Source organism: Pinus tabuliformis, chromosome 2_1, assembly GCF_031772625.1.
Source record: "Pinus tabuliformis cultivar Carrire ecotype Pingquan chromosome 2_1, CPIR1, whole genome shotgun sequence".
Taxonomy (NCBI): domain Eukaryota; kingdom Viridiplantae; phylum Streptophyta; class Pinopsida; order Pinales; family Pinaceae; genus Pinus; species Pinus tabuliformis.
Window position 1 is genome coordinate 327,633,188 of NC_142299.1, and position 72,089 is coordinate 327,705,276.

Genomic DNA, 72,089 nt, shown 5'->3' on the forward strand with positions numbered 1-72,089 from the left:
GTTCTAAGCACTTTCATTTTTGAGCATATTTCGACACATGGGACATGAGCCCCTGATCATGCCTCCTCATTGGGAAGCTTTTGGACTACAAAAGCCTTCAATTACCTGTTAAAAAGGTGAGGGTAAAACTCCCTCACTCTGTCCACCTCCATCCACTTTGCCTTGTTTGGTTTGCTACCTTTGAGACAAGCCCGAACATAATCAACATTTCCCCTCCTTGAAGTGCGTGTCCTTCTATCAAGGATTGCATCTTCTTTCAGCTAATCTAAAAATTCTGGCGAGAAATCATCTATAGATGGCAGCTGAATATCGCTTTCATGATCAACAATCAAAGGAGGTTCATACAAATGTAAATTCTCCACATTGACAATAGAATACATTTGTATATATGAAAGAAAATCTAGTTGAAAAGCATTATTTCCGAATTTCTTGAGGATTTTGAATGGACCATAATGAATAGGCTTTAGATTTTTACCTTCTCCTTGCATTCTTTTCTTACTGATGTATAACCATACCTCATCCCCTTCTTGAAACTTGTGGTCGACTCTATGCTTGTCATGTCTCTCCTTGTACTTTCCTTGACTCTTTTCAAGCTGTTCTTGAATTTGCTGATGTATTTGCTGAATTCTTTCAATGAATGAACGAGGTTTGTCAATGTCACTATGTCCCTCAATGGTGACATCTTTCTCAAGAATAAAATCAAGATGTGACTTTGGAAAGTAACCAAAACAAGCTTCAAACGGTGAGGTGTTTGTGGAAGAGTGCTTGGCACGGTTGTAAGCATGTTGTATGTAGTGCAAATTTTCATCCCAAAGATTGGGATGCTTGCTGCAATAAACTCTCAAGAGGTGCACAATGGTTTTGTTCACAGCTTTTGTTTGGCCATCTGCTTGCAGATGGAAAGCAGTACTCTTCTTCAACTTGGTGTCCATCATCTTCCATAGATTAGACCAAAAGTTCCCCACAAATCTGGAATCCCTGCCACTAACAATGGAAATAGGCAAGCCATAATGAACCCATACATGTTGAAAAAATAATTCATTAGTTTTTTCAGTAGTTATATTTTTCTTACATGGCATAAGTATACACATTTTGCTGAAACGATCAACTACTACATAAAGATAACCATGCTTCTTTCTAGATTTTGGTAAACCTCCTACAAAATCCATAGAAATACTCTCCCATGGTCTAGAAGGTACCGGAAATGGCGTATATAATCCAAGATTCCTATTGCTAGGCTTGCTTGTAGCACATAATGAACATCCTCTAATGAACTGTGAAACATAATCTACCATGTGAGGCATATAACAATACCTCTGTAGATGTGCAACTATTTTTCTTACACCGAAATGTCCAGCAATAAGAGAAGAATGAGCTTCTCTTATGATGGTTATTCTCTCCCCTTGTGGTATACACAACTTGCCCAAATGAAACAACAAATTGTTATGCAAGTGATAATCATTCTCCATGATAGAAATGCGATACATGCCTATGTTTGGAAGAGGAAAATTTGGATGCAAATGGATTTCATGCTGAATCTCCCTCTTAGGAGGCAAACCTGTTGGTTCCTGAAACATCTCATGATGTGAATCAACTACATCATATAAATCTAATTTAAGTTTGGGATCACAATTTCCAAATGACTCATGATTCACATCAACCTTGGGCTTAATCATAAGAAGAACAAAATTCTTACATGAATTCACCAGCCTTTTTACCTGTCCTGCATTCACCATCGCTACATTTGTCTTCTTGTGATGAGCTCTAACAATGAACTCCTTGCCATCTTTGAAAAGATGATATTTTTTTTCATGGCGATAGAAGATAGCTTTCTTGTCAAATAAGTAAGGACTTCCAAAACAATTCCTGCTATATCAAAAGGTACTACATCAAGTTCAACTGTGTCAATAAAATGATAAGTAATTGCAAAGCACAATATAAACTATCTTAAGATTTGTAAATTTGCATCCTTGCAAATCCATCCAAGTGGATATGGCTTTGGATGTGGAATGGTCTCAAGTTTGAGCTACTTGACCAAGTCTTCTGATATAAGGTTTGCTTGTGACCCACTATCAAAAAGTGTGTCAATTTTAGTATTTTTGAAACTACCCTCACATGAAACAATTCAATTCTTTCTTCCTCATTAGGAGCTTGTACATGATAGTTTGAGGTACTAGTGTTGGCTTGTGTTTCAATTTCTTTTCCCTTCAAGTTTTTCAAACGCGTAGCTGCAATTTTGGTTTCATCAACTGAATCATCCCCTAAATCTTTTGGTGTAGATGTAGTAGTAGTTTTCTGTTTCCCTTTGGATTTGTTAAATTGGTTTCTCTTTCTAGGATACAATATCCAATAGTTTTTCTCTTCATGGCCTGCTTTAGAACAGTGTTTATAGATCACTTTCTCTCTCTCCTGTTTGACAGATGCATTCTTTTTGCCTTTTCCCTTGGAGATTTTCTCTTTGTTTTTCCCCTTGAGGGGTTCGTTTCTGCCCTCTTCAAATGTGTTTTTTCCGCTAGCCTCTAAATGGGTAGCTTGAACAAAAACCTCGTCCAGGCTAGTAGTATTAAGCATCAAGATGGTGTGTCTAAGGTAGCTGTGCAAGCCACCTATGTATTTCAGTAAGGTTTCTTGGGTCTGTAAATCTACCCCTAACAAGAGAGCTCTTCTCTTGAATTCTTGGGTGTAGTCTTCGACATTCTGACCCTTAAGTTGTCTGAAATTTTGCCAGTTCATGATGGATTTCTGCATGCAGGCAAGAGGATAAAATTGTTTTTTAATGGCTAAAAGAAATTCAGCCCATGTTAAGGAAAACTTACCAAATTGCTTGATTTCCTCTTTGGTATTGGCCTCCTACCAAACCAATGCTGCTCCATCCATTCTCAAAGAAGCCAATTGAATCTTTGTGGCATCATCATGCATATTCTGGATCCTCAAGTAAACCTCTAGCTGCCTAATCTAGTTGTCAAGATTTTCTACATTCACTTCACCATTATACATAGGTAATTCGAATTTTACATCAAGCTTCAAAAAGGGACTTTTTCCAGAGGATCTATGCTTATGAACTGAAGAAGAAGAAGATAAGGATGTAGAGGAAGAAGGTGACAATGGGGGTGGTGGATCACCATTTCCTCCATGCCATTTCTTTGAATGATCATCATCCTTCTTACCTACTGAAGAGCCTTCTCCTTCATTCAGATGTTTAGACCCTTCTTCTGCCAGTTTCTCATTTTTTTCTTGGTACAATGTTCTCACCATTTCAGTCAAGTCTAAGAAAGCTTTTTTGAAGACTCTCTCTTCTTCTTTTTGGATCCATGTCTACAGGAATTTTTCCTTCCTTTTTAGACATTCTTGAAGCTTCTGTTGAGGCTCTTGAGGGTGAATCTAAAAGTGGAGATAATGGCACCCTGGCCCTCCTTGACTGAGGATTATCTCGTTCTCTAGTCAAATTTCCTTCCCCTCTCTGAAGTTTCAGCCTCGTAAGCATCAAAACTTGCAAGACAGTCAAAATATCTTTGCACAAAAGAAGTCAAAAGACAACTACACTAGAGATTGACTCAAAGAATGTTTATCTCCTTTGCAATTGTATAACAAGAGCATTTTGAAGGCTACCTGGCTCATTTCAGGCTCTGTCTATAGTTTATTTGACTACTTTTGATACAAAGAAACAACAACTCAGCTCTGATACCAACTTGATCTGAATATGAAACTACTTGTAAATGCTTAGAAAGGTATAAATTCAGTAAATATACATGTCTATATGATGTACATGTCTTGCAGTTAAAAACAAATGAGTTTTGCATTTGTTTATGACCCTTTTATGTTTAGTAGAATTAATTCATTTCTCTGCTTAACATACTAAAAAAAAATTGTTCTGAAAGAAAACTCAACCACAAATGCAATAGCATATGATGAATCAGTTCACCCCTCCTGGGCTACATCTGCTGGGTCCAAGGATCCCAAATGGGCATGTCCTTGATTTGATTAAAAGCTCAAAATGATTATACAGTTGAAGACAAGCCTTAACAGGTAGACTGTAAAAATGGATTTAGAAGGCTCAAATAAGTCAGGAATGACTACTGGTTCTCATCCAATGGGTACCTGTAACCCTATACAGCTCCCACAATGTTGGGCCCTAGTGGCTCCTAGAACTTCCATGGAGAAAAAACTCCTACAAACGACCTCTGATTGCTCTCTAACCTATGCCAATAGCTTCAGAATCACTTGATTAGTCAAAATAAAAAAAATAAAAAAATGGTCCAAAAGGGACTTTGCTAGCCAAAGTTATGGCTCATTCATTGAAATGCTTGTTTGCCCCTAAAAAAACTCTAATTAACTTTAGTTGAGGGCCAGATAGGCCAGCCAAATATGGCGGGACTGCCAAAAATGGTGCCTCCGCCAAAAATCCGCCAACTTAACCCGTAACCGTTTGACTTAACTGGAGTTCATTAATGCCATGTGATCGGATTTTGGGCTTAACTGGTGGTTATCCTCGAAGTTTATGCCAAACTTGTCATTAAACGGTTATTGGAATCGGGTTTTACGACATGATACGTGAACTCACCTTAACTGTTTCGTTGTCCGCTGGCGATTATGGTGATTGGCCCACGGTTCTGGGCATAAAGGCATATGGTAAGGGGGTTGGCCCTTAGGGGCTGGCACCCTTCGGGCCCGAACCAAAAACATTTGAAAACTTTAATATGGTTTAATTCAACTGGCATCCAAGCGACAACCCGGTGGTATAGTGGTAAGGCACTAAACTTATATGTTGGAGGTCTCATGGTCAATCTGTAGGTCGTCCAACAATTTTTAAACATGCCAAATTTGTTCAACCTTGGGGCCACGTTGTGGCCTTTGGGCTTGCCACATGGCACCCCTCCATTGGATGCCCAAAAGGAATATTTTCATAATATTCTATTTTAAATATTTTTGAAAAAAAATTCAAAAGTTAAGGGTTATTGGGCGATTTTCTTTTTGACATAAATTCTGCATACGGAGACCATTTTTTGAAACATTCATGGTGCCAGAATCAGGAGGACGAGCTCTATCCAGTCATTCAGGTTCAAACCAGTTCTAAGCACTTTCATTTTTGATCATTTTTCGACACTTGGGACATGAGCCCCTGATCAGTGCATGTTGCACCTCCTGTTGTACTTGTTCCTATTGCAACTCCTTCTCTCGTGTGTGCAACTCCTATTCTTCCTTGAGTTGTCACTTCAGTACCTGCAATTCCTTCTTTGTTTCTCTCTCTTCCTTCGCATGATCCTCTTGGTCACGGTGTCACCTCATAGCCTCAATCTCCAAAGCTACTTTCATTACAAGTAGATCTGCTTGAACTTGCAACTTTGCTTCACCTCTACACTGTCAAAAACCTTCCTCTTGCATTTGTCACACACAATTGTGCTACCTTCTACCGTTGTTGATGGTGTTGCTCGATGTGATTCCACTGCCATTTCATCTTGATATCCTTGTCCATGAACAACTTGATGTCTCCATAGATAGACAATTTCATAGACACTTGATCGACTGCATCCCCAGTTGCGCTCTCAAAAGTGTCTTTGACTCTGCTATCCTAGAAGCCATTGTACCTATGGTGCTGAGAGGTAGAAAAATACCTGCGATACTTGGAGACATAGAAACACTCATGTTAAGCAATCTATCAGTTGAAAACCAAAAGAAACTTAAGGATTGACATGCAACATACCTGTGTGACTGTCTGTAAAGATTGTATAATTTTCACGGGAGGCTCGGAGACTGACTGCCAAAACTTTTCAAGACATAGTTCAGGGTGTTGGGAGGTTGGCTAGCTATTGGAACTACAATGCATAGTCTAGCCTAGCTTGCTGAGGACTGAAACTACACAATGCACAATTTTAGTTAGTAGTGAAATGCAAACCAGCAAACTGTATTGCGCAATTTCTGGCGCTAGCAAGGCAATGCCTCCCAGAATTGCACAATTCAAGCCTGGAGGTTAGTGTTGGTCCATACCAGCACAATTTCTAGAGAGAAGACAGAATTTTCACTTCCAGAAATGCAAAATGTTAGCCGGGAAAAGCAAGGTCTGGGCTAAGGTAGCCCATACTAGTCGATGAGCGATTGAGAACATGAGAAGTCTAAATGCATGGTAAAACTTAGTGTAAACAAGAGTGAATGATTGTGCATGCAAACAGTAAGTGCAAGATTCAGAAAATGGAAAATGTGCATGTGTGTGAAGCAGGTCACCACAACGGTGACTGTTGGTGAAAAAATAGTGTCATGCATGTGACAACAGTGAGATGCAAACAAAAATTGAAACGGTGCTTCTACAAGCTAGCATACATTAAAACGATAGCAAGCACTCATTGAAATCAAGCATACAACACTTACACAAAGAGAAACACAAAATGTGATAGAAACGTAGCGCAAGACATGAGAAGCAGACTTGCCCTGAAACAACTAAGGTGAAAGTGCCAAAGACTCTTGGGTGTGATGTGGGATGTCAAAGCTACAAGATCGATGTGAGGAATGAGCTCTATAGGGTCTAGTTCATAAGTTTTGATAAGATCAATATTATGATGGGCATGTCACAAATCTAGGAAAAGGCGACACTTGGTGAGAGGTTTCTAAAATGATCTTTGCATGTAACCCCCAGCTGCTAAAAATAGATCCCTAAAATCTAGGGATGGCTTTTGCATTCTACCTTTTACTATTTCGGAAAAAGAAAACCATGCACGTAAATCGTTTTTCTCAGTCTTGGAGGGAATTGGTCAAACTAAAGGCACATGCGTCGATCTGCAAGCCTAGGACAAAAAATTGTGCAGCTTCTGGGTTGAGCAGAGCTAGTTGTCTATCACGCATTGTACAATTTCTAGGCTGAGTAAGTCACTACCTCCCAGAATTGTGCAATTTGTGGGTTGAGGCCCAATGCTGGGTCAGATTGCATAGTTTTCTGAAGGAGGACCGCCTAACTGCTCTGCATAATTCTGGAGCCCAACAGGGTGCCCAATTGATTTGCACAATTTTTGGAGGGAAGGTTGGTTCCCCTCCAGAATTGTGCAATTTTCTGGGGGAGTCTCTCAGCCAGCAAATAGTCTAAGTTTGGGATGTTGGTCTACGAGAGGGAGACAAACAAGCTGACATGCATAGGTTTACAGGCCACTAAAACTCAAATGAAGATTGTGTGCTTGATAGTGCAAGACATGCTACTAAGAATGGTTGGTAGGGAGGCTAAAAAATGAAGCTAAGGCAAAATTTTGGAGGGTGGTTGTAGTCGCTACAACACTTGGCGACACACTGGTAGTTTTCCAGCTCTCTGTATGGACCTTGTTCATGAAAATCAAGTCTAACACTTGAGGATGTATTGTTCGGTTCTATGATTGTCTTGGCGTCCACACTTGCTTGATTATAAGATGTAGCATTTGCCATGCTCTTGATCTGTCAGCACAAATTTCAAGCCAAGAAACACAATTGTTTTGATTGGGATGAGGGGTATATTGGTGCATAATCCACATGATAGTCAGAGTTTAAGTTTTCATCTCTGGTGTTGCTCCGCTCCCAATAGACCTAGACAGTACCCCGACAGAGTTACGCAGTAACATAAGCATTGCTCTACTACCAACAAGCCTAATGAGTACCCTAATGGAGTTACTTGTATCACCTCTCTACATAGGAAGCCTTTCTCTTCTTTTGTCTTATTTATTTTCAATTTTTTGAAAAATTTTCACATTTTCATTTTTTTCATTTTCATTTTCATAACTGTGCATAACACTTATACAGTTTAGAGGTGGAAGAGGGATCCCGCCTTATTGAGAGCAGAAGAGGTTTTTCCTTCAAAGAAGTAGTTTGTATATACCTTTGACGTGTTTGTTAAGGTGTTACCCTCACCTTACTCTACTTGACTGAGCTGATAAGGGTTAACCCAAAACAACTAACTAGAGTAGGTGACACTGGTTAGCATGTAAGCATTATGTTTTCACTAATGCTCACTTCAATCAGAACGTATTTTCCGTTGATATATCATGGAATAAAGACAAAAAGTTCTTCATACAGAGGCAGGACGACAGATAACCAAGCACTGATAATTGCACAAGTCCTCTTGTACTTGACTCAGCTTCTTTCAAGAGTTGCACATGGTTTCATGAAAAAATAACCTACAAACATAAATAAGAAAAAAGACAACAAAACAAAGCAAAAGTAGAAGTAAATGTGTAAGCAAAGTGAGTAAGAAAACAAAGAGGCAAACAAACAAACATGCAAAATCAGAAGAAAACATGCATGCAAGCAAGCAAACCGAAAGAAAACACTACTTCTACTCCTAAGCTAACGGTGCATTGGTCTTCTCACATAAAGTGATACTTCCAATGTAGCCACCGACGCATTGGTCGACCCATGTTGGTGAAGGCATGGTTCTTGAACAGTACAACTGTGCGAACTCGCAAACTTGAAAGATATAACAGTGAAGTCAAACACACTCTAAGTTTGAATGTGTCCACATAACATAAGTGAGTGTAAACGCATGACATGCAATATGTGGACCTACCATGGTGTTGTGCTACACTCCATGCAATTGTTAAGTGTACACATACTCCCTACTGTGACATGAAAGAAAACATGAGAAAGGTACACCACTTACATTGCACAAGTGTGCTTGTTGTGTAAGATTCCCCCTACAAGAGCAATGGGATAGTGTAATTCGAGTGGAGGAGGCAAAATATGGTTGTTTGGTTGATCTTTAATGCAAAGAAGATAGTGATGAGGAGCTTTGTGTGTTTCAGTAATTTCCTGATCAAAGGTGAAACCAACCTCAGGATAGTGAGGGCTTGACATAACCATCATCTCAGGTTGAAGTGGCTCAACAGCCTGCGGGGTTTCAACTTTGTCGATAGGTAGATCATCGGAGACCAGTGGCTTAGATAGATTAAAAACGAGTGAATCAACACCATTATCAAATGAATAAGTGCATAGATTATGACAACCACAATTAGAAAATTCAAGATGTTCATCAACATCCTCATGATTTGATGAATCATGTAGAGGGGTAGATGAGAAGTGGAAAAATTCACCCTCTACATTTCTAGAAAAGGTAGATGAAAAATCAAGTGTATTTTCAAAGAATTATTTGTCCTCACTATTATTGGATGATGGAACAATATCTGTTGTGTTCTATGGATAATCAATAATGGGTGAATCCATATATGGATATACACAAGTGAAATCAGGGATGGCAGAATCACCAAAGATATCAGGGAAAAACAAAGGAGGCGCAGACAGAAAGGAATCATCCTTTGTCGCAGGTTGATGTTCAGGATACTAATCATACTCTTCATGAATGACAGCGCAAGTTGGTTGTGTGATACCCACTACATCGATAGCTTGATCCTCGTTCACAACAGGTGTAGAGTTTGGAATGGAAGAACACAAGACAATGCAATATGAAGGATCAACAGAACACAAAGATGGATGTTGAGGTAAGACATGCATGTGACAACCCATGGGATTCACAACCAAATATGGATGAAAATTGAGAGAAGTGATGTTGGGAGGATGTGACAGTTGAACAAACATGTGTGCATGTTCTCCCACATCACTCTATGGTGGTGGAGTTATTTGATGAGAGGACGACAGGCAGCCACTTGTGACAACGACCGTGTCTATTTGTGATTGCACAACTTCATTATCGAAGTATGCTGAGCAGGGTTTGAACTTCAAATTCTTCTTGGGATTAACAGATTTGGTAAGGAAATATTCAAATATGTCCATGAGATACTGGAATTTCATCTGACTTTTCGAAGCTTCAAACTACAATATGTGGAAGCGGTCCCAAAAATCCATAGGCGATTCTTACGAAGTCTTCTGTTGTTTTAACAATTTTTTATCAATATGTTCTGGATCAAAATGATGGAAATTAGATTCAATGAGATCACATAAATGCTCAAGTGAGTGCATGCTGTTGGGTGGCAGATTGCCACACCATCGTTGTGGGGATTTGCGAAGTGTGTATGTAAGAAGCACGCTGGCCACTTCTGCATAGAACTTGTCTGCATCCTCAAGGAATGCATAGAAGTCTTCTAAGTACTCAGACCATGCTTCTTCACCTTCACCATCATAAGTAAATTTCGACAAGATATAAAAAAGCTCCCTCATGATGTTGAGAGGTTCGGCATGCGAAAAACATTCCAGTGGGATGATATTGATAGTATCCATGACAGATGTTCAAAGATTAAAAATAGGAAGATAGGACTCAACTTTTCATCTGGCCCTCCTTCTAGTGCCAAAATTTTAATGGTGCTAAACCTACCAACATGTCCGGGGATCTCCCCAGTAAGAAGTCCCAACTATACCTCAGATCGTTTGGGGTAAAATTCCCAACAGTGGGTCGTATAGTATCGCCTTGATTGCGGTTGCGCACAAAGGTAAGTAGGATGTCCTTATTGGTAGCAAGGGTGTGACAGGCACAACAAGGAAAGGAAGTTGCATGAATGGCTCTAACACGTGGAAAGTGGGGTGAGTGCGCCCCTTGGAAACCTGTGGAAAAATGTGGCTTGGAAGGGATCACATGAGCAAAGATGCATCACAAAATGGAAGGCTGGTGAACCAAAAATCCAAAGTCACTGTCGTGTGCTCCTCCAAAGAGATGTACTAGCTCTGCACTATGGAGAAGTCAAAGCTCGTTACAATGCACTCCAGGCTTTCTCTAATATACTCCTATCAGAAGCTTGGCTGCCCAAAAGCACATAAAATGAGTTATAAGGTTCTATAAATAGCAAAGGATGGGGTGACCCTTGAAATTCCCCTTTGTGACTCTTCACCTACCCTCATGACTCTTAAACTACTACATGACTATTACATTAAACTATCGAGACTAGGACTTTCACTTTACAAGATGTTACATACAATTTGCACATGTACCCATGTGAGACAAAATAGGCTTGAGCAAGCCATGCGGGACATCACTAAGACTCAGACAGTTGTGGGGAAGAAAAACTCTTCAACATCCTTGCGATGATCGACAATGGAGAAATGATGCCAAGCTTGGTCGTCCGTGATGGTGTCCATGCACTCAATGGTGACCCTGTTGAAAGCGAATTGTTGCCTCCATTGCATTCGACTACACCGATATGGCTCCTTTGTCAAACTTGTTTGATAATGTGTGCATCATTATCTTGAGTGCAACTGTACCAGAAATATGTTGATGCATAGTGTCTATGCTGATCTCCAAGTGTATGATGGTGACTATGCGCATCAACTTGTCGACATACATGTTCAGCTCCAGTCACACTTGGTTGTTGTCTTTACCTCAGTGAGTTTGCCAATGGGTGGGATTTCAAGCATGCGCACAATGACATACATGCTCCTGAAAACTCTTGCATGTGATCGATGACACTGCTCACCCTGTCTACTCCATGCCAGCTACTGGGCTAGTTCTATAACCTGTATGGGCGAAGTTTCATCAGTTTGTGCATGTTGCACCTTTTGTTTTACCTGTTCCTCCTACAACTCCTCTCATCTGTGTAGTTCATGTTCTTCCTTGAGTTTCCACTTCAACAACTACAAATACTTCTCTGTTTCTCTCTCTACCTTTGTGCGATCCTCTTGTTGTGCTGTCACCTCATAGCCTCAATATCCAAAGCTACTTTCATCGCAAGCGGATCTACTTGAACTTGCAACTTTTCTCCACCTATGCACTATCAACAACCTTCTTCTTGCATTTATTACACTTAGGTGTGCTACCTTCTGTAGTTGCCGATGGTGTTACTTGCTATGAATTCACTTCCATTTCATCTTGATATCCTTTTCCACTAACAACTTGATGTCTTCATAGATAGACAAGTTCATAGACATTTTATCGACTGCATCCCCAATTGCACTCTCAAAGGTGTCTTTGACTCTTCTCTCGTGGAATCCATTGTACCTATGTTGCTGAGAGGTAGACAAACACCTGTGATACCTAGAGAAATATCAACACTCATGGAAAGCAATATGTTAGTTGAAAAAAAATAGAAAAAATAAAGGACTGACATGCAACATACCTGTGTGATTGTCTGTGAAGATTTCACAATTTGCATCGGGAGGCTGGGAGACTGACTACCAAAACTGTGCAAGGCATATTTCAGGCTAACAGGAGGCTCACTGACTATTGGAACTGCATAATGCACAATCCAACCTAGCATGCTGAGAATTGAAACTGCGGAAACAATTTTAGTCAGTAGTGACATGCAAACCAGCAAACTGTATTGTGCAGTTTCTAGGGCCAACAAGGAAATTCCTCCTAGAATTGCACAATGTAAGCCTAGAGGTCAGTGTTGGGCCAGACCAATGCAATTTCTAGAGGGAAAGCAGAGCCTTCACTTCCATAAATTTGCAATGCTAGTCAGGAAAAGCAAGGTCTGGGCCAAGATAGCCCATACCAGCCGACGAGTGACTGAGAACATGAGAATTCTGAATGCATGGTAAAACTTAGTGTAAACAAGAGTGAATGATTGTGCATTCAAATAGTAAGTGAAAGATTCAAAAAATGGAAAACATGCATGTTTGTGAAGCGGGTCACCGCAATGGCGACTGTTGGTGCAAAAACAGTGTCATGCATGCAACAACAACGAGATGCAAACAAAAACTGAAAAAATGATTCTACAAGCTAACATACATTAAAACGGTAGCAAGCGCTCATTGAAATAAAGCATACAACACTTACACAAAGCGAAACACAAAAAGCGATAGAAACACAATGCACGACATGAGAAGCATACTTGCCCTGAAACATCTAAGGTGAAAGTGCCGAAGACTCTTGGGTGCGATGTGGGATGTCAAAGCTGCAAGATCGATGTGGGGAATGAGCTATGTAGGGTCCGGTTCAAAAGTTTTGATAAGATCAAGGTTATGACACGCATGTCACAAAATCTAGTAAAAAGCAACACTTGGTGAGATGTTTCTAAAATGATCTTTGCATGCAACCCCTAGCTGCTAAAAATAGATCCCTAAAATATAGGGATGCCTTTTACATCCTACCTTCTGCTATTTCGGAAAAAGCAACTCATGCATGTAAATCAGTTTTTCTTGGTCTTGGAGGGAACTAGTCAACCTAAAGGCACATGCATCAATCTATGAGCCTGGGATGAAAATGTCCGCAATTTCTGGGCTGAGCAGAGCTGGTTGTCTGTTAGGCATTGCACAATTTATGGGTTGAGTAGGTCACTGCCTCCTAGAATTACACAATTTATGGGTTGAGGCCCAGTGCAGGGTCAAATTGCATAGTTTTCTGAAGGAGGACCACCTAATTGTTCTGCACAATTCTGGAGCCCAACAAGCTGCCCAATTGATTTGCGCAATTTCTAGAGGGAAGGCTGGTTCCCCTCAATAATTGTGCAATTTTCTTGGGGAGTTTATCAACCAGAAAATAGTCTAAGTCTGGAATGTCGATTTATGGGAGGGAGACAAAGAAGCTAACATGTAGAGGACGACATGCCACAGAAACTCAATTGAGGCTTGTGTGCTTGATAGTGCAAGACATGCTGCTAAGAATGGTTGGTAGGGAGGTTAAAAAACGAAGCTAAGGAAAAATTTTGGAGGGTGGTTGTAGCTGCTACAATAGAATGTGTATTGGGTTCGTATTGGTAGGGGATTAAATAATGTGATTTTTAGAGGCATTTTCAAATATGTAGTCAAATTAGGGGTATTGTTTAGTGCAACACAAATGCACGTGATATGTCAGAGGTTCTTTGAGTGAATCCCTCATATTTCTAGTGGGATTCCAACGTTTTCGCATCCCTAAAAGACAATCCCATCATACATCCACCCCAGTGCTTGCAACGAAACCATTTGTTGGTCCACGAGATACTAATAGACCTAGGATTTGTGATATAGTGGCTAACAAAGACCTTCTTAGCACCGCTTGTTACACAGTAATTTGTTACTGCCTTCACTCCTAGTCCATCTACTGTGTCATGTGTCCAAGTCAAACATGCTCATACTAAACAAATGCTCTCTTATGATGCCAATTGACCCACTTTTCCTAAGTTATCTACCTCATTGCGACTATGGACTTAATATACGCGCTGAAGGGTGCTCATAAACAGTCCAGCTGCGCTACCAGCGCGGAAGTACATCTGATTCCCGTGATGGTTCGATTTCATGCTCCAGTGCGAGGTTATTTGTTATCTTTAGCGATTATCTAACTGGCTACATTGTTCACTGGTGATGTCAACGCTAAAGCTCAGTTATGTACTCGCGATGATCTAGATTGGGCGAATTTGTTCCAACAGTCGGCTTTCTGGATGACTCCAGACCTAGTTGTTGACATAGTTTGTCTCGCCCTTCCTTCCTTGGTATGGAAATTCCGTCAATTGTGCTACCTTCCTTGGGGATAAGCTCTCTTTTCCACCTTTGTTGGAGACTCCTTCTCCTATTTAAACACTCACTTTTGATATGATCAGCTAGTTGCTAATTGGTAAATTCTTGGATTGAGCAGTGTTGTTAGTGCTTTTAATAGATAGCTGGTGTTGGTGTGACTAGTGTGAGATTGTTGATAGCTTGTGGAAGGTTGTGAAGTGCCCTTGACTTTATGTAAAACTTATGAGTGAGAGAGAGACCTTTGTATGTTGGGAGATCCATCTTCAAAGAGTGAATGCTTGAAGAACAGGCTGGATGGATCCCTCTGAGAAGGCTTGCGACGTCAAGACTTTGGTTGTAAGCTTGCTCTTATTTCATTATTAATACAATCAAAAAAGTTTTCTTATGTCTTGTATGGAATGTACTTGATAGCTCATGACTTCTTGACTTTGTGAGTAAATAGATCATTGTTGTTTTTCACTTACGTGCTTTGTTGTATTTCCTTTGCTTTGTTTCAGGTTGATCACTTATTAAGGAGAAGGAAGCGAGAGATGGAGTAGCACAATAGAACTCCATAGACCATCGGTTGAGGTAGGCCTCCAACTATGACTATTTAAGGAAAGCTATTGTTGATCTGTCCTTGTTTGTGACTAGACCCACTCTAGGGCTAGAGGGGTTGCCTCTGTCTGAAGAGGGAACACTTTTCTGCTTCACAAATTGGCAACTCCGCTGGGGAGTCTGTCCTATGTTCTTATCTTTTCTCTTGTTTTGATTTTGATTTGGCCTCCCTTTGTTTTTGGGGATTAATTAGCAGTCTTCTAGGTCACCTGGATTGATCTGGGAAATCCCTTTGTTGTCTGTTGGATTGACTGGTTCTTATTTGGGAGTTTTTTGTTCATTTGTCATTGTTTTGAACATCATCGCGGATAAAAGTTTAACAGTCACGCTGACATCGCGATCACTCTTTTGTAAAATCCTGTGCATCGCTGAATAATGTCACACAGTCGCGACGATCCTAGAAATCGGTTCATCATGGAAAAGACGTGTATAGTCGCGACATCTTCACCATTTTATAGCTTTGCACCCCCGACGATCTCGAGTTGCTAGTTTAATTCCCACGAAGACCCTTGAAATCGCACCATCGTGGAAAATAGGTGTACTTTCGCGACCATCTCTTGTTGTCTGTGTAACACTAGTGATGTCAGCTCTAGTTGTCAGTTCATTACTAGCGATGGTCCTAGTTTAGCGATGTCATCTCTAGCTGTCAGTGTAACACTTGCGATGATTCCTGTAAAGTCGTTTTTACAACTTTACCTCCTGAATTCATCAATCTTGTCTATCCCTTGTTGTTTCTTGTCTCTCATTAGCTTGTTTTAATTGCTTTTGTTAGGGTACTGTCTCTTTGATTTCATTGAGTGAGTCTTGTGTTTTTAGATCATGTGACCTGGCCCTTTAGGAGTTTCATGGAGAAACCGTTTGCTTGGGTTAATTATCTGTTCAAGGTTCATCCACAACCGTCTTGTGATTTGCTTGAGGCTCTTTCACTGCTTGTTTTCTTGCTGGTTGACTTTTAGTGTCGATTATTAAACCAATTTTTTATGTTGATTTGATTTCCTCACTACCAAGCATAGATCACAATTGTTTGGATCGATCAGTTCACACTTGCTTGCTTGTCTCTTTAAATTCAAAAAAAAAAAAAAAATCAAAATTTTGCATACATTTAGCATACGAAAGTGAAAGTACATTTGCATTATGAATTTTCATGTTTGAGAAATTGGAAAGCGAATTTTAAATGCATTGTGTTTCTTAGTGTTTGCATTTGCTTGTCTTGGTTTTATTGGTTTAGGAATGGTCTCTCTACCCTCCTGTAGGTAGGTGTTCATTGAAGTAAAAGGATATTTCATTCATTTTAGCTGCATCCTAGGTTTTGTTGTATACATACGGTAGGACCTGAAAAATGAAACATAATTCAAGATCAACCTTAAAACGAAATGAATAAATATAACAACGCATTGGAAAATAACACTCATTATTTAAAGGTCTAGGCTAGAGACGTGCTCCAGCATCGTTAAACCTAGTCACTGGTGTTCTCACTCAAGGTTGGGTGATTCCTCCTTCTATGACTCAATAGTGGTCTAGTACGGAATTGTGCTTGCATGTATCGTTGAGTATATGTTGGGAGACCCCACTAGGTTATCATCCTTTATCCCTAAGAAGCCGTGTCTGCCGGCTTGCAAACCATAACGCACCGAACACAACATTCGGGAAGATTGACTACCATATGGAAAGTCCTTGGTTTTCATATGATCGCCAAGGTGTATATGCAGTTTTGCGAGTTGTTTGGTAAACCTTTTGCCTAGTTTCTCTAAAGTAGTCACTTTCATTCCTTTTCGGACTCCTTAAAAGAAAAGGTCCATCTGAGCACTTGTCCTTTCAGGCTCATTAAACCTCAAAAGAGATAGAGTCACCTTTTCGTCCTTTTCTCGACTCTTGAAACATGAAAAGGTCAAGTTTTTTTCCCGCGTCATAAAATTTACTGCCCATGAAATATTCCTGGTAATAGTTCAAGTTCTTGGTTGTGAGAAGAGTTTTTTTCAGGCTCGTTCTCGATGGAAACATTCCCCGAGTCTACCGGCCAAGGTTTTCCCCCAGATGGAAATCCCGGTCTGTTTCCTTCATTTGGAAATTCCAGTGCTCCGTATATGGCAACATTGTCTTTGCTTGGGTTAACCATCGGTTTGTCCATTTGGTTTTTTTTTACCTCGGTGGTAACGAGCGTCATGACTCCTATTCCACCGTCTCCTTCGTTTGAACCACGACATGTTGATTCCAAGGCTGAGCCTACGCCTTCTTCCCCTGTTTCTTCCTTCTCCTCCCCTCCTTCGCTTGGTGAAAGTTTCAAATCTAGTAACCAGGAGACTAAGAAGAAGATGATGATGAAGAAGAAGAAATCCGATAAACGTGAGGTCACCTTGTAGCTACTGCTTCGAGTACACCTCAGGTCGGACCACCCTTTGCTCCTTCACGGAAGGTCAAGTTTCCTTGTAAATTGTGCAAGGGTGACCATCTTCTTCGTGATTGTCCTGGAATTCCTAGGATCTTAGAAGTATGGTCTCACAATCTAGCTCATCCCTCATCATCCTCTGAAGCTCATGGTGATGCTACCCTATCAACTGGAAATGGTAAGAAGAAAGGGAAGATTCGATTCCCCTGTAGGCTATGTGAAGGCAACCATCCCCTTCACCTTTGTTCGCTCATGGATAAAGCTTCTGCCATTTTGGAAAGTCTTACAACTTCTTCACCCCAACTTCCTGTTGGTTATCAAAGGCTCTCTTCAGACCCTCTCCCCGTCGACCAAGAGATTGACTTAGATTCTTCTCTTGTCCGTCCTCCTCCTTCTAAACCTGGCTGTGCTAAGCCTGTTCCAGACCAACCATTGGTAGGAGAGAGTGTCAACTTGGGTTCATCACCTTCTGATCACTCTGTTTTGGAAGAGCATCATGCTCATGTTCTTCTCATCTCGTCAGATTCTCCTGAGTCCGAAAATGACCCTCCTATCCCCGCTAGTCAAGAGGGTCCTTCTTCGGTTCTTGTAGAGCAGGGGGCAATCATACAATTCCCCCACCAAGTAGTTGGGTCGTTTCCTTCGACTGGAGTCATTTGACTACATTCTGCCTTCCATCCCATGTGCCTTTCCATATTATAGTACATGCCTATGATAAGGCAGTACCTGGCATTGTCTTGGATGAGGGTGTGTCGGTTAGTCTCATGCCTTTCACTACTTGGCAAGCTCTGGGCTCCCCACAGCTTGTGCTTGTCATGTAGAATCTATTGGCATTTGACGGAGGAACCAGTCAACCTTTGGGGATCCTCCCAAAGTTTCCTGTTACTTTGGGAGAAAAAACTGTCTATATAGACATACTGGTTGTCCGAGGTGCTTTAGATTTCAGTCTTCTCCTTGGCCGTGACTATGTTTATGGCATGGGGCCCTCATCTCTTCACTTTTCTGTGTGGTTTGTTTTCCACACGACGGAAGAGTGGTGACCATAGATCAATTATCGTTATTTAGTCCCCTGGTGCCTCCTGCGTAGCTGTCATCCCCTCTTGGTTCTTGCTCGCAAGCAGTACCTTCCTTTCCACAGGTCACTTATGTGGCTACCCATTTCGTCTCCACCTCTGCTGAGGATCATGCAGATGGTATCGTACGTCATGTACTGGGGGCATTGGAACTCGATCTTTCATTGGTGTATCATGACATGTATTCCTCTTGGGAGCCATGTTCTCATCTGGCCCATGAACAAGGGTGCTGAGCACAGTTCCTTGTCTTGTGTCAAGCTCGTTAAAAAATGAAATAAGGAGGCCCAAGCATAGTTCCTCATCTTGTGTCAAGCTCATTAAAAAATGAAACAAGGGTGTCGAGCATAGTTCATAATCTTGTGTCAAGCTCGTTAAAAAATGAAACAAGGGTTATGAGGATAGTTCTTTTACCGTGTCAATCTCATTAAAAAATGAAACCACTCGCTTCCCAAATCGAGTCTTTTTTTTCAGATCTCGTAAAATCCATGTTGAGTCTTTCCAAGATTTCAAAAGTGAACCTTCATTCCATCCACCTCGTTGAATGCAATGAAGCTTGGGGGGAATGTACCTCGATTTGTGTCATTATGCCTGGGGGCATGCGAACTCATAACAAGCATAGTTTTTCGTTTCAAGCTTGTGTAAAGATGAAACTGAATCCAAGCAGATTTCTCCATGGTTCAAGCTTGTGTAAAAATGAACCCATACTCGATTTACATCTCGTGATTGCCATTTTACCTACTAAATTATGCTAGATGACCTTTGGTTGTTTTATTCCATCACCACCATCTCTTTGGCCAGTCATATGCTTTCACTTGGTTGTTTTTCCTTTCCTAAGGAACCGCAGTGACGAGTGGTTTTATCAGCCATCCTATTGACCATTGCATGTTTTGAGCAGTTCCACCATTGTCAGAATCAGTTTCTACCATTTATACCACTTTTTCCTCTAGGACGAGTCGTCTTTAACACTCCTTTCCAACTTAAAAGATGAAAAGATAGCCGAGTTGCTCCTTTCGAATCATTAAATGAAATGAGAGGCACTCTGCTTTAAGCTCTTTTCCGACCGTGTAAACAAGAAAAGATTGCTGAGCCTTTGTCATTTGAGGCTCGTTATTGGTCACGAAACGACATGGTTTCGATCGCTTTTCTACTTTTTCGGGTCGAGATCACTACTCACGAAAAGTACTCCTTGATCGTAATGGTCAAGTGGTTCTTTCGAGTATCGTTTTATACCTTTTCGGGCTTGAGTGACACAAATTTATGAAAAAGGACCCCCCTAGAGTTTTCTTTTTCGTGTCTTTTTCAAACTCCCTAAATATGAAAAAGACTCCGAGTTTTACCTATGTCAGACTCGTTAAACCCTAACAACATTGGACTCGTCACCATGACGAGACTCGAGCTTCTCCTGCCTAAGGCTCGTTAAACTATTACTAGGTTGGATACGACCGAGGTTGGACTTATATCACAAGCATATGCTATCCCGTTCAAGCTTGTTTTCAAAAGTAATTGGGGTACTCGCCAGTAATGGTGGGGGGAAATTTGGAAATCATCATTGATTGTCTATGGCAGCTAGTCACTCTTGAACATCGACACTTCTGCTTCTTGTTGGGTTGGGATATCCATACATTGTCATTTGGCCTTTTGTGGGTTTGGGTTGTCATTTAGCCATTAAGCCTTTGATCCCTTGGTACATGAATGCTGCCACCCTCCAGAGTCGTGTCGCCGATATGTTCAAGAGTATAATCCTTCTGTAGTTTACACCCTCGTTTTTCCTCTGATATTCTGTTTCATCATCTACCACTTGTTCCTTGCCTCGTGTTGTTGATGGGGGAAACATTATGGCCCTCCTGCAATAGATCATCTCCTGTCGACATCATCTCATTATCCAGGAGATTGATCTAGAGATCCCTTTTGGTACCTTGGTGCTTGCATGCCTCAATGGCAAGTTCTTCGTGCTTGACGGTCGACTTACATCATTGGTCGTCGATTGGGTGATTCCACGAGTGTTCAACTTTAGAACATTCTTTGCACTTTGTGGATTGTACTTGATAGTACCTTGAGAGCCATTGGCATTATTGGTGGTTTCTCTCATGCTTGTTAATGGTTTACATCATCGACCGGTAATCAAGCGACTTTCTATCGTGTTCGACTTCAGCACCTTTGTTCGCATGCTAGAATTTATACTATGATCGGTTAGGTTCAAGACCCCGAACTTAGATTACACATGTTCGGGCTGCGTGGATTGGTTCATGATTACATGACTCATTGATGGATGGCTGTGACCATACCTGAGTCTTCATGGATGGCTACGACTATACCTTTGTCATTATCATGGTCTTATTAGCTGGATGGCTACATCCATACCACAGACCTAGTTCGTATGTCTTTTGGATGGCTGCATCCATGCCTAGACTACGTGTATTTCACTATCAGAGATATCAGCTGTACTGGCGCTTGCAGGGTCTTTTAGATGGTTCTCCAGCTCAGTAAGTTTTGTAAAGCATTTCACCCCTCCCACTCTCTCGGGCTTCATACTTTAGGGGGCATGTATTACACAGTAATTTAAACTGCTTTCACTCCGAGTCCATCTACTATGTCATGTGTCCAAGTTAAACATGCTCATGCTAAACAAATGCTCTCTTATGCTGCCAATTGACCCACTTTTCCTAAGTTATCTACCTCATCGCAACTATGGACTTAATATACATGCTAAAGGGCGCTCATAAACAGTGCATCCATGTTACCAGTGCGGAAGTACATCTGATTCCTATGATGATCTGATTTCATGCTCCAGCGCAAGGTTATTTGTTATCTTTAGCGATGATCTGACTGGCTACATTGTTCACTAGCGATTTTAGCGCTAAAGGTCAGTTATGTACTCATGATGATCCAGATTGGGCGAAATTGTTCCAACAGTCGGCTTTCTGGATGACTCCAGACCTGGTTGTTGACATAGTTTGTCTCGCCCTTCCTTCCTTGGTATGGCAGTTTTGTCAATTGTACTACCTTCCTTTGGGATAATCTCTCTCTTCCACTTTTGTTGGAGGCTCCTTCTCCTATTTAAACACTCACTTTTGATATGATCAGCTAGTTGCTAGTTGGTAAATTCTTGGATTGAGCAGTGCTGTTAGTGCTTTTGATAGATAACTGGTGTGGGTGTGACTAGTGTGAGAGTGTTGATAGCTTGTGGAAGGTTGTGAAGTGCCCTTGACTTTATGTAAACTTATGAGTGAGAGAGAGACCTTTGTATGTTGGGAGATCCATCTTAAAAGAGTGAATGCTTGAAGAACATGCTGGTTGGATCCCTCTAAGAAGGCTTGCGACGTCAAGACTTTGGTTGTAAGCTTGCTCTTATTTCATTATTAATACAATCAATGATGTTTTCCTATGTCTTGTATGTAATGTACTTGATAACTCATGACTTCTTGACTTTGTGAGTAAATAGGTCATTGTTGTTTTCCGGTTATGTGCTTTGTTGTATTTCCTTTGCATTGTTTCAGGTTGATCACTCATTAAGGAGAAGGAAGTGAGAGTTGGAGCAGCGCAACGGAACTCCATCGACCAACGGTTGAGGTATCCCTCCAACAATGACTGTTTAAGGAAAGCTATTGTTTATCTGTCTTTGTTTGTGACTAGACCCACTCTAGGTCTAGAGGGGTTGCCTCTGTCCGCAGAAGGAACACTTTCCTGCATCACACTAGCCCTTTCACAAACACCCATAGAGTGAGTGAAGTCTCACCTGAGTTGCTAATGGGTTACTACCAGTACCAAGTTTCCATAGTTTGATAGGGCTTTCTTATGGTTACGACATGTTTCTCCTAATTGATAGACACTATAATTCCCCATTGTTTCTACGCATTGTGCATAGTGCCAAACATAGGTCCATCTATCCATTGCTCAAACCCACCATGATCATGTATGGTGTGACATATCCTAGTTAACCTTAGATGCTAAGCGATCCATGACTGTTACACAACCACCACCAACATACAAGATCGATCGACACTTCAGCCTATAACATGAAACAACAATTATTCTCACTCAACCATATTTAGAAACCTTAATGCTATAGGTCCATACAAAACCAAATCATCACTATAGACTGTTACACTAAAACATATCAACAAGATGAGCATTAGGATTAACCAACGAAGCTATAAAACCTTAATGATAGGATAAACCAACAACATAAATTAGATAAAATCCTCACTTAATATATATAAAATCCACATAGTTACACGATTCATCCATGCACTCGTATAACTATGCAATAAAAAGGAATGCAAAGGTCTTTCCAACAACATTTTATAATCACAAAAGAGTACAACAATTTCTCCAACATGTTAAATATATATATATATATATATATATATATGAGTAGAAGAGGCAAAGATACCTAGAGTTGTTGAGAAATCAATGCTTAGGGTTTGATTCCTCTTTCTTGATAATTACTTGTGAATTATGATGGCTTCTTTTACTTCTTTATTAATTTATATTTCATCAAGTAATTACCAAATAAAATCTATATGAATATGACAAGAACAAGAGGCATAAGATGAAGGCACTTAGCTGGGCAAAAAACCCCTCCAACGGGAAAACCTAGTCCAACTCTTCCACTAGTAGATTCAAATCAAGATGAGACAATCCAATTCCCTTTAGACCTAGACAAATACCTCCTCCAATCACCAAGTCAATCCTTCCTCCTTGTAGATGACCCCTGCTAAAGTCTCCAAGTGTCAACTTCCCAGTCGCAACTTCAATCTAGAATTCTGGCCTCCAACTACAAATTTTCATCCCCCAACAACAGAATTTTAGACCTGCAGTAGATTCAAAATTTTGGCCCTTGCTAAAACCCATAATTTTCACATGTTTGAGAGATATATTTCCCAAGAACTCTATTTAGGTCTTCCCAACTTCTTCCATCCTTCTCCAGCTACTCCGCTCTTCTTTTTTGCTTCTTTCTCTTTTAGATCGAAATAAATGAGTGAGTGCTTCAAATAGGTCAATATGCCTCTTTATATATAGCCTTTTTTTTGGATCAAAAATCCCTAATCCAAACTGACTTCACGACGACATGAATGACTTTGTGTGGAGTTGACAAATGACCTTTTTGGCTCAAAAGTAATTCCTTTTACATGATAGAAAATTCCAAGAAGGGTCTAATAAAAATGCCCATGACTCTATTAACTCAAGGAAAAACCTATAAGTCTTCAATGGAGGCTTTGACCTATAACTCATCTACCCAAGCATGAAACCCATGCTTTAATAAGACCTTTTCTTTAATAATAAAATTTCTTTAACAAATGAAATTATGAAAACTGACACTAGGTACATTCTTCAACACTCCCTCTTAACTAGGGAGGTATTCATAACTCCATACATATATAGGTTTTGTGCATGATTTTCGCAAATGGTTTTGGACGTGATGGTTTTCGGTCCATGGTATTGGATGCTTCAACATGTATAAATATGTATTATAACATTGAAAGGGAAAAATCAAGCTAGTAGTCCTAGTTTTAGGATCCAGGGAAAAATCTATGTGTATATGTGTTTTATGTGTTATGCTTTCACATTGTTTATTTTCTATGTTTCAATATTCGTATGCAGGTAATTTATGTATGGGGTTAAAACCTACAATTGGTATCAGAGTTGTTTTTGCTTCAAGGGGACACCTTTGTTGCTGAGGGGTTTCGCTTGAGCCTGTGGTAGACCTTGCTCAGTGGTGAAAGAAGATGGATGGCGAGCAGTGGAAAGATAGAGATCGATAAATTTGATGGTTAGAGTTTTGATTTGTGGAAACTCAAGATGGACGATCTGTTGGTGGATAAAGATCAGTGGATCGCGATAGATCCTTGTACTAAACCAACAAGAGTGTCTGATGAATAATGGAAGAAGTTGATCGAAAGGCAAAGAGCACAATATGATTTTTTGTCTCAGATTCAATATTGTTGAATGTATCAAGGGAAGCTACGGCAAAGGCTTTGTGGGAAAAGTTAGGGACTTTGCACCAATATAAGTCTCTAGTGAATAAACTATTCCTGCAGAACAAGCTGTATAACCTGAGGATGAAAGATGGAGACTTAGTAACAGAGCATCTGAATGCACTTAATACTGTGGTAAGTTAGTTAGCATCTGTTGATATTAAAATTTCAAATGAATATAAGTGCATCAGTTTGTTGTGTTCTCTACCAGTTTCGTGGGATAGTCTAGTTATTGCAATAGGTAGTAATGCAACTGCCTTGCAATTTTATGAAATAGTCTCATCCTTGCTGATGGAGGGGATGAGATGGAAAAATATGGAGAGCTAGAATGGTGATGCCTTGTCTGTACGAGGATGGTCCCAGAACAAAAACAAAAATAATTTATCTAGTGGGAGATCTAAATCTAGAGGGAGATTTAAATCTCTAGGAAAACCTGTAAAGGTGGTGTGCTGGAAATGCAGAAAGGAAGGGCACTACAAAAGGGACTATAAATCTAAAGCTCCTAATAAAGGAAAGGGATCTGATGATGCTCCTTCTACATAGGCTAAAACCACCTTAGATGAAGGTGGGGATGTGTACTTGGCTTCTTCAAGTACACATGTAGATCATGAGGCATGGTTGATTGACTCGGGTGCATCCTTTCACTTCACTCCCCATAGAGAGTGGTTCTACGAGTATGAGAAATACGATGGTGGTGATGTCTTCTTAGGGGATGATAGGAAGGACAAAATCATTGGTCGTGGAAAATTAAAGTTGAAGTTGCAAGGTGGAAGGGTTAGAACACTTCCGGGTGTTCTGCATATTCCTACATTGGCCAGAAATCTTATTTTTGTAAGAAAGTTGGATGATGCAGGTGTAAAAACAGTGTTCGAGAAGGATACCTACAATATGGTTCGGGGAGCACTGGTATTGATGCAGGGAGTTCGGATTGGAACTCTATACAAGCTGCAAGGTAGCATGGTTATTGATGGGTGAAATAGTTTTGTGGTTCCTGAAAGTGGAACAAAAAATCTAGTGGTCTCTGGAGGGAAGACCATGCTATGGCATCAAAGGCTTTGACATATTGGAGAGAAGGGCGTTCGAATACTTCATGGTAAAGGTATGGTAGAAGGTATGAGTAATAGCTCTTTGGATTTTTATTTATGTGAAAATTGTGTATATGGGAAGCAGAATCGAGTGAGTTTCCCCTCTGGTGGTAAGAGGGCGAAATAGATATTAGTGCTTGTGCACAATGATGTGTTTCGACCTGTGAAGTTTCCATCACTGGGTAAGTCTGTGTACTATGCATCATTTATAGATGACTTCTCAAGGAATACATGGATATATTTCCTTAAGAAGAAATCTAAAGTCTTTGACAGGTTGAAAGAATTTAAGGCTCTGGTGGAAAATTAGACAGAGGAGAAGATAAAGGTGCTAAGGACAGATAACAGTGGAGACTTTTGCAGTAAGGAATTTGAAGAATTCTGTAAGAAGTTCCATATAGCATGACAAAAGACTACTCCATATACGCCTCAACAAAATGAAGTTGCAGAAAGAATGAACAAGGCATTGATGGAAAGGGCAAGAAGCATTCTTAGTGGTGTCGAGATAGGACAGGAATTCTGGGCAGAGGTGGTGGAGACTACATGTTACCTGGTCAACAAGTCACCTTAATCAGCATTGGAGGATAAAACTCCACAAGAGGTATGGACTAGTAAGAAACCCTCTCTTTCACATCTGAGGGTATTTGGATGTGATGCATACGTACGTGCTCTAAAGGAGAAATGAACCAAGTTGGATAGTAAATCTGAAAAGTGCATCTTTGTTGGGTATAAGGATGGTTTAAAGGGTTATAAACTTTAAAACCCAGTGACAAGGAAGGTTTTGTACAGCCGAGATGTGGTGTTCAAAGAGGTGAAAGATGTTATTAAACATGAAGTCCAACCAAAGGAACCTGAGAAGATAGAGTTTGAGCTAAAGGTGGAAGAATCAGACTCTACAACAAAGGAGGAATCAGAAGATGAAGATCCACAAACTCTGGGTATGAGAAGATCAGTTCAAGAAAGAAGGAAGCCAGAAAAGTATAGTCCATCTGCTTTCTGTTCAAATTTTTCTTTGTCTATTACTGATGATGATCCTAGAACTGTGAAGGAAGCAATAGATTCAAAGGATGGAAAACTCTGGAAAGAGACCATGGTTGATGAAATGGCATCTTTGCACAAAAATGAGGCTTGGGATTTGGTAGAGCTATCGGTTGGAAGGAAACCCATTGGCTGCAAATGGGTGTTCAAGAAGAAGACAAATGTAGAAGGAAAGGTGGAGAAACACAAAGCTCTGTTGGTAGCAAAAGGTTATTCCCAAGTGTTGGGAATTGATTTTGGTGATATTTTTTCTCCTGTTGCAAATGTAACTTCTATTAGATTACTTTTATTTGTTGTTGTTTCTTTTGATTTTGAGGTGGAACAGATGGATGTGAAGACAACATTTCTTCACAGGGATCTGGAAGAGGATATCTACATGAAGCAACTTGAAGGCTTTGCGGTGAAGGGTAAGAAAGAACTGGTATGCAAGTTAAAGAAGTCTCTGTATGGGTTAAAACAGTAACCAAGGATGTGGTATCAGAAATTTGATACATTTATACGGGGACTTGGCCTCACCAGAAGCAAAGAAGATCATTGTGTGTATTTTAAATTAATTGGTGACCGTGTTATTTATCTTGTCTTATATGTGGATGATATGTTTCTAGTTGGAAATGACAAAGAAATTATGCAGGATTTGAAGACCTAATTGTCCTCCAAATTCGGCATGAAATATCTTGGTGCTGCAAACTATATTTTAGGCATGGAAATTAAAAGAGATTGGACAAAGAGAAATCTCTAGTAAAACCAAAGGAAGTATGTTGAGACAATATTGTAGAGGTTTAATATGTAGGATAGTAAACCGGTGAAGGTTCCTATTCCTATAGGTGTAAAGTTATCTGCTGAACAGTGTCCCAAGACACAAGAAGAGGAAGAGGACATGTCCCGTGTTCCATATGTAAGTGCAGTCGGTAGCCTGATGTATGCGATGGTATGTACTAGACCAGACATTGCACATGCAGTGGGAGTATTAAGCAGGTTTATGTCAAAACTAGGGAAGGAGCACTGGACAACAATGAAGCGGGTTTTCAGGTATTTGCGTGCCACTAGTGATTATGGTTTGTGCTACCAAGGAAGACCAGGATTGGACAGAGTGTTGAATATTTCTGGCTTTTTTGATGCTGACTGGGCTGGAGATTTGGACCAGAGAAGATCTACAAGTGGGTTTGTGTTTATCCTATTTGGAGGTGCAGTCAGTTGGATGAGTAAGAAACGATCTATAGTGGCACTATCAACTACAGAGGCAGAATACATGGCAGCCACTCATGCAAGAAAGGAAGTAGTTTTGTTGCAAAGATTGTGTTCAAATATGGGGTTAGTATAGGGAGCTATAAGGATATACTGTGACAACCAAAGTGCAATTTTCTTGGCAAAGAACCCTACATTTCATTCAAAAACAAAGCACATTGATGTTCATTATCACTTTGTGAGGGATATGATAGAAGACAAAAAGGTGTTGTTGGTAAAGGTGGACACTTTGAAGAATACTGCAGATGCATTGACAAAATCTATGAGCTCTGAGAATTTCTCTTGGTGTAGAGAAACAATGGGCGTTGCAGGGCTAGATAAGTGACTAAGCTCTCTTGTGGCCCCTTGTGGAAAGAAAACAACAAGTGGGAGAATGTTGGGTTGTGTTATATTCTTTCCATGATTAGCCCATGTAGTCAATCAGGGGGTTAGAAGGGGGGCGAATCCCCCCCTTTGTTGCGCTGATTGCATAGCAGGGGGAGCCACAGGGGGTTTGAGGAGTGCAGATAATCCCACTCTATGGGGTCCGGGGTAGCGACCTGGAAAATTTTTGTTTTGGACCCTATGTTAGGTTGGGCAGACCTACCTATGATTTTGTGCATGATTTTTGCACATGGTTTTGGACAAAATGGTTTTCGGTCCATGGTTTTGGATGCGATGGTTTTTGGTCCATGGTATTGGATGCTTCAGCATGTATAAATATGTATTGTAACATTGAAAGGAACATAATGAAAAATCAAGCTGGTAGTCCCAGTTTTGGGATCTAGGGGAAAATATCTATGTATATGTGTTTTACGTGTTATGGTCTCGCATTGTTTATTTTCTATGTTTTAGAATTCGTATGTAGGTAATTTTTGTACAGGGTTAAAACCTACAAAACTGAAACAACCACTGATAGTGCTTCTTCAGTTAGTTTCACTGCCACTGATCCAGATTTAAATAGGAATGCAACAAAATACAGAGATAACCATATACACAAAGATGAAATGGAAATAATACTTCATTTCATTAATGTAAAATACTTAAATATGCTTACAAACAGAAATGGAAATAAACTAGCTAGGGCAATGGTAGCTTATCTTTGAGAAGAGATGTGGTGGCTACATGCCTATGAATTGTGTTACAATGAGGCTCAAAGGCCTATTTATTGTTGAGAAACAATGGAAAACCCTAAACATCCAAAAACCTAACCCTAGAAGATGAAACGCCAAACTGTGGGCCCCGTTTGGGAAAATTGGTACATCAACTTCCCGCGGTTGTAACTTTGGTATACGATCTCAATTTGACGCACACAATATCTTGTTAGAAAGATCTGTTCGAGAACTACAACTTTAGGAAGAGAAACATTAGTCCATGGACCCATGTTGCTCCCAGTTTTCCCAGAAAACGTCGTTTAGGGCCTCAAAATGGATTTGGAAGTTCAGGACCCGAAAAATTGCTAAAAATAGTAAACTATGCTATAATTAAGGAAAATGAAAAGCTAAAAGAAAAAATGGTGGGGGTCCAAGTGAACTTGGCAGATGGCCACCAATATCCACCTGGATCAGCCACCCTAATCGAATTTGGTAAAACATGTTAACTTCCTTTCCATCATACTTTAGGTGGTGATGAATTGTACCACGTAGGTATCTCAAGATATGCTTGGCAGTTATCCAATGGTCATGACGGGGCTCCAACTAAAATTGACTAAGAAAATTTACAACACAAAATATATAAGGTCTCATATTCACCAAGTACATCCAAGAGCCCACCAGCTTATGATATCTTGTAGGATCGACGAGACTAGAGTCAGAGCTTCTCAACTTCCTGAGATTTGTGATCATGGGAGTAGTCATAGGCTTGGAATCCATCATACCAAGATTTTGTAACATATTGATTATCTACTTACCTTGACCAAGATATATCTCGCTAGGTTTCTAACAAACTTCCAAGCCCAAGTAATAATGTATGTGTCCCAAATATTTCATTTCAAATTCTGTTTCCAACATTTTCTTGCATTCTAGAATTCTATGCTTCACACCTATAATAAATAAAGCATCCACATATAGTCGTATAATGGTTGGTTCATTCTTCACTATCTTGATGTATAGGTTTGCATTGACATAAATTTTTACAAACCCAATTCTTAAGATATATGCATCCATCCTTACATACGAAGCCCTAAGAGCTTGCTTCAAGCCATATAGAGCTTTCTTGAGTTTGCAAACATCAGTATCCCTACTATTTATCTAAAAGTCGTCCGATTGTTGAAAATATACTTCTTCATTAATGTTTCCATTTATAAATGTTTTTTTGACATATATTTGATGATATTCCATCCCATTGTAGAAATTAGTGAAACCAAAGATCTAATAGTAGTATACCTAGTAGTAGGAGCAAAGGTTTCTTCACAATCTATTTGTATTGGTAAGGGGTTAAATAGTTTGATTTTTAGAGATTCTTTCCAATATGTAGTCAAATTAAGGGAATTTTTTAGTATGCCACGAACACACATGATATGTCATAGGATCATTAAGTGAATCCCCCATGCTTAAGACCCTTTAACACCATGTCAACTTTCTACAACTCATCTGCAACAAATCAATGTTGAGTAGCTCTGCATAAAAACCACAAACCATGAGCTACCATCATCAGGTTGACATTAATGATAAGAAAATTAGTACTAATTCCTTGTTGGCATCAATTCCAATGCTACAATTCCAACATGCTCCCCCTTTGGCATTGATGGAAACCTCAACTTGATCTGGAGGTCGAACTCCATACACTCCAATTCCTCTCTCCCTTTGACATCAATGGAAAATGACAATACAAACTCTAAAGAACAATGCAAACAATGTGAACATATGAGAGAAGTACTCCCCCTAAAATACTCAACACCATGATAACCACAAGTTGAACACGATCTCCTTGAACTTGTAATGGGGTTGCTACCATCTCTCCATGTTGTTGCACATGCTCTCTGTAATTGCCAATGCATGACCAACCCTATGGAGATAAAAAATGACAATAATGATAATGAACATTTCCATACAAGGTTGATTCATAACTTCCGACTCATGATGATATAAAGATAAATACGTTATGAGACAAATGAAAGTATGAGTGAAATCATAGCCCCCCATAAGCTCATTATACCTCCAATAGACATGTTGATCATGCAAACCTGACGATGAAAAAAATAAATGGTCAAACATGTTATTGCTACTACAACTCGTATACATACTATGTTTCCATAGTTCTACTTATCAATAACTCATCACGCTACCTCATGATGTCACACTCTGAGATGCGCTCCCCCTAAGGCTATGATGGCCTCACATACATTTTTTGCATTTTTATAGATATGTCATGCAAGAATGGATTGCAATAGGGAATGACCTCTCCTACTCAAAATCTGATGAGGAAGTTCTATTCTTCAATCTCTTTTTTTTTCTCACTCTTCCCTTGAACACATACACATTATCTGGTGTCTTGACTCCTTTGATAATCATTCTCTTTGACCCTTCTTTCCAGATGAAGAAACCATTGGATTTGAAGACCATTTCCTTTCCTTCATCAACCATTTGTATCCCACTAAATATATTGTGATTTAGACCCTCAACGAGCCACACAACTATTGTATTGGTCTTCTTGTCACCAAGGTTGGTCTTGTCACTTCCCAACACTCTCCCCAATTCATTACCTTAAAAAAAAACATGACTGCTTTTGGTTCTTTTCAGGAAAAATAAATTTGATCCTATATCCTAACACATGATGGGAACATATGTTATGAATTTACAATTTATCATCCTCATGATGCAAGAAAATAGAAATTCCACACTTTCCTAACTACTTCCCCTTTCTTCCACTTGGTCCTTGACTCCTCCTTTGCTTAAGCACTCTCCTATATATTTCTTTTAGGTCAAATTTGAATCTATTTATCCTTTTGATTGGATGGCTTGAGGAACCTATACAACTTACAATCTTTGGCCATGTGCCTAAAATTGTGGCACACATAAGACTCTACATGACCAAGATATGAAGCAAAAGGATCTGATCTCTTGTTTCTCATGTAAGATATCCATATCCTCATGCTAGATCTACAATCAATGGCCTTGTGGCCAAATACATTACAAGCATAAGAATAATCATTAAATGAACTTGTATACTTGAAGGAGGGTCCCCTTCTTGGCTGATCAAATTGCTAAATAGATGTGTTCAATACCCTCCTACAGGTAACTGTCACATATCCAAAATTGTGACAAATGTAACACTCAATCTCAACCATCAAGGGGGAAAAGGAATCTAAATCCTCCTTTGAAATATGCCACTCTAAATTCTAGATGCGAAATATCTTATGGTTGTAAATTGTCCTCTTGTTTCTCTTCTTAGTTGGTTCTAATAAATATGTTTTCTCTCTCCTTTCATGCTACTAATGTTGGTCATAACCTTTGTTGCAGGATTATTTTGTTCTTTGTTGTTTCTTTTGCCTAGTTATGAACTAGACTCTCCAAAGCTAAGGCCAGATTTACTAATTGGGGATCTTTGGCTTTGAAACATATTGTCCAAGAGATTTGTTCTCTCATCTTGCTTCAGTTGAATGTTATTATTCTCTAATTGTTTCCTCATGGAAACCACTTCACCTTCCAATTCTATAATTTGGCCTTCTTTCTCCTTCTTTTGATTGGTCAATACATCCTCTATTATTTTGGCCTCATGCAGTTGAATCTTCATGCTAAGGATCTGCTCTCTAAGCACATCCTCCCTTTTATCAAAGATCTATAAAATCTTCTCATGATCCCTACATGCAACTATTAGAGTACTCACTTCACTAGATAATGTTTCAATGACTACTATTGCCAATTCATATTTTTTCTTAAGGAGTATGTAACCATTCTCTTCTTAACTATGCACATCATGAGATCTGTTAGTGTCAGTCTTTCCAGCCTTCCTCCAGTGATCAAAAATGCTCTTACAAAGTGGTCTCAAAGTGTCAAGGTCAAATTTTGTCATTTCAAAGAGTTTTCAAGCAAAATTTGGTCACTAAGGCATTAGGTCTAGGGTTTGCTTTCACTCCTTCTAAAGTTGTCCAAATCTCGGTCCATGTCATCATTCAGCTGATTCTATCATCATTCATATGGTTTTTATCATCATGTCAAGTTCCATTGGGTCATTTTACAGCTTATTCATGCTTCAGTTGTGCCTTGGCAAGGTCATTTCCCTCTCCTAGGGTTTTGAAAGCCAATTTCTCTTGGGCGGTCAAATCATCGGCAAAACTTGTATCCAGATGTTCATACACTTTCCCCTATCCTTAATATACCTTATCAAACACTTTCCATCACTGAGATCCCCCAAATTCCTCATTTTTGCACAAACCCTAGTTTCTAGCTACAACCTGGCAATTTTCTAGGTTTGAACTGTGTTTTTCCCTTTTGGACCCCTTCCCCTCACTCAATATCTGAGATTCCACTTTTCCCTACTTCCTAACATCCCTCCCCACTCCCAAAAATTTTCCCAAGAATTTAGAAGTCCCCTATCCCCTTCATTTCACTTCATTTCCACGAAATTCCTTGTTTCACACATCGGGATAAGTTTCACTCAAAAGCCGTTTCAGAGCAATCAAAGATGAATTTTGGAAAACTGAGAGAGGCTTTTGTCCACAACATTCCAAAGAAGAAAAACCTCCTTCACTTTTTGCATATGTGTCATTGTTTTTAGAGAAATGTCAAAATTGCAATCGCCAGATCCAAGGAGGTTGGCCAAGGCACTAAAACGACGGAAAAGGCCCGATCCACTCCAAATTTTGGCCAAAGCCTCTTTGACTGAGCATGGTACTTTATTGGGGACTCCCAGCCCAAATTTCAAGAAATTTGGAGAAAATTTTGTCAATTGTGAATTTTTTGTGCCAAACACAGGTTTTCTCCACCAACGGGTCGCGCGCCGCGCGCGACCTTTTCGTTGGGCAACTCCTTTTTGGGAAAACTCAGAATTTTTGGATTTTTCATGCAAAGATACACTTTCTCAGCCATTGCCAAGAAATTTCACCAAGTTTTGGGCCTCCAGAAAGTCAAAAAACAAGCAAAAAATGACTTTCTGCCACCTTTTTGACACATAGGAAGCAGTCTTGGGAGATTGCAATTTTGGAGGGGCAAATGGCCACCAAATTCAGAAATTCCACTGGGGTTGGAAATTAGACATCCAGAACTTTCCAACAAGCCCACTTTTGTCTCATTTTAACACCGGTAAGTACCTAAAAATCAGCTTCAAAGTAGCGCGACCCGTTCAAGAAGAGGGCGCGACCCGTTGGGCAGTTTTCACAGGAATTCATCTACAGCTCAGGAATTCACCCAGTTTTGACCAGTTTTGACTTGTGACGGGATTTTTCACACTATTTGATGTAATTAATGTATTTTCATGTTGACATGACACTTATTTACCTATTCTAGAAGATTCATTCATGTGATAGGTAAAAATTTATTGAATGAATTGGTTTCCTAGCTTATAGAGGCAAGTTGTTTTGACTGCCTAGATTTTAGTGCTCAGTTTAGAATTGGTTGAAACAGCTCCTAGGATAATGAGCTCGACCCCTATAGGCAAGCAAAGGTGTTAGCTTGCCTATATTATGTATTTTCTTAGTCATTTTCAGAGGTTGGGAGGTTGGACTCTTGAGGGAGAAGCTCTATTGTATTACTCATTGTATCTCTGCAATTTTGGCAAAGGAAGAAAGACCAGGGTTTTGCTGTCCTTTTAGGGATTCCTGTGGTTACATGTATTGATGGTGTGTTTCTCTTTGTACTTGTAAGTTTGTTATGTGATTCATCTTCTTACTTTTCCTTCTGCAAATTAGTCAAATGAAGTGGTAAAGCAAAATTCATGATTGCCATGCGCTGCTTTTAGGTTTGCTTAATATTTATGTTTTCATCTGTCTAAATAGAACTCTTGAAGGTTTCTTGCTCTCTTTAGCTCCTCACCAGTCATTCCTATCCATTCACTTAATTTAAAGGCATCAGTACAGTCTCCTAACTTGCCCCAAAGAACCCCCTGCAAAAACTGTGTCTAATCCCCGCACCCAGAATTGCCTTTCCCCAACTTTCCACCAAAACCCTAAAAATTGCAAACCAAACCTTTAAATCAGTTTACTAGCCTAAAATCAGTGTTTCCTCATTGGCTATCTCGCCCGTTGAAGATATTTACCGAGATAGACCGGAGAGAGCCCTCTCCTGCCCCGTAGGGCTAGCTACGAGGCTAAGTAGTTTGATGTTGCCTTGGAGTTTACCTTTTTCAGCCTGAGGTGAAATTTCAAGCGCTAACAAGATCCACCAAAACCATAACTCAAAAGTAAATAATCCATATTTTTATCTTCAAATCCATTCTCTTGATGCACAACTAGTTTGGTTGTAGCTAAAATTCCTTATTTATCACTCTAATCTACTGCACCATTCACACTAGGATGGAATATTCCTTTAGGTTGAGTGTCTTCCTTCTTCAAGCCCTTCTTCTTTGTTTTCTTTTTTTTTCTCCCATTTAGCTCTCCACAACTACTTATATTATCACCACCAAACATGATCTCCAATCAGTCCCATATTTCTTTGGCATATTTTTAAATCACTTATTTTATTCACATCCACATTATGGAGATTATCATACAATATGCATCTCACTAGAGCATCCTACTACAATACACTAGATAAAGATGGAGATTCACCACATCCTTCACAAGAAAGATTCTAATAGTCGTACCCATGAGATAATTGTAAATATTCACCCTATCTTTCCATGCCTTGAAATTTGTTTTCATGAGAGGAGAGACTCTTGAAGGATGAATTCCAAAAAAAACAAAAATCAAAATTTTCACCTAATCTTCCCGAATCTACTATCCAATGATTAAGTTACTACTAAGAGTCATTCTCTGATACGACTTGTTAGAAACCTTGAGCACTACTAAGGGGGGAGTGAATCAGAAGTGTAAGTTATGACCACTTTATGGGTGAGCACATGGAATTGGGTTAAATGTTTTGGCAAAGAGAGGGTCCGTTTTGGTGAAACAAGGATGCTCAATCGAGCAATTTTAAGTGTTTGATTGAGAAATTAAGTGCTCGATCAAACTTCATAGGTGCTTAAACATGGCTTGTGTTATCAACCATCTCACAAAAATATAGAAAAGATAGATCAACAACTTCAAAATCAGCCTCTTCAAGGGGGAAACCTCCTTTACATTGCACAAATGAACAATTCTTTTATGATACAAATGACTAAACCTCCTTTCTCTATATAGGAGTCTAAGGGGTCACAATATAATCAAAGACGAAATAACAATAATAATATAAGGGCACAACAATAAAAATAGTGGGATTTTATGGGGCACACTAATAACAATATGGGGACAATAGGGGCACAATAATAAAAATAAAGGCTGCAATGACAATAGTAATGGGGGAATCACTAGTATTATAGGAACCTAACATGCCCCTCTCATTAAAGAAAGTGTTGTCCTCAACACTTGAGTAGTTCTTGGATGCTTCTATATAAAATTATCATCCTCCCATGTGGAATCTTCAGCGGGTAAGTTCTTCCAATTGTTGAGATACTACGAAATTGATCAATTTCATAGCTGTCGAGTTCTTGTTTTTGTGATTACTTCAAGTTCCAATATGATTTTTCCTTCCTCATCAAGTTCTAGAAATATCATTTGAACTGGGATCTTGTCACATATAACCTTGTTTAAACTGAAACATGGAAAACTGGGTGCACTCGGGAAGCTACATGAAGCTCCAATTTGTATGCCATAGTACCAATCTTTTGCAACACCTTGTATGGACCATAATAATTTTGTGATAATTTATTATCCTTCTTAGATTGCTTGAGGGAAATTTGTTTATATGGTTGTAGTCATAGGAATACCCAATCACCTACATCAAAACCTCTCTCACCGCGATGTTGATCTGCATGTTGTTTCATTCTATTTCATGCCAAAGTGAGGTTATCCTTTAAGAGATGGAGAACTTGTTGTTGATGCTCAATGTGATCTTCCACTGGTTGAAACTTATAATTTTCTCTTAAATATGATGTGCTGGATGGTGGATGATATCCATAAAGTGCCATAAATGGGGTCATTTTTGCTGCAGTATGGAAGGAAGTGTTATACCACCATTCAGCCAGAGGCAAACATTTGACCCATTGTGTCTGTTTATCAAAGACAAAGAAACTAAAATATCCTTCCAAACATTTGTTTATTATCTTAGTTTTCCCATCATAATGAGGGTGATAAGATGATATATGAGCTAATTGAGTACCGATACAAGAAAATAATTATGACTAATTTTTTTTAGTGAAAATGGGATCTCTATCACTTACAATAAACTTTGGGTTTCCAAGTAGCTTTTGAATTGTTTCCATAAATACAATAGAAACTGTACTAGCTTTAACCGGATGAGATAATGCACAAAAGTGTGCATACTTAGTAAGTCTGTCAACTACCACCATGATGACACTCTTTCCTTTGGACTTGGGTAAACCTGTGATAAAATCCATTGAAACCTCCTTCCAACGTTGGCTTGGAATGGATAAAGGTTGTAATAGACTTGGGGTCTTAATTGTTTAAACTTTATTTTGTTGGCAAATGAAACATTGCACCACAAACTTTTGAATATTCGATTTAAGGCCATCCCAAAAAAATTCCTTCTTAACCATGTGGTAAATTTTTAAAAATCCTGAGTGCCTTCCTAAGGGAGAAGTATGCAATTCCATAAGAATCTTTTGTTTGAGTTGGGAATTCTTACGTAGGTATAAGCGATCTTTGTACCAAAACGAATTATTTTTCTAGCTAAATGTATCAGATGTGCTGGGATCTTGTTGTAGATTTTGAATGAGTGCCCATACTTCTTCATCATTCTTCCATTCATCCTTTCTTCATTTATCCAATCTGGTTGGATAATAGAAATGGCGCAAATCAATGCTTCCACATCCTCATCCTTTCTTGAGAGTGCATCTACTAGAACATTTTTCTTCTCTTTTTTGTAGATGATTTCAAAGTCATAACCCAACATCTTTGTGACCCATTTTTTCTGCTCTCCTAAAGATAATCTTTGTTCTAAAATGTATTTAAGACTGTCATGATCCATTTTTACCTTGAAGTGTCTTCGCATTAGGTAGGGTCGCCATTTCTTAAGTGCATCTAGTATTTCCAACATTTCCTTCTCATAAATAGCTTTGTGTAAATACTTTCCTTTGATTGGATGACTTTCGAAAGTAATGGCTTTTTCTTCTTGCATTAAAACAATGCCAATTCCATTTCCTAAGGCATCACATTCCACAATAAAGGTTTTTGTGAAGTCTGACGTATCTAAGACCGGTGCTTGGCACATTACCTCTTTAATATGTTCAAAGGCCTTTGTTGCTTATGGAGTTCATGAAAATGCATCTTTCTTCAGTAATGTTAGAGGTGCTGCTATTCTCTCATAATTCTTAACAAACTTTTGATAATACCCTATCAACCTAAGAAATCCTCACAGATGCTTTATGGATGTGGGGATTTTCCATTCCTTAATGGCTTTAATTTTTCTAAGGTCTACCTTAACACCTTCATAAGATACAATATAACCTAGATATTCCACCTCTTGTACTCCAAAGAAACATTTGGAGATTTTTTCATATAATTGTTTCTCCTCCAATAGTTTAAGCACCCTATCAACATGTTCAACATGTTCCTTCCAAGACTTGTTGTAGATTGGTATATCATCAAAAAATACTAACACACATTTTATAAGGAAGGGTTTGAAAATGGAATTCATCATACCTTGAAATGTAGAAGGTGCATTGATAAGGCCAAAAGGCATGACCAAAAACTCATAACGGCCCTCATGAGTTCTAAATGTTGTTTCCAGAATGTCTTTAGTCTTTATTCGGATTTGATGATATCCTAAATGAGGATCCAACTTGGTGAAGTAAATTGATCCATGAAATTAATCCAATAATTCATCAATGATAGGAATGGGAAATTAACCTTTAATAGTGAGCTTGTTGATCTCCCTATGATACAGACACATGCGCGATGTTCCATCCTTCTTGTGCATCAATACTACTAGAGCCAAGAAATAAATTTGACTAGGTTGAATTATACCAGCCTCTAGCATTTCTGCAACCATACATTCAATTTCACTCTTTTGGGCATAGGGATATTTGTAAGGCCTGATGTTTGGAGGAACACTTCTTGGAATCAAACGAATAGCAAGATCATGATCAAAAATAAGTGGTAGGCCTTTAGGAGTCTAAAATACCTTGGAATGAATGTCCAAAACATTTTGAAGATCAGGAGAAATAGATGATTTCAATGTGGGAACCTCTAGTGAACATAATTGTGCAATTATGCCCCGTTATTCTTTCTTTAGAAGCTTTGTCATTCCGTTAGAGCTGATTAACTTTCCCGGTTTCCCTGCGATACCCCTTAATTCAACTTTCTTTCCTTCTGAACAAAATTTCATGAAAATTTATTGAAAATAAAAGCTATTGTAGCCAAGGATTGTAGCCATTGGATTCCTAGTACAACATCAACACCACCCATTGGAATATAAAACATTGGGTTATTCAATACATATTCTCCCATGGATATCTTGATATTATGGCACTTTCCAGAGCAATTTATGGTTCCTACACTTGCAACCATCACTTGATACTCTGGTGCTAGATATAGGAAGAAATTCAATTCCTTGGCTATCTTACAATGAATAAAATTATGGGTAATTCCTGAATCAATCAACACTATTACCTTTTTATTCTTGATATGCCCTTCTATATTGAGAGTTTGAGGAGTGGTAATTTACAAGATATGGTAAACTTCATTTCTTCTTTCTCTAGGGTTTGTTCCTGGTGTATATCCTCTTCGTTTGACATTTCGGGTTCCTCTTCTTCCTCCTCTTCACAATCTATGTAAAATAATTTCTTCTTAGCACACTTATGACCTTTAGTGTATTTTCTTTCACAACTATAACAAAACTCTTTTGCTCTTTCTTCTTCCAATTGTTGTGGTGTCAACCTTGTAGGTTGTGGAAGGCTAGGGGCAACAACACTTCCATATTTATAGTTATGAGTGTTAGGCTTACTAGTTGCCATAATTTTGCTTTCCATTTTTCTTGCCAACCTGAATGCCTTCTCCAATGAATCAAGTTCCCAAAGGTGAACCTCATGTTGGATTTTATTCTTTAAAGTCCCTATGAACACATCAATCCTATATGATCCTTTGGAATATCTTTCACCCTTATATTCAATTTTTGTAAGTCCTTAATGTGCTCCATCATTGAACCCTTTTGTTGGAGATTATCAATTGGCTAAAAAGGTTTTGCTTTTTGTATCCTCATAATGTGCTATCATTTCTTCTGTAAAAATTTCCCAAGTGACAATTTGTTTATGAGAGAAAAGCCATTGATACCATGCAAACTGATTTGGTTCCAAATATAAAGTTGCAATGCAGAAGTTTTGTGTGTTTTGCACATTATGGATATCGAAATATTGCTCCATCTATAGTATCCATGTTACGGGATCCTTGCCATCAAAATTCCTCATATCAATATTTGGAACATGGTGGGTCTTCAATCGATTGTTAGAGTCTATGAAATCATAATTAACGTTTCTTTTGTTCTCAAAATGAGTTTCCTTTACTACTTTTTCACGATTAGTAAACATTTCTTGTCGAAAATTTATCAAATCTGTATTCAAATCTTCCATTTTTCCTTCCATCTTAGCTTCCACGTCATTCTTCTTAGCTTCTACATCTTTCTTTAAACCATCCATATTAGCTTCCACATCATTCATCTTAGCTTCCGCGTCATTCATCTTAGTTTTCATGACTTTTTTTAAACCATCCATATTATCTTCCATGGCATCCATCTTAGCTTCCACGCCTTTCTTTACACCATCCATCTTAGCTTCTGTTAATTTTTGTGAGAGTGAATTTTGTTGCACTCCGTCTCGTAATTTTGATATATCATGTTGAATTTTTTCCTCTTTTTCATGATTAATACTAGAGATTTCAAGTTTCTTACTAGGTCTTTCCATTTTCTTTCTTTGGAGCATCAATTAATGATAATTATCCTTCGCTATTCCCTTTGAATTCCTTCAAACTAGTTTTTCAAACCAAACTTATCCAAAATTTAAAAAGCAAAAACTACACACCTTTTTTCACTTTGTAGGAGCTCGATGTTGAATCTGATGTATATCTAAAATTTCAGATCTCCAAGGTCTGAAATTGTGAAATGTGGTAGCCCTTTGAGTCCTCTTTCCAATGCCACTAGTCTGATTGAAATTGTATATTCCCTTTGAATTCCTTCAAACTAGTTTTTCAAACCAAACTTATCCAAAATTTAAAAAGCAAAAACTACACACCTTTTTTCACTTTGTAGGAGCTCGATGTTGAATCTGATGTATATCTAAAATTTCAGATCTCCAAGGTCTGAAATTGTGAAATGTGGTAGCCCTTTGAGTCCTCTTTCCAATGCCACTAGTCTGATTGAAATTGTATTCTCCAAGAAAGAGTTATGCCCAATCACCCAAGATTACTTGATTATAGACTTTTTCAGTACAACAAACTTGTATGAAGTGCCACGTGTCACTATTTCAACCTTCGGACCTGAAAACGATGCATAGAAAACTATAGTCTGTCCTCTTTCTATAACTTCTTACGACATTTCAATCTAATACTCAGAGAGAAAGTTATGATGATTTTCCCAAGGTCACCTGTTTGGGATGTAATTCAGGACCCTGAAAAAACCCTAACTTCCTTAGATCATATCTTCGAAAATATAGTGAGAAAAGAAATTAAAGTGGGACTTGAGGATCATCAAGATTTTAACTCAAATGGGTTTTTGTTTTTAGCTCTGGAACCTCTCAAAAGACAAGTTATAGTGAAAATTACACGATGACCTGTTTGGAGCAGCGAAATCCTAGAATCCAAAGCTCTGATACCAAATGTTATGAACCAGCTCACAAAAAGATAGAAAAGATAGATCAATGACTTCAAAATCAGCCTCTTTGATGGGAAAACGTCCTTTACATTACACAAATTAACAATTCTTTTATGATACACATGAGTAAACCTCCTTTCTATATATAGGAGTCTAAGGGGTCACAACGTAATCAAAGCCGAAATAACAATAATAATATAAGGGCACAACAATAACAATAGTGGGTTTCTATGGGGCACACTAATAACAATATGGGGACAATAGGGGCACAATAATAACAATAAGGGCTATAATGACAATAGTAATGGGAGAATCACTAGTATTATAGGGACCTAACAACTCAATCGAGTGTTTAATCAAATCATCGATCGAGCTCCTTTCTAACCCAAGTTAGAAGTTTGATACAGAGTTAGGGCTTGATCGAGCTATATGGTTCGATCGATCTCTATGGATTGATCAAGTACTATGGGTTGATCAAGCCCTTTTGCTTATTTAAAAACTCAAGTTTTGGTATATGCAAGCTGTTTTGTGGAGACCGAGAGGAGAAAGGAGTTCAACAAAAGATTTCTAAGCTTGACCGAGATGAAGGAACTCAATTAAACTACCCATCAACCCTGCCAACGACTCAGAGAATCAAGAGAAGGTAGGTTTCCTGTAATTTTTGTCTTTTTTATTTAATTTTTCTTTCAGAATAAAAGAAATTAATTTAGAAGAAATACCTGCTATACAAAAACCACAAAAACCACCATGAAAACAACCAAAAAAACCAAAAAAACCCTTGAAAACCAGAAAAAAAAACCTAGAAAACTCACCAAGAAAACCCTTAAAGACCAAAAACAACCTAGAAAACCGCCAAGAAAACTCTTGAAGACCATAAACAACCTAGAAACCACCAAGAAAATGCATGATGACCACCTAAAAAAAACTCTAATTTAGGTGCTTTAATTTTTTATTTTATTTTATTGTATAAGTTATTTGGAATATATATATTTTTTTATTGTATAAATTATTTTAGGTTTTAATGTTTTTTATTAGGAATTTAGTGAAATAAATTAAAAAAAAAATAAATTGTTATTTAAAATACATTTTAAATTTTGAACAAATTTGACCATAAATATGCCCAAAAATATTCCAAAGCAGAGAACAACTAAACTCTAACCAACAAATAAATAAATTAGCAACTTAACTTTATATTGATGTGATGAATATGATTGCTCATGATGAACATCTATTAAATCAAATAACAAATTTTATTTTAAATGTTTTTTTAATAATAAATATAGTAATTTGTTTTAAAAAATTAATTATACTTAAATAAAATATGAAAAAAATTAAAAGTCTAAAATAAGAAATTTTTCTTACTTAATTAAATTTTATATATATATATATATCTATATCTATATATATATATATATATATATATATATATATATATATATATATATAGTGTGGTTCACGAACACTCTGGTCAATGAGAGGTCGCTATGTCCACAGAAAAATTTGGGCAATCGCCCCTTGGCCTACTGGAAAGACCTAACCCCAAGGGCTTCGAGAAGATTCGACCCTGTGACCACCCGATGGTGAGAAACGATTTTTTACCAATTGAGCTAACTCTTGGGGCTGTAATTACATTATATATATATATATATATATATATATATATATATATAAAGTTATATATAACATAGCTAACATATATATAACTATAACATAATATTTAAAACATGTTTAACATAATATATAATATATTATAGAGAGTTAAACATGTTAAATATTATATTATATATATATATATATATATATATATATATATATATATATATATATATCAAATTTCAACAATGCATAATTGATACATACATTAAATCCATGATGAAAAATACATTTAAAGTGAATATAAACATTTTGGCTCTTTTCTAATTTGTACCATATCGTTTCATTATGTAGTGCGTTGTACCTAGAACTCATCATGTGTCGAAGTCAAACATTATAAGAACTTGTCTTATGGAGTATTTGGTTGGCATGAAATTTTATTAGTTTTGCAATTAGGCTTATTTAAACTTGATACATATATTTACATATTTTTGCTCTGTGAATAAAATGCATTATTTAGAAATGGGAAAAGGTTAGATTTGATCACTTTTTTGGATTGTGTTTAGGACTTCAACCTAGATTATTCTACTTGAGTTTATAAATGGTTTTCCTGTCAACATTTTTTCTATGACTACATTTTTTTCTTTAATTAATCTATATGTATTATATGTAATTTGTAGAGCCATCTATGATACGCCCCCCAACCGCATCCCATTGGAGTGTTGAGTGATTTTCTATAGATGGTCAGGCTTGTAATAAATCATGTAGCCCAACTAGAGTGTGTGTTTCGCTCATAGATCCTCCCTCTGACACCAGATGGAGTGTAAAAGGCAGTGTTTTTGTCTTTGTTGATGATATTGCTACTAATAGTGGACCTTCTTCACCTATTGCAAGTAGACCTATTGAATTTTAAATCCACTTTCAACTTTATGTGTTTATGACTTGAAATTGTCTTTAATTTTTAAATCATTTTCAATTTATGTGTTTGAATTCAACATATGTTATTATGCTTCCAGTATGTTATATATGTTAAACTATGTTTATGATTTGCTACCCTTAGTTAGGCCAAGATGAGGTCAAAATGTAGCGTCTATCCCTCCATGGAACAATGTTATAACCAGTAACACAGTTGAGGATGTTAAGGCCTAAAAAAAATGGATCACATGAGAGTTGGATAAAATATCTACTAGTTCACCGACTAGGCATAGTTTTTCTTTGATGTTGGATAGAATCAATAGGTTAATCGAGACACACTAGAGGGCAGGCTCACAAAGCTACCTCCTATATTCCATACATAGGATTAGGAGGTTGGAGGTTAGAGGCCAACATACATGGAAGGTGGTGAATGACACCACCAAGAACATTGATGTTCGTGGGGAGTTATTTGACATCGATACAAAATATCATGCTAGACATGCTAGTCTGATTCCACTAAAATAGTTTAAGAATGTTGATATGACCCCTTTTGTTTATGATCGATTCATTGGCACTTGGGTCCAGTTCCCCCACCATGATTAGTCCCCATTTAATTTGCAAAGCATATATATGCATAGTTCATGCTACATCTACGGTCAAATTACACCAACACCTTTGACATTGTTTCCACGACCATATCAAAGTGTGGAATTGCCGATAGATCTAGAGAAGTCATCGTAGCTCGCCACTAAGACAAGACATACCATTGTAGATAACATGCAAAGGACATTGGCTATCGCACATGTCACATTACATGAAGAGATGAGTAGGCCACCTTTGTTTCCTTGTGACCCATTAGTTCCATTACATGATGATTCATATATCGAGTGTCTAGGGTGTGACTAGATTTTGTCACATGCATGTATGTGTCGTGATACCATATGCGACACTAGGAGGGTGCAAAACCCATGTGACATAAACCAGGAACATATATATGGAGATTTTGACTCTTACCGTCAAATTATACATTAAATTCATATCATATTGCATTTACTTTAACAAGTTCATGATAACATGCATACACATCCAAACTACATAGATGAACTTCTAAGGTCATCTACGGGGGTAGTTGAATAGCCAAAGCAACCTCTTGTAGTGCATGTTTCCATGGATCAATCTCCTCCACCTCCACCACAGATTATTCATGTGGAGGAAAGTCAATATGTACAACCACATGGACTAGTAGTTAAGGTAAAAAAGTTTATTCCTAATATTTCAACATTTTCATTTTTCAAGTTACATATATGCATGTTAATTAAGTCATATACTAATTATAATTTGTATTTTCCATTGTGTACATAGGCCCAAATGTAGATTGGTGTCGATGTCGTAGTTATGTGGACACATGAGTGGGATGTAGGGTATGGAGGCATTAAGCCATAGGGAGGGGAGCACCAAACCAATATTAATGAGACCCCCATCCCACCTAACTTCCATTTGCACTCGACTGAGCCACAGGCAATGGGCTAATTAAATGCATAGTTAAACATCATTTATTCCCATATTGTTTATTTTGTACAAATAATGTTCTAATTAATTGGAATTTGAATGTGTTACATTGCAGTACTGTATTATGGATGCTTACTGTGTGCAGCGGAACACACATAACAATTCTAGAAGTGATACTTTCTAGAGTGTATCATAGATAGTTTCTATATTTTCATGCTCATTTCATAGGGCACATTCACATGACATACTTCGTATAATTTCATACATGGACAATTTATGGATGCATGAATATTATTTAAGTTTATGGATGCTTATTATTTCAGTTTATGGACGTTCATGTACAATGTAATTTGTATATATTTTCATATGGACAATTTATTATCATGCATTTATTGCTTCAGTTTATGGACCTTTATTAATTTTGTTTATGGATTTTCATTAAATTTTAGTTTATGGATTTGTTAATTATTTCGCTAGTTTAATTTTTTTTCTGTAGTATAATTTTTATTAAAAAATATAACAACTTTAACTTATGAGGAAATAAACTAAAAAAATAAGTACAATCTTAGACTATGATGCAAGTCACTTTGATACTTAAAATGAAATAAAATATGTCATGGTTCAATTAAAAAATATAAATAAGATTGAAATAAGTTTTAAATTCAATTTTAAAAGATGTCTTCAACTCGTAAACAACAAATAAGTTTTATTAAACTTTATTTCTTTTGAGGTCATCTACAGGAGCTTAGTCATAACATGATATAAGTCATATGTATTGAAATTTAATATAAAAAAAATAATTAATGATATGGTTTTATATAATTTTATGAATTTTCCAAAATTTACTCGACCACCCAAATACAATCAGTTCCTTATCTTAAGACCTTCAATTAAGAACATTCAAGAAGTAAAATTAAAAAAAAAGACAATTTTGATTTCTAACTTCAAAGACTAAAAAAATATGTCCTTGATCTCACTGTTGCAGCTCCAAAAAATATAGTTACCAAAATTAATATAATGGAGCCTACTTCATATATATTCTTGATAGGTGAGGAGGTTGTGTGTGCTCGCAAAGCCTTAGTGTAATAATTCTATTGAGGATAAAATCTTATTTGCGTTGTTAGTGGATATACAAATTGTGAGAATTTTACCACTTAAATTCTGTGTAATACTGTATATTCTTGTAAATGAGTTTTGTATACAAATTTTGATTCTTTTGTCAAGGTAAATTTACTTAACATGGATTCTCAAATTTTGGGTTTTAGATTGTTAAGCCTTCTTTTAAATAGTATATATTACAGTATATATATGTAATGCCAAGAACCAACAACAGGGTGCTCATACGTACATGTTACATGGTTTAAGTGTGGAGGATTTTCTATTGGCACTCGTAATTTCTCACTATCTCATGGACGACCAATCTACTATAGAATTTCTCCAGAACCTTGCATCCATTGCAAGGGGAGAAACCCTCCTCATCGAACCCAAATTTGATAGAACCTCCTTGAAACCTCAGATTTTCCGCATATCAATCACCAACATCATGACTTAGTGGAACACCGAGCCAGTATGTCTACATTCATTGCATCAGGCACAGAGGTTCAAAAAATCTTCCGGAAATTAAAACCTATAGAAAATTTACATTCACCCTGAAGATGCTGAACACTTGAAACGAAAGGAAATGAAAGAAAATACCATCAGCAGGTGCTTTACATTCGAAGTGATTCTATAGACCATTTACAATCACTCCGAAGATGCTGCAACACCTGAAACAGAAGGCAATGAAAGAAAATACCATCGGCAGGTGCTCTACATTCGAAGTGAGGGTGGCTCAGGAGTCAGGACAACTAATATATGGAAACATTAATGCTGTCCAGTTGTATATGCCCAAATGTTAGATTTAAATAAGTGCATTATCAGCAAGTGCTCTACATTTAAAGTGATATGGCTCAGGACAACCAATATATAAACACATTAATGAGTTCAAGTGGTATATGTTAAACTGTTAGATTTAAACAAATAAATCTAATGATAGAAATAGATTTATTTGTCAGACTGTTAGATTTAAACAAATAAATCGAATGATAAAAATAGATTTAGACAAGTATATCATCAACAGATGCTCTACATTCGAAGTGATAATGGCTCAGGACAACTAATATATAAACACATTAATGAGTTCAAATTGTATATGTGAGACCGTTAGATTTAAACAAATAAATCCAATGATAAAAATATACCGCACGACGCATTAATGGGCCTATGGCTTGGGCCACTTATGGCAGGCAAGAACGAAGGCGGTATTCGAGAACACACAGAAGTCCATGCATTAATGGGCCTATGGCTTGGGCCAGTTATGGCAGGCAAGAACGAGGGCGGTATTCGAGGACACACACAGAAGTCCATGGTGCCATTTGCAGTGGACATACGTTCCAATGTAAATCCACCCCTACTCATAGGGTTTGTAGGTAACCGAGTCGTTAAATCCATCTTTACTTATAGGGTTTGTTCCAAGGTAAATCCACCCCTACTCATAGGGTTTGTAGGTAACCGAGTCGTTAAATCCATCTTTACTTGTAGGGTTTGTAGGCAGTTTAGGTAGACGAATTGTCGGACCATCAAAAGTGGTCGGAATCTGCATTATAAAATTTCAAAATTTTTTGTAGAGGCAGTGTTTGAATCTTGGATTCAACACCATCAAATTATGGAAATTTTGAAGTTTAACAACTATAACTTGAATTTACAAAAAATCTTGCCAAATTTTCTCTAAATATGACCAGAATTTCCATAACTTTCCAGACAATTGCTTGTGCTCGTTAGACTACAACGGCCAATGCAACTGTACCGGCACAGGAAGTGAAGGAGAATTCGCTATAGTATTGAGTGGCAGAGATCCAGAAGGCAATAACATCCATCACAGATGATTATGTTTGATCTCATATAGATACCGGCACAGGAAGTGAAGGAGAATCCGCTATAGTATTGTGTGGCAGAGATCTAGAAGGCAATAACATCTATCACAAATGATTATGTTTGATCTCATATAAATATGTTGGAGATATACTGTACTACAACTTGGATTTACAAAAAATCTTGTCAGATTTTCTCTAAATATAACCAGAATTTCTATAACTTTTAGGAAAATTCCTTTGGCTCGTTAGACTACGGCGTAGGTAACCGGGGTGGTCACGACCAATGCAACTAGGAGAATTTGCTATCATATTGTGTGGCAGAGATCCAGAAAGGTATAACATCCATCACAGATGATTATGTTGGATCTCATATAGATATGACGGAGATATACTGTATTATAACTTGGATTTACAAAAAAATCTTGCCAAATTTTCTCTAAATATAAGCAAAATTTCTATAACTTTTTGGACCGGCGAAATAACGGGGTGGTCACGGCCAATGCAACTGCACCGGCACAGGAAGTGAAGGAGAATTTGCTATCGTATTGCGTGGCAGAGATCCAGAAGGCAATAACATCCATCACCGATAATTATGTTTGGTCTCATATAGATATGCTGGAGATATACCGTCATCCCGGGAACTTCTTCCTGTCTCCCGTGGAAGTTAGGATACTATGAATTTGATTTGGGGGCGGGGGAAGCCAGTATATATAGGTCCCATTTCGGAAACATAGCGGCTCACTTTGTACTTATGATCTCGAATGGCTCCCAAGAAGGGATTAACGTCCGGATTACGTTGGGACCGTCTCACATGAAAAAAGTTGAACAGCTCGTTAGCAAGCTCTAGAGTAAACTCAATAATAAATGTTTTTTTCGAGGTTTTTTTTAATGTATTTTTTTGTAATTTCAAGTGTGATTTTTTTGGAAAGTTTTCATGTTTATTTTTTTATTTCATTTGTTTGGAATTTGGTAGAGATTTATTGAAATCACAAATTTTACATTTGAACTTTTCACAATGGAAGTGCGCTAAAAGTTTTTGAGGGTGTTGAATCTATATATATATATATATATATATATATATTCAAAAAACCAGTTTAAATAACACAAATCAAGATTTCACTGTAACCCTTTTTGTCCAATGCCAGAAACTCCAAAAGTCTCACTTAAATACTACTCCCTATATTTTGAGATATAAGGGTGAGGTTGACTCTGACTTAGTGTATAATGCAACTTTTTCATTGCCATGTGGTAATTTTTTTTATTCAGTGAGAAAGCCATTTGCAGAGTGAAATTGCAACACCAACATCATCATACGTCTCCACATTGCTGATTCAAATAAGTCTTCACATTGCATTCCAATAACATTTAGGAGTAGTTTAAATGACAAAGAATGAAAATGAAAAGGCGGAGTAGAGATTGCTCTTCTCAATATTCAAAATAGCTAAATATACTACATTATAAACATCAATAATAAATTACTAGCATAGAACTCGACACTTACGGAGTAGAACTGAAGTAAAATTGAAGTGTCTATGACACCTAGCAAACAAAAGAATCAAAAGTGATGACGCTTAGCAGATAGTGAGATTAATATCTCAACATCCCCTCCTAATATCAATTGTTACATGTAGAGGCACTCATAATGCCTAATTCTTTTCTTTGAAATCCAAATACATTCTTCCCCAATGGCTTTGTGAAGATATTTGCAAGATGATCTATGGAACCACAAAAATCAAGGACTATGTCCCCGTCAAAGCTCACGGATGAAATGAAAACGTGTGTCAATGTGCTTGCTTCTTTTGTGGAAAACATGATTTTTTGATAAAGAAATCGCTGAACTTTCATCACAATAAATTGGAGTTGGCTCTTTCTGAACATTTTAAATATCTTTCAATAATCTTCTCAACCACACTGCTTAACAAGTTGTTGAATATGCTACTACATATTCTTTCTTTGCAAAAGATATTGAAATGATTGGTTGTTTCTTGGATGCCCATGAAATCAGATTGGTCCCAAGATGAAAAACATAACCTGAGGTGCTTTTGCAATCATCTAAACTCCTTGCATAATCTATGTTTGTATGCCCTGAAAGTGAACAATTTCATAATGTGTATATAACAAACCATAGTTTATTGTCCCTGCAATATAGCTTAAGATCCTTTTTGCAACCTTCCAATGAGAACTCTTAGGTGACTGCACAAAACTGGAGACAAAACTTGCTGCAAACATAATATCAGGTCTAGTTGAAGTGAGATATAGAAAACTACCAACTAGATTTTATACAGTGTGGGATCAATTGGTTGTGCTACATCTTCTTTGATCAATTTTGTGCCTTGAGCAATTGGTGTATCTGCAAGTTTGTAATTGGTCAGTCTGGACTTTTGGATGATGTCGGTGGCATATTTTTGTTGACCAAAAAAATGCCATTAACAGATTGGTGAATTTTAATGCCTAAGAAGTATTTCATGACTCCCAGATCTATCTATTTGCATTGTTGCTTTGAAATCTTCAAACATCATATTTCCTATATAAAGAAGATCATCTACATAAAGGTATACAATAAGAATTTTACCTTCATGCGTCTTGATATACAAAGTTGGCTCATGATTACTTCTACAAAAACCACTTTTCATGAGATATGTGTCGATGCGACTATACCAAGCTCTTGGAGCTTATTTCAAACCATACAAATCTTTCTTCAATTTGTATACCTTATGCTCCTGTCCTAGAACTTCAAAACCAGGAGGCTACTCTACATAAAATTCTTCTTGCAATATACCATTTAGGAAGGCAGATTATACATCAAGTTGTTGGACTTTCAATTTGTGTTGAGATGTTGTGGACAAAATAATTCTAACAATGTCTAACCTTGCTATTGGAGCAAAGGTTTCACCATAATTGACACCAAACTATTGTTATAATCCTTTGGCAACTAGCCTTGCCTTATGTTTCTCAATCTCTCATTTTTTCATTCAATTTAGTCTTATATACCCATTTTACACCAATTCTGGTTTTATCTTTTGGGATATCAACTAATTCCCAAGTTTGGTTCTTATCTATCGCAACAATTTCTTGGTTCATTGCATCAACTCAATGTTTTTCTTTAACTGCTTCTTCAAAATAGGTTGGTTGAGATGTAAGGGATAGTATTGAAGTTGAAGATAAGGTGTATCTATAGCAACAGGTCTACAACAAGATCAGAAGTTTGTTGAATCCCACTGTGCTTAGCCACAAGTGGATGACGTTTATGAAGAACTTACAGAAGCAAGAGAGAAGGAGCACATAGATGCTCGTGAACCCCATTTTTCATAGTCACAAGTGGATGAAAATTTTGTGAATCCAACAAAAGAGCTTGTTGATGACAATTTGGTGAATCCAACAAGAGAGATTTTTGATGACAGTGAAGCTGCCATTGAAGCATTCAATGTTATGATGAATCCAATAATTAATATTGTTGATGTAAATTTTGATGAATACTTTTTGACTAATGATGAATGGTTGCATACGATGCAACAAAAACATGATATCAACATGATGTTATTCGATGAAGGAAGCCCACTTGAGTCTGAAAACCAAGTGGAAGTCAACTTTTTTGTAGCAGCATAGGTTAGTATAGAAGTGGAAGAGACAGAGATAGAGGCAAAAGAAAAGAAGGAATCTCACAAAGAAAAAACATAGGTAGAGGCAGAAGCAGAGATAGATGTGCAACAAGAATAAGCTCTCATTACAAAGCAAAATGAACATAACCAATGTGGTTCTACAAATATTTTTAATTCTAACATTGATTTCCAGTGTGCAGGTACACAAAATTATTATGAAGAAGAGTTCAATTTCCTTGAGGCATGCCTTGCAACACCATTCCTTGATAAATTATTCATAGATGCCACAGAAATGCATGTTGAAGACATCTTGGATGATGAGAATATCAATCAAATTTTCAGGTATTGGAGTCTTGAAGAAATATTTTTTATTCCCATCTTATGCTGCAGCAGATTGATGATGAAAATAACATTGCAAGGGATGACATGTGGGAGTAGTCCACATACAAGCCGTTTTTTGAAGAAGTCTAGGACATGCTTAGATAACCTAGAAAATGGAACACCTACACCAAAAATGAAGAATATGAAATTTGAAGCCTACAAAAAGAAGAAAAATCTGAAACAATCTAGAGGCTATATGATCTGGAAGAAGAGAAGAAGAAAAGTAAATGTATGCCTAGCTAAGAAATAGATCAACATATATCTTAATTAAATTTTATGTGGTTGAAATTAAGGGGGAGTGTTGGAGAATCTAATTCCAACCACTTGCTAGGTGTCAAAACCATCCATCCAAGTGTCCCAGTTCAATTTCCGCTAGTTCACTTTAATCGAGTTTCACTCCAGTCATTTATTACTGATGTTTTCAATGTAATCTTTTTTAACTGAATCATAATACTCAGAAGAGAAATCCTTTGCTCCACATTTTGTTCCCCTTTGATACCATGACAAAGAATGAAAATGAAAAGGTGGAGCAGAGATTTCTCTTCTCAATATTCAAAATAGCTAAATAGGTTACATCGTAAACATAAATAATAAATGACTGAAGTAGAACTTGACACCTATGGAGTAGAACTGAGGTAAAACTAAACTATCTACGACACCTCACATATAAGAAAATCAAATGTGATGACACCTATCACACAGTGAGATTAGTATCTCAACATTAAAAAGAGTGAATTTTTATTTATTTTTAAATTATCATTAAAGTTTTCTAATTTTTGAAAAACTAAAACAAATTAAATGATTGAATTTATAAAATTTAATATTTTTTGAAACTAAATTAATTTTTATATAAAAAGCTAAAATATATAAAAATATTATAATATTAGTGAAAAATTATATGAATGCCAAAATTAAAAAAATCTATTAATTAAATTAATACTTCCTATTTGTTTTCAACTGTGAAAATATAAATCTATTAATTAACAAATAATCAATACCATTGTTATAATAGTAGATTGTTGTAATAATGTCCTCAACATATTTATGAATTAATAAAAACCATATTGGTTTATAATCAATTGATTAATTAACAAACCATCAATATTATCTATCAAATGATAATAAAATGTTCTTGCATATGTATTTATGGATTTGAAATCAATTGTGTAAATAGTTATCTATTAATTAAAAAACAATTAATATTATAATAATAAAATGATGTAATGGTATTCTCAATATATCTATACAATAATTATATGAATGAAAAAAATAAAAATCATTTTTATTTATAATCAATTGATTAATTATCATCTATACAATAATAATGAAATGTTGTTGCAAATATATTTAAGGATTTCAAATCTAGAGATTAAAATATGTACCATAATTATTACTATATTAATAAAGTTATACAAGTATATTTATGAATTTTAAATATTTAATTGTAAAGTCTTATGCTAAGGCTGATTTTTCATTTAACTATAACTTTTTAGGACATAAAAGTTAACGAAAAGTTTTATATATATATATATATATATATATATTGGTATCATTTACACTATACACTAAATTCTACTAATTAACCTATGGTAATTGTGATCTTCTCAACAAAGCCATATGGGTTATGGTTCATCAAGATCCAAAACTTAAAACCATAATACTTGCTTCTAATGCTTAAAATCACATTTAAATGATAGTCTCTTTAGTGGGCTAAATAATTTCAAACTTTACGAACCACAATTTCCAATAAGTTAATTGTTCATTCTATTGCAATTAAATGTGTTCAATAGCAACTAATTTGATTTTGTTCTAAATAACATGCGTGTGAATTCTTTGGTAAAAAAGAAGAAAACCAAGATAATTAAATTTCTAAAGGAGTGATATCCAATAATTATGAATTCATATGTGAGTTAACATTACAACAATTCATTTACCCAAATTTGACTTTGTCAGCATAAATTTTAATTTAATGGAATTATCATGCTTATTCATTGAGATATTTCCATAAACACTTTGATTGCAAATCCTAAATTCACTTACTCATATTTACGAACAATTCATAGATGTAATTAGCTATAACCATTGAAGCATATGAAAAACAGTTTGCAAGCATGAAACGTACAACCATTGAGGCATTTTTTCAAACACTTACAACCATAATCCTTAAGGTGATTTCACAACAATTAACTGACATGAATCTAAGATTACATAACTTCTTTGTTCATTGTTAGTAATGTCAATAATTGAACTTAATATATAAGTAGAACTATTAGCCATCTTCATTGCTGCATCTACAACAATTTAGGCACATAAATGTCTATAAACATTTAGAAAATTTTACAATTAGCTCGCAGTGATGTAGCTACAACCATTGGAGAATTTTGAACAATAGTTAGCAGTCACAAAACAAGTTGTCGTAAAGTTATTTAGACTATCATTGTATTAACCATTGAGATTTTAAAACAATAATTTCAAGTGCATAGAATATGCTAGTTTCATCAATATAGATCACCAAGTATATATATATATATATATATATATATATATATATATATATATATCAGCAAAACAAAATGCTAGGCAGTTCATACAGGGAGCAACAAATCAGCAAAATAGATCAGATTAGAGAAATTTATGAAGATGAAACTCTGTTTATTAAAATCAAAGGTGGGTTGACATGAACATAAGGTATGGATACCCCCTGATGTTAAGACGAATCGCAACAGAAATGCCCAAAAATGTGATTCTGTAAAACTACAAACAAAAACAAATTTCTACTATCTCATTTATCACTTCTGTCAAACACATAGTGTGCAAAATTATCTATAACTGTACAAGGAGAAGGAAAAATCAAATTTATGATATTAATATGTTTTCATAAATCTCATGGTAGTATGAATGCTTCAGCCACTAAGACATGTTTTCAATCAACTTGCAACGAAACTGTACAAAAAAAACCTTACATAAAATGAACTACAACTATTGTAAAATTTCTTCAACATTTAGTGCGCAACATTTTATATACATATAAGTTTCATCCAACAACCAAATAAGCAAAAGCTATATAATGAATTACAAAAAGACACAATATAATGTTGTGAACATACCTAACAGTGAATTTATACAACTACAAAAAGATGGGAGTATGCTCCAACTCCAATATCCTTACCAACTCATTGTGAACCATCTGGTTTTCCTCCCAACCATATCCAAGAATAACTTCTCCCCCTGGAAAGCTCACAATCAATACCAAAATACAATAGTAGAGAGATTTGAAAGGCAAACCAAGGAAGAAAAATTTCACTTCCTCTCAATACCACTCATGTTCAACCTCAATAGCTAGACCTACTAGGAGTTTAGTGAGAATATCATATTTATTTTGGAAGAAATTGGCTACTCTCCATATCTCTCCCTCTCACAATCTTCCTCAAGTCTCTTCCACTCTTGGCATCACAATTCACACCCCCAAGTGAGAATACATGAGACTCATATATAGAAGGAGCAAACAATTCTTGTCATAACGGAGGAGTAATATGCATGCCTTTTATTCCATTTAGAGGAGTGTAACTTATGCCATTAAGGAGAGGTATACATGCCTTAGTTAAGAATAGTGTAACATATGCATTAAAGAGAGCGTAAGACGAATATTTTATGACATATCCTTAATTAGTGTAAGAGGAATATGCCATTCTTTGATGAGTGCATAAAAGAGAGCGTAATGTATTATTTAAAAGAGAGGGAGAGTTACATAGAGCCATGAGAGTCATGAAGGAGAGAGGTGTGAAGTGATTGAGTAGATGAAGTTGACTTGTAATTCTTTTTTAATAATAATATCATAGTCTCATACAAGATAATAATAATATTAATAATATTAAGGATTTAGTCAAGGTTGAACTATTGGGATTGATTAATGATAAGTTAACTGCTTTTCTTTCTATTATGCTTGATTACCAATTTATGCAAGGTGATTTACTATTTTTGGAAAGGCATGCTTGAGATGCTAGACATGACTTTCTATTTTTAGAAATTCCAGAATTGTGAGAATGAAATTTTATTTAAGGGAATTTATCCATGAGTTGCCGATTTTCAACATCCATGAGTAGTATTTTTCTTTCGGAGAATAGGGATTCCACACCCCTATTTCATGCATCTTCGTGCATTAGTAGATTGAGGACTTCATGCCCTGATCTACTCCAAAGATCCAAGATTCCACGACTTGATCTTTTTAAATATTCGACACTCTGCGCCCTAAATATACAAGATTCCACATCTTTGTCTTTCTTAGATTTAGGACTCCATGCCCTAATTTCCATGCCTTCTCATCTACTGTGCTTTGAAACTGTGCGTTTCTCCTTATGGTACTAATTGTGAGATTTTATCCATCTGATGGTTCACTGGTAAGGCCTTTTTTGAATACCTACGCACATTACAATCTCATAGATCAAAGGAATCGAATGAATTTCATAATGAAATTAAATTAACCATGCTTCTCGAAGAATGGTGCATGACTTCCACAATCCCTTTGGTTTTGAAGAAACGACTTCCACAGTCATTCATAATTGAACATCCTTTTTGGAAAATGACCAAGTCCCCTACCACATCCTGCTTAGTATAATATTAGACATATATAATCACGCAAATAATGTATCATCCATAAATCATAATTAACCATCTGTTCCACATAACCATGAGCATCCATGGGTCTATGTTTCTCAATCCTGGATCACCATCCATGGCATACACCTGCTTCATAAATAAGATGCAAAAAAGGAAACATATGTATAACATTTTATTAACCAAAACCATCTAATACAAATAATCAAATATACCGCACATAAGAGGAAATATAACTATATAAAACATTGTTCCCAAATTCAGTGATCAATTTTCCATACATAAACATAAAAGGAAATATAACTATATATATAAAACATTATTCCTCAATCAAGTGATCAATCTTCCAGATATATATAACTTGTCAAAAATCACCCTTATAGGAGTGACAAAACTATACTAGGAAAAGTAGGACACTACATTAAGAAAATACTATATTTATTAATGCGTTAAGAGTTTTATATATAAATAAATAAAATAAATAGTGTTAAGAATCAAAATAATTAAATATAGAATTAATGGATCACATAAATGTTAATTTGTCTCATGTGTGTGTGTGTGTGTGTGTCTATATATATATATAGATATATATAGTTAATATTTTTTATATTAAAATTTCTTGAAGTGCATTAAGAGGTGTATTTTACAATTTAGTATAAGGGAGGTGTGTAATCCTTCAGTGTTCAACTTTGAAGTGACACATGCCATTTTTTAAAATAAAAATAAAATATCTCTAAATAAATGGCAATGTTGATTATAATGAAAAAATAAATGAATGTACATGCTTGACTACTTTTAATTAGAAGCATTATAAAATATAAATAATCCTATATCAATGTGCTTGATTTTTTGTTGCACTCAGAGGTGCATTCTACAACCTAGAATGAGGGAATATGTAATTCCTTCTGTGGCTAACCTTGACTTGACACATGTCTTTCTTATAATATCATAAAATATATTCTCTAAATAAATTTAAAAGAATATTGACTATAATAAAAAGCAAAATATAATATACATATGTTTGGTTAAAAATATTATAACAGATCAATAATCTCGTTGGATGTGTAATTCCTTCCATGCTAAAATTATAGTCCACATGTGTCAATTTTAAAATAAAGATAAAATATTCTTTAAATAAAAAAAATAATGTCATCATTAACAAAGAAAAAAATATGAATATACATACTTGGTTAGTTTTAATTAAAATTATTGCCCTAAGAGACACATTCTACATCCCAAGAAGAGAGCGATGTGTAATGCATTATGTGCTCAACCTCTAATTGGCATGCGTTCTTTTTAAGATTATTATCTTTTTTATTATCATTATCATTATCCAATTTTATGGTCGCGGCCAAGCTACACACCACATTGGTGTATGAGGCCCCCTTTTTTGTGGGACAAGGAACCCACAAATGTCAACTATAATAAAATATTATCTAAACAAATGTCCACTATATATATGTTTGGATGTTTTTAATTAAAAGATTTGTAAAACATCAATAATATAATTCTCATTGTGCTAGCTTTGTTTGTCGTTGATATTAGAATCTAGGATTAAGGAGATGTGGTAAAAATATTTCACTTTCACACATATAAAAAATCTTAATGTCCATATAAAATAACACAATTTCATACAAATTTAAAGAGAGATAATGTAATTAAAAGTAAAAAAGACTTTAAGATGAATATAAATTCTTATACTTCTTAAAAATGTTTCACTAAATAAACTTATTTCAATAACTTATATATATATATATATATATATATATATATATATATATATATATATATATATATATATATATATATATATATATATATATATATATATATATATATATATATATATATATATATATATATATCAACACCCATGTCAAGTAAAATAATTCAATGTCAATTATCCATATATGATATATTATTAACAAAACAACAATGTATGTATTATATAAAGCAATTGAAAATATACCCTAGGGTTAGCTCAATTGGTTGAGTCCTCTTTATTAAAGCACATTTTCTATTGAAAGGTAATAGGTTTAGTTCTCTCAATAGTCTCATGGTGAGGCTTGGTACAAATATTTCTGGGGACCATTAACCACATTAAAAAACAACTAAAAAATTAAATGCTTATAGTTAAAGAATTTCTTGCTCAATTTTATTTGAAATATAGTGAAGATTTGTTGTAATTGCAAGTTTAAGTTTAGTAGTCTACACAATATAAGTTGCGAAGATGATTTTCAAGGCATTTAATCTATTTATATATTGAAATAATGCAATTTAAACAATGAAAAGTAACACATAATGTGTGTGTGTGTGTATAGATATATGTAGATCCATGTTAACCACATATGCATTAGGGGTCAAAAGGGTTCAAATATCTCTAGATACAAACATTCTTTCACATTTTGTACTCTAGAAGAGGTTTACACCTCAAGATATTTGATCCCTCTCGGCACTTGCTAGATCTGTGGTGAAGATAGATCTATACTGGTTCGAAATAGAGATAAAGCAATTAAAAGTAAAAAAAAAATATATGATATTTTCACTTTTGAGTGTTAAAATATGAAAATAAAGTGTAAATGTGGATTTAGGTTTACTGAAGTAAAAAATATTATAGTTATTTGGTTTTACAAACCACAAATATATTTACCAAAACTATTGTAATAGAGCCTACTTCATATTTGTTTTTTATAAAGGAGGTTTTGTTGTGTGTTGTAACCTATGTAATGATTCTCCAAGAAATGAAATCCTATTTTCCTTAAGCGCAGATGTTTTCTTGATAAATTTCTAGTGCTTTACCATGTAAATTCTATGTACTATGTATAATTTTATGTGCCATTTTCTTTGTGAATGATCTTGTTTATAGACTTTGAATAACAAGTGGCATCAAAGCCTGAATCCATGCAGAGGAGATTCCAAAGATGAGGAGAGAGTTGTATCACATAGTCATCATTTAAAGAAAGAGCCATGACACAGAGGAGGCAAGAGTCATAGCAAGAAGTTGCATTCAATGTGTAAGCCATCCAAAAGCCAAAAAGTGATTAGCCACAAAGAAGAGAGAGGATCCCAAAGAGAGATATAGATCATTCCATGCATAAGAAGTGGATCCTAAAGAGATATCCATATCATAATGAAGAAAAAAAAGGTGAAAATATGTTCCTGAAAAACACAATAGAGTATGTTCCTGGAAAAACGGAAGAGTTGGTTCATGGTCCTAAAATTTTGGTTTGGGGCCAAGATTAGTATTTTAAGTATCAAAGAAACCCTAAAAATCGTAGAAGTAGAATAAAGCATGATCTATTGATTTTTAGAAACCATGACACTACTGAGAGGGGCTTGGGGGGGGGGGTGGGTGAATCAGTAGTGTGACCAAATTATACAACTATTTCCAAATTAAACTTTTCAATCTACTTAGTAATCATTCATGTAAGAAACATCATAAATTAACATGTAAATCATACACATATGCAGCATATAAGGACACCAATCTTCTTTTATATTCCTTTTGAAAAGGAAAGCTACTACTTGCTATTACATCAATCTACCTACAAGATTCTACTTACAGGTTTCTCAGGTTTCCACATGAAAGAAGCTACCAATCCTTGATTTATTAGCTACCACTGAAAGGAGATATTACCATTGATTATTTACCATCCACTACTAGAAGGAGATATGACCCTTGGAATGCAAGTTCCAACTTGTTTTCCATGTTGATCCATCTTTCATACTAAAAATCAGATCAACAATAATTTCTTCATAAAACATTGTTGCATCTCCCTTACAACTCAATGCCTTCTTTGCATAGATAATTTCTTTTTTTCTCACTTAAACACTGCTTTTTCGTTCTCATATCTCAAACACCTCAAATCACCATAAAAACACCTTCAGCACTTCCATATCTAATCTCTTATGCATACACACCCCTTATGCATTTTGATTCACCACCTATGCATGCTACAATATGCATATTGTTGCACCAACAAAAACCAACTCAGCTTTTCAATTATGCTTATGAAGAATTTGAGCTAATAATTTGAATTTTGATTTTTAGTTAAGTTTAGTTGTAATCACACATGAGTTATTATTTTTAACTTATATTATACTTATGCCAACTCTTCTTTGTATGTTCATGTAGCCTTCAATCTATGATCTACTATTTCGATATGAGAAATCAAGCCAAAATTCTATTTTCTTCAATTCTGGTACATTACAACTTTTAATATATGACTTATTTGTAGTTCTAATCATGGGGAACTACCAAATTTGGAAAAAAAATACCAAATATGCTTCCAAAATATCTTCTAACTTTTTCATGCTACTTTAGCCATGTTTAATGTACTACTACTTTGGCGTTTTCCACCAAATATGGCACAAAGTGCCAAACTTCCGACTCGTTCATGTGTTTTTTGAACTTAAGCCCATAGGTGCTTTACATAAAGCATGTAGGCTCCAAAGCTCTTTAACCTACACTCAATGGATTGAGTGTTGAACACATGACCTAAAGGCCATTTACACCTCAGTCCTTTTAACACATAAAACCTTCACAAAATCATGCCTATTGGGATCCTCAACACTCATTCCAATGCTTGACTGAATGAAAAATGACAACCATATTTTATTTTTTTGACCATCGTCTATCGATCATTTATTATGTGAACAATTTAAAATCCACCTTCAAACTTTAGTTTTAGGACATGATGGAAAATTCTCCATCTTGGGGTTTTTCTATCGACACAGGGATGATGACCTTTTACCATTTAATACTTTGGAACATGGACTCTAGGTCTCAATCCTAGGATTACAACATTTGCAGCTCTTGACAGTAGTAGTTTCTTTGGGATCCATCTCATGCTGATGTGCACACCACTTGTATCATCTGCAATATTTCCTACTCCGAGTGGTGCCACGTGTCACCTGACTTCTTCCCACTCGACCACCTGAAAACACCAAATATGCATGCCATGTGTCAAGGGATTATGTCATGTTGACATAACCTTTTATCATGGCTCCACATGTGATTCCATGTCATATTTCATTATTGTGTTGAATAAAATTGAATGTGGTTTATTTATTTATAACCCCCCATAGTTGTTTCAAACTAGGGGAGTGGTTCACAATTCATTAGGACTGTTGATCTTGCGATCGACAATTTGGTTAAAAAAACCAAACACACACCCCTAAAAAATTTTAATTCATGGTAGGGTGTGGGACCCCACTTCTCATATGGTCTCACAGTGGGGACGTGTGGCATGTGATCCACCCACAATCATGGCTGCCATTTAAATTATTTCACCACCAATTTCCTCACCAACCTTGGCAAATCACCAAAATAGCACCAACTTTGGAGATGACTAAGTACTTTCACCAAATTTGTCTTTGCACTTTGAACTTTTGGACTGCAACTTTGACTATCCATAAATTCCACTCCAAGGGGTATTTTTCAGCCTTCAATATATTGTTGGAAAGATCTCTTCAAGGGTTTTCAATATTATTAGGTTCCAACCTCATCTAAGTTGATCTTCTATGCCAAAAAATGATATGAATATATTTCTCCTTAAATACCTATTTAACCTATCTTCCTACACACAAATTAGATTTTCCTGTCATGACACTTCCTTGAAATATTTTGACATCAATGACAAAATTTTCTAACAATCTCTCCCTTTGTCATTGAAAACAACACAAAACATTACTACTTATTAATAGAGTTTCATTGATGGAAAAAACTAATTCGATCACTACCATGTTTGGTCTCATCATTTCACCTAGTTTGCAATGTTTGTGTATCTCGCCCCCTTTGACATCAATGTAAAATGGAAACACTTTCAACTAACAAGTCTTTGGTCAAGCCTAACACATATGTGACATTGTGGATTTATATATATACACTTATCTCTCCCCCTTTGTTAATGAAAAGCTTCATTAATTCACTAGTCAAGACAAGCTCATTAATTATTCAATGTTTTCTCATCTTTGATACTTTGTCCTTCTTGACATAAATGTAAAAGATACTCCCCTTGCAACTAATCTCCCCTTTTTACTCTAATTTTGTGGACCTATTGGCTCCTTCTCATGCTGATTCCTTTAACTATATCTACTATTATCTAAAATAGTTTCATTATGCCCTATGGAGAAGATTTAGTTGAGAAAAGAGTGACTACAATATTTCCCTCAAGTATTCAAGAGTGATCTCTTGCTAAAGGTTTTAAGATATGAACAATTCATATTATTATCCAAAAGCACACTAATTCCTCAACTTAGTCTTAGCCAGGCTTTCAATTATAATTATGCTACTCTTTTTGGACTTAATGCACATGACCTATAGCATCAACAAACATCTCCCCAATGCATGAATGACACAAATGATGTTCTTATATAAGGGCTTCCAAACTTTGAACAAAACCCTAATGACAGTAGAATCCTACATATGCCATCATATATTTTGACTCAACATAAATATCAATAACATATAAATCAATACTCTCTCAAACCTACAACAACATACATACACACTTGTACTAACAATCTCACTTGGTTATAAACTCAACAATATGCTTAACTCTCATGGAAAACTCCTATGAGCAATATGGATACATTAATATCAATTAAAACATTATCCAACTCAAACAACAACATGTACTCACCTACTCTAAGCAAATGGTACCAATTGTTGATACCTCTAATACAAATTTTTAATTGGGTATTCTCCCACTGTGATTATGCTCCCCCTTTTGCATTAAAACTTTTCAATTAATCACCTTCTATTGCACTCTTATCTTCTTTCAAATGTTTGATCTCTTCACAAATCAGTTACAAATTGTTAACACTCAATCCTTAAATCCTGAAAAATTAAGCAACAATAGTATGTAGTAGCAACACCAATCCCTGTCTTGGTAATAGCAATTTCATTAGTACAACATTGCTATCAATCTCATAAAATTGTAATGCAACTGCCATAAAATTATCATGATTAAATTCAACATCACATACATTCGTTAGTATCTTGAACATATGATTAACATAGAAACTTCAAAAGAAAAATACATTCTTTCATTAAATCATTCAAACATAGTATTTTGTCTCATTGCTTACATTTGATGTTTTTGGCTTCACTTGAAGCCAACCTCTTCTTTCAATGAAGAGTGGCAAGGGATCTACTCCTCCTAAATAGATTATCACCCCTTTTCATCCATACATTTGTTCTCTCCTTTTGTTTGTTCTGCGTGGGGGAATTAAAAGTGTTGTTATCTAAGTATCTTTTCCACTTGTCCTTCGTTTTCTTACAAATTAAATATAATGTGAATATATCTTGTATTTGTCCTTACTCTATGCTTGATTTTTTCTTATACTACATTAGATGACTGACTGGAATATAGTTAAAACTATCAGTGAGATCCACCACATGAATATCAAACACCAATCTGCGTGTTTTCTGATAAATATTGGGTCTCTACTTTTCCTTAAAATCAAACACAGACCTCTTCTACCTTCTTGCTCCATTTTTCCCTTTCTCTTTTTGTGTAATATATTTGTCTTCATTGGTTCTTTATACATTCAGCGCATCTATTTGAATTGATGTTGAAAGGAGGTGTGATCTTTCCAAGTCTAAAAAAACTTCTTTGTACTCCAAATTTTGACACCTATGTGTGTGGATTTTCGAATGACTACCTAGAACACTTCCTTACTGTGAATGAAACACCCTGTTTGTATTCTATTACATTTTTTTCTTATTCTTTGGACACTTGGATGCATAGTTTCCTACTTCACAATAATATAAACACCTACTAGGTTGCTTACCTTTGGCTTCATTTTTGGTATTTTGATTTTCCTTTTGTTGTTGTGTTAAATTTTCAGTGAGTACAACACTGTTTTGTTTTTGAGGCCAATTCCATCTCATCTATTTATTCAATTGAGCTATGTGTTTTTGGGCTACTTCCTTATTGGATTCACCTTCACAAATCAAAACAGTCTACCAAGAGGAGAACTTTGGCTACTTCGAATCTCATCTAAAGCATTAGAACTATTTTCATGCTTCTAATATTCAGATAGTTGGTATTTTAATATAATAGTCCCAGCTTCCAAATTTGATTTATTGATTTAAGATTCCCAATTTCCTCAACAGCTAAAATAGGCTACCTTCTGAAATAGATATTTTCTTCAAGATCTCTTATCTCATTAGCAGGGATACTAGATTCACAACTAGTTATTTCACTTACAACTTCTTCAGTATCTTGTTTCCAATTTGAGTCTAAGGATTCCATATGAGATATTCTATATTCCTGACTACCAGAGATGCACCCTTTGTCTTATATAGAAATATTTATATATGGTATTGCTACCAAAACAGTGCCTTATTTACTACTAATAGATGAGAAACTATCTCTTTCATTAGAAATTACTATTGAACAAATAAAATATAGATGGCCTATTTTTATACAATAAATTAATTATATATTTCATCTTCTTTGAATACTTTAAGTGATGATAAACAAAATGGAAATTTGAGACTATGAAATCCTCTTCTTATTCTGGTTCATGATCTTCGATATCCTTAAACTTATTTGAATAATTGTGTGTTTCATTCTTCAGAAAAGGCCTCTTGATATCACATGCAACTTGAATGTATGAAACATAGATGGAATACAACTTATCCCATATCTTCTTGGCAGTCTCAAAACATATCACCTTCTCAATATCTAACTTATACAATCCTTTCAATATTTCCTCCTTGGCTTATGCATTAAACTCATTGTATTTTATTCCATTCTCTATATATAGTTACCTTATATCAAAGTCTAGAGCTTGTAAATAGATTTCCATTCTTACCTTCCAAGTTTCATAATTTGACCCATTCAAATATGTAACTCTAACAGAGGTACTCCAATCCTGGTTCACCATGTTATCTGATATTAATTCTAGCTATTAGACTGATTCTGAAGGAATTGAGATCTAATAACAATTGTTAGAAACTAAGAAACTAATGAGAGGGAGATGAATCAATATTGTGACCAAATTATACAACTATTTCCAATTTAAACCCTTCCATCTACTTAGTAATCATTCATGTAAGAAGCATCATAAATTAACATGTAAATCATACACATATGCAACATATAAAGTTATCAATATTCTTTTGTATTCATTTTTAAAAGGCTAACTACTACTTTCTATTATATCAATCTACATGCAAGACTATTCTTACAAGTTTCTCAGGTTGCCACTTGAAGGAAGTTACCACTCCCTGATTTATCAACTACCACTAAAAGGAGCTACTACTCATTATTTACCAACCACTACTAGAAGGAGATATAATCCTTGTAAGTAATCTCCAACTTGTTTCCATGTTGATCCATCTTTCATACTATTTTCAAACTCAAATCAACAAGACTTTCTTCCTAAAACATTTTTTCATCTCTCTTACAACATAATTCATTCTTTGCATAGATAACTTCTTTTTCTACTCACTTAAACCCCACCTTGTTGTTCTCAAATCTCAAACACCTTAAATAACCATAAAAACACCTTTAACACTTTCATATTTAATATCTTATGCATACACAACTTTTATGCATTCTGATTCATGACTAATGCATACTACAATATGCATATTGTTACAACAACGACAACCAAATTGGTTCTTTAATTCTACTTCTAAAGAATTTGAGTAGACATTTTGTATTTTTCTTTTTAGTTAAGTTCAACTTTAATCATGCATCATGGGTGAATGGTTCCATGTACATCAAAGTTGAACCCAAAACTATGATTTTTGATGTAGGTGGCCTTGAAAAAATGTTAGCGAACTTGTTTGTGCTACCATTCTTATACTTGATAACTAAATGAAATTGTTGTGGAAACTTCATCCACTTGTAATTCTTGGTCTATTGTAGCTTACGCTAGTTCTTCAAGTAATGTAGTGGTTGTTGATATGTATGGATTACTATCTCCTTTCCCATAAGGTATTGTATCTACTTCTTCATAGCTTGCACCAGGATATAGAGCTCCTTATCATAGGTAAGGTAGTTAAGAAATTCCCCTTGAATTAATTCAGAATCGTAGCATACATGCCTTCCTCCCTACATAAAGACCACTCCCATCGCATACCCACTGACATTTGTCTCCACTTTGAAGGGTTGTTGCAAGTTTAATAATGCCAGAGTTGATGCTTAACTAATATTTTTCTTCAGCTCTTAAAAGTCCCTTCTCTGACCCTTTCCCTACTATAAACTCTTTCCACTTAGCATTATGGAATAGAGTCATGTTGCTACTTCTAAAAAATAAGCTATGAATTTCCTAAGGTACTGTGCCGCCCCAATGAAAATCCCAACCTCATAAAAATTAGTAGGAACTAGTCATTTCATGATGGCCTCAATATTTGTAGGATCTATATTTATCTCTCCACATATCACATACCCCAGATACACCAACGATTTTTATGAAAACTCACACTTCTTGAAATTTGTTATCATTTGGTGCTTCTTTAATGTCTCCAACACCTGTGTCATATGTGAGATTTTCTCCTCCCAAGTAGCACTTTATACATGTATATCATCCAAATAGACAATAAAAAATGAATCTATAAAAGGGTAAAATATACCATTCATTAACCGCATAAACATACTTGGTGCATTGTGATGCAGGGTCACCCCCACTTACACCCACAGTTTGCATGGATTATGCACCTAGCCTGTCTGTCCCAGGAATTTTAACTCTCTATCGAGTTAAATCTTCTGAAAGTAAGGTTTAAGGCCCACTTTAATAAAACTCTATGTGAAATGTTTTATTAAAACCCAACATAGTCTAACCCTTAGGCAATATCCACTTTTCGGGACTTTAATCAACCCTCAAGCCTTCATTTATGAATTTATTAAAGCCTTTCATTAAATCCTTCCTATTGGAACTTTAAAACTCCTCATAACCTTCATTAATGTTAATATCGGGACTTATTCACCCTTCTAAACCTTCATCATCCCTTTAACCGCATATATATAACTTCTCCCCTCTTTAACATTGGTTATACATAATTTAACCACATGAATCTTCCATCAGTGCTATTTTTCTTTATAAAACATTTATAAAGGAAATACCACAAACATACCATTCTGCTTTAATATGACCTGTACATAGATACCGAGGCTCCCTTTATCGCTATCGTTAATCGCCCCTCCATGGGTTTCATTAACATAGGTTCTATTGCATTCGATATGTGATAACGCAATATTGGATTTCAAAATCTATTAACTGTGCCATATAACTCCATTGGGTCTGCTTATTTCACATGTCACATTCTCCTCCGATCCCAATACCCCGATCACCGATAGCGCTTTATCGTTATTGGTGTATCGGCACATCGCACGTCGCATTACTATGGTCCACTGTCGCTTGCCCTTGCGATTAGATCGTGATCATTGATCTGGTTCCGATCCAATGGTCCATGATCAATCGGTAGTTGCCCATCGCTCTTGTTCAAGGCCCAATTTTGATCTATCCATAAGGATTTCGCCAATGCAATTTAATCCTGGTCGTTGATCTTCTAGATCCAATGGTTATTGTGCGTCGATACTTCACTTCTCCACTCTTCCTTTTTACATAGATTTTACGTTGTTTTTTAGTGTTTTCTGTGGTTCTCAGGTTTCTTCAAAAGGTTCTGGGTCTTCGCTATTCTGTTGCGCACTCTCTCTTCTGAGCTTAAAATCTGCACTCTCCTTTGATCTCTGTCTTTACAGAGCTCTACCTTGTCTTCTAATGGATTCAATGATCCATTGTGATCCTTTGTCTCGCTCTCCTCTTCTCTATGTTTCGTTGAATTCTGCCTACACACATCTATTACAGAATTCTGATTCACTATAATTCAACACTCGAAACACACATTCGAACTCAGAATTGAGTTGATTATATTAATAAATATAAATAATGATTACAGAATGAGATCTTTGTCTCTCTGGCCTGGTGTTATAATATCAGTGGCCTCGGTTTACACTCTTCCCATAGGCTTAAAACCACACTCTAGCTATCTATCCATCCTTTGACTAACTTCTAATCACGCTTTTTAGGCTTACATTTATACAAAGGGATTCTAAAACCAATTTCTGGTCTAGATCCATAAACTCCTCAACAAAATTCCTAAATATCTTCCTCATTCCTAAAACTCCTCTCTAATCCATAAATTCATGAACTAACTCCTAATCTGAGTTTTACAATTAATTCTCAAACCTCTCATCACTCAACTATCCTAAATCTCTCATGTTCTCCTACATTCAAGAACATTTACAATTATGCCTCACAATATTCAATTAAATCCTATTCTCATTAAAATCACTCAAAACCCTTAATAATTACATTAATTCAACATTTAGGAAACCAACTTCCTTAAAACACAAGACCCCCTATGTCTACTAAAATACAATGATTTTCCTTGAGCTGAATGCTCCTGCATCAGACTCCCAAAGTAGAAAATTTTCATGATCTCTTGATCATGTGTGTTCATAAGTTGATATAAAATCTCCACAGTCCCAAACTTTAGTTTGTAACTATCTTAAAGCTTTGCACCTTTGTTGCTACTGTATGTCTACTATTTTCTGTTTCATCTTCCTCTCCTTGTCAATCAGGTTCAAATTTTTATTGATCATGCTTTCTACTACTATCATTTTCCTCCCTATGGATTGCTTCATCATTAACTGCCACATTTCTTCAATCTCTATGTCTAGCACATCCTTGGACTGGTCCATATTTTGCCTCTTACTTCTTCCTCTTTCTCTTTGCTTCAAGTTGTTGGTGTTGTCCACTAACTCTTCAAACTGTTTTTCTTCTCCTTGAAGTTTTCGAATGCTATCACTTACTCTTACTTGTTCTTCGCTTATTCTAATTACAATGATTTCCCTTTCATCCTTACCCTCTTTCATGATTATCTATGTCTGCAATGAATCCTGACTTTCCAGCAATTGAACACCTCTGTTCCTTGGATTGAATTCTTCCATAGAATATTCTTCTTCCATTTGGCTGCTTATCTGTGCCAAATTTTCTCCAACATCTTCAACTAAACCTACACTCATAAAACAATTATTAAAATAAGAATCGTAAGGCTTCTGTGCCTTATCTCCCTTTTTCAAGACATCAGTATGCTACTATGATTTTTCCTTCTCTATCAGCACATCAATATGTTGATTTGAATTCCCAATAGAATTCACGAGACTGTCAGCTAGTCTCTCCTCCATACCATATGCTTCTATGATGTCTCTCTACCCTTGTCCACTGTAGTGAACTCCTTCCTCTGAAATCACACTGTCATACTCTAAATTTTCCAGCAAATACACTAGCCATTCAAGTTCTCTGTGACAATTCATAAGTACTTCATCATTACTTATGATTCCTGCATTTATACTTAAATTATCAGTTTGAAAATCACAAGGTTCAATAGTGTCAACTGTTGCTTCACATATCAGCTCTTCAGTCTGAATTTCATCTCCTTCTTTCACAAGAAATTGTTCTTGTGTTGTCATAATTTCAAATATCCGTGCATTATCAAATCCTTTCTGCTGCAATAAATCACTACTTCTCTCATTTAAGAGACATTCTCCATCCTCATTTACTTCAGAGTTTTTATCTTCTGAAAGATACTCTTCCATACTTCTGACAGCTTCAAAAGATTGCTCATCCTCTGCAAAACCTGTAATCACATCAAAGTTATTAGATTCAACAATACAAGGTTTTACATTTTCCTTCTGTTCGTCTGCATTTGTCCAACAGTTTAGAAAATCATTAATGATTCCTTCTTCTTCACCCAAAACTTCACCCTGCTCTCGTTCACAAATGGATACTTCCATTTCCAATTCAGCTTCTCTGAGTTCTTCAGATCTCAATTGAACACCTAGTACCTGTTCAAGCTTCATCAACTCTTCTGCTAATTGCATATTCACCTGCTGACTTCTCTTCTTTTGTAGCCTTCTCTATAATTTATGCCACCTCACTGGCTTCTTCCTCAAGACCCAACCTTGTCTCTGGTTTTCCTCAAGTATCACCATCAATACATTGAGTTGTTCTTTCATCTCTGCAATCTCTTTTTCAAGCTCCTCTTGACTCATCCTCTTGCCATTTGCCTTGGCATTCTGTTTCTTCGTCTTTCTTTTGTTGTGGTCTTCTTCAGAACCTCTGCTATGACTATCAGTAGCCATCTTCTTCTCTATCTTTGTGAGCTCCTCACTCACTTACTATGAGCTGCATTAAAGCCTCTACAATAGCAAGTCCTCCCTGCTGCCACTTACCTCACCAAGCTTTCCTCTGTACTCAGTCTTTTGGCAAGCACTTGGTTCTCTATCTCTAGAACCTCCTTTGAGCACTCCTCTTTGCTCCTTTAGGCTTCAACTCATCTGCACCTTCTCAAGAACACAACTATCCTCTTGTGTTTCAATTAGCATGAAATACTTGGTTCTGACCACTATTTCTTTCACTTAGAAAGTCATACCAACTTCCTTCATTACCTTGGAAATTCTACTGACATCCTTTGTGGAATTGCCTTTGTGAGCTACAACAATACCTCTACAGTAACAAGTCTCCTTCTTGCTACATATGCCTCACTAAGCTTCTCCCCTTTGAGCTCAGTCTTTCATCATTTCTCTGGTTCTTTCCTTTAGAACCAATTGAGCACTCCTCACTCTAGGTTGCTACAATCTTCTCACCTCCTTATCCTGTTACCTAGGCATCAATATAAAACCCACACATTCTCCAATCTTCAAATCAAATCAAACAAAACATGTCATCTCACCTTCAAGATCTCTGCATGATCTTGTTCCACCATTTACCTATACTTTGAATGGATTGTCCTCTTTTTCTTGCATCTGCAAGTTCTGATGCACTTTATCTTTGTGTGCCTACTATTTATCATATTAAAATCCGATCTCCCTTGCTTGCATATACA

At 36.3% G+C, this 72,089-nt stretch overlaps 1 pseudogene; it reads left to right on the forward strand.

The window, feature by feature from the left end:
* The first annotated feature begins 4,544 nt into the window (after positions 1–4,544).
* LOC149200171 (omega-hydroxypalmitate O-feruloyl transferase-like) lies at positions 4,545–49,431 on the forward strand (annotated as a pseudogene).
* The last annotated feature ends 22,658 nt before the right edge of the window (positions 49,432–72,089 follow it).